The 72,089-nt window shown below is 38.8% G+C and overlaps 1 protein-coding gene across 1 annotated transcript; it reads right to left on the bottom strand.

Moving 5' to 3' along the window:
* Positions 1-19,411: 19,411 nt before the first annotated feature.
* Positions 19,412-53,525, bottom strand: SPATA18 (spermatogenesis associated 18). The gene is given in 17 exon segments (XM_077136853.1): positions 19,412-20,218; positions 20,511-20,556; positions 23,262-23,345; positions 25,067-25,110; positions 25,113-25,154; positions 25,157-25,187; position 26,389; positions 27,566-27,741; positions 28,393-28,551; positions 30,148-30,253; positions 30,255-30,393; positions 32,152-32,342; positions 33,903-33,998; positions 38,619-38,731; positions 43,235-43,350; positions 43,468-43,573; positions 53,163-53,525. Coding segments are annotated over 17 exon segments (1,545 nt in total). The 5' UTR covers positions 53,250-53,525; the 3' UTR covers positions 19,412-20,210.
* Positions 53,526-72,089: the final 18,564 nt, after the last annotated feature.

The following is a 72,089-nucleotide window of genomic DNA, read 5'->3' as shown; positions in this document are numbered from 1 at the left end:
AATTGGAAAACTCACACAGTTCTTTTGGAGTATAACGTACCTCCTCATGTGTAATACTTTGTACCTCACCTTTAGGGGCCTGTTGGGACGTGAGTCTAGTTATAGGTCTGGAAGAAACGAGGGATGGTGGGGGTGGGTCATGAAAATAATTAGAACTATCTTCCAAGCCATTTGCTTCAGGGCCTTCATTTACAGTTTCATCTGGTGAAACAGGATTAATCACTCTAGGGCTAATCCCTTCAGGAAGAGGTTGGGTGGCCAATTCCTCAAGGCAGGCTGGAAGTGGAGCAGCTATGTCCTCAGGGCAGACTATTACCAGGTTATCTAGAGAAGGCTCAGCATGGCCTAAGGATTTCAACCTCACCCCCAACATCATTATCAATCCATATGTCACCATCCCATTTTTCAGGGTCCCACTCCTTTCCAATCAATTCCCTTACTTTAACGGCAGACACCATGCGAGACTGAGATTTCAGTTTATGTTGTAAAGTTGCTACTCTAACAATAAGATTCTGAGTCTGATTTTCAGAGATCTCAAGTCTACGGCTGCAGGAAATAAGATTTTCCTTCAGGATACTCATAGAAACATCTACATCTTTCACACGGCGCTTAAGCTTCTCATTTGAAGCCTTAAGCCCATCCCTTTCACCCTTTAATGTAGACAGTGTATCTAACAACAACCAACCAACATCTCTATAACTCTTATTTCTACAAAACTCTGTAAAGGTGTCAAAAACATTGTCCCCCAGAGTCTGGCTTCGTACAAGCGAAGCATTAGGAGAATCGAATGATGATATTTTGCCTATCTCCTTTGCCAACTCACTCCATGGATTGGGAGTGTCATTCTGATTACAGGAATCAGAGTCCTTGGTGTATCTGAGTCCAGTCAGAGTAGAAAACCATTCATAAAAACCCATTTTTAAGATTTTGTTTCTTAAGAACCACTCCCGCCCGGTACCAAGATGTATTAGTTAGGGTTCTCTAGAGAAACAGAATCAACAGGGAACACTTGCAAATATAAAATTTATAAAAGTGTCTCACATGACTGCAGGAACACAGAGTCCAAATCCACAGGGCAGGGTATGAAGCCGACAATTCCGATGGAGGGTCTGGATGAACTTCGCAGGAGAGGCTCACCAACCAAAGCAGGAATGGGGCCTGTCTCCTCTGAGTCCTCCTTAAAGGGCTTCCTGTGATTAGATTTAGCATCACTAATTGTAGAAGACACTCCCCTTTGGCTGATTACAAATGGAATCAGCTGTGGATGCAACTGACATGATCATGACCTAATCCTATGAAATGTCCTCATTGCAACAGACAGGCCAGTACTTGCCCAATCAGATAAACAGCTACCACAACTTGGCCGAGTTGACACATGTTCCTAACCATGACAGGCCAGATGACAAATGCAGTCCTGACAGGGACCCTGGACCCTGAGCTGTCAAGAAAAACTAGCCACACAGTACAAGCTATAGATGTCAGCAGAGAGATGCCAACAGAACAGGACACCAGCTATGCATACCAAAAGACCAGACCAGGGTCACAAAGCCACTTTCCTACAAGGCCATGAGGTTGTGGAAGCCAATCCCTCCGCACATGTCGCACCATCTTGGGGAAATTCAGGGGCAAGAAGGAAGAAATCTATAATGCTAAGAAATTATTTCCTGAGACACAAGACTAAGGTTGAACGACTTTATATCATGGAATCAAACCAAGTCTTAAACTGGATGGGGCTAAATTGGATCCTACCCTCTGTCTCCATTATTCAAAGGGGTGGAGTCAGAGGAGTTCTTGAGACAGAACTTATTCATTTTATATAAATACCAGTGCTACACTTTCTTTTGCAAATCCGATTAGGGAGAGGCAATGTCTGACTTCACCAGAACTTCTAAGCTCTTTATTAAGGGTCAGAATGTTCTGCTTCCCTTCAGAAATTTTGTCTCATTTGAGTTTCATTTGAAGTAAGTCTGTAAGAAATCATTACCTTTGTTGTACTAAGAACAAAGGGTAAAAGGAGGTGCCTGGATCCTAAACTACTGTGTGGTGGGGCTGAAGCAAAGGTATCCCATTTCTCCAGCTAGTTCTCTTTCCACTGAGCAAATGAACAAATGCATGTAGAAGGCTCCAAATTGGCCACCAAACACTGGGTAAAGGAGAATTTCCTCAATGGTAAACCACTTCATCGGGACTGCTCTATAGACATACAGGGATGTTTCACTCCAACCAACAAGTAGTCTTTGGACAGAAAAGGCCTTGTCACCAAGCTTTAAGAGAAAGAAACCCAGTTGCTTTCTGTCCTTCTGTCTGTTCTTCCCAAACATCCACAAAACCCTATTAAATCTCCAGACCCCATTTCTCACTTAATTTTGTGTCAAGGGCACTTTATTTACAGCTTTCCCAACTCCCATAAGCTTCACTACTGCTCATTGATTGGATTTAAGTAAGATGAAGTCATTAAAAAACTCACATACAGGACCTGACATATAAATACGTTCATTGTTCTTTCTAATTCACCGGAGAACCATGCATAAACCCCATTGAACTTGATTGACTGTAAACCCAACTGAAGGATCATCCAAAAATTCACTTCTCGCTTCCCAACTAATTATACAGCCAGGTTCAGGTTCACTAAAACCTGACACAACTTTTCCAGGGTCCAAAGATTTTAGCTTGGTTCCCTTTAAGATGGACTGGAAGTCTAAGATTGAAATGAGGTCTCAAAATCAGATTCTCTCAGAGTCTGTGGGTTCCAGCTGCTTGAGTTTCATTAGGATGACATCTCAGGGCCTTCAGATCTTATTTCACAGTCAGGCTAAGTCTGGTCTTGATTAAAATTGCAGTAAGAAAAGCATATGGCAGTTCAGAGATGCTTAGGCTAGTTAACAAGCCCCTGCAGGTTTACACTGAAAAAATTAAGAACCCATAAACTGTCTGCTGTCTATTCGAGTTGGGCTCCCAATGCAACACAAGATTGCACATTGCCTGTGTTTAGGTTTTTGAGCTATTTGAGTTTTTAATTATGAAAAGTGAGTCCAGCCAGGTAAGGGATTTAGTGAACTAAGTATTAAAATAACACAGCATTGAGGCAAATTTTCTCCAAAGACCCCCTAACATAATTAGTGCTTTATATTTTAATAGGAAGGAAGAGGTGGAATTGTGACCTTAAGCTTTTGCATCTGCAGAGTGGAAGGAATAATGCCTTCAGCTTTTGAATTCCTATAGGACCAGACAAGACATTTCTCTTAGGAAACACTTCCATTTGCCCTAAGAATTAGCAATACAAAGAGGAAACGGAGCCTCTCTTCCCGTCATCAGTGCTCCACACCACACCAGACCAGAAATTATGCAGGTTACTTCTACAGATATGGTATAGGATGGTCTCTGCAGTGAGATCTCAATATAGAAGGAATTGATGCATTTCATAAGCTTTCTTCTAAATACTCTCGAGGTGTTTTTTTTGCTTCTTTTTCACATGAGTTCCTAAGACTGAGGGAAAAAAGCTTTAGAGGTAAAGTCCCCCGACTTCATAAATTTTTGCTATTCGATTATAATAGTGCAAAATATTTTAAAGTAGAATGATAGTGCTACAGCAAGGTGCTTCTGTATTTTTAAGATGTCTGCTTCCTTTCCTGTTAAAAAAAATGCACTATTAGTCCTTTCCCTTACGGACAATTCTTAACCACTACTTTTCAAAGATATCAATTCTCTCTAAAGAAATAACAGCAAAGTGTTTTCACAGCAGCTCGTAGAAGAACCAGCTGTACCCTGGTAACCTGTACACTCTAGAGTTGGCTTTCCATGGCTAACTTAGCATTCTGCCTTCACTAGTGGCTTTCCCCCAAGTAAAGTCTGAGGATTCCTAGAAGTGCCCTCAACTGCCCATGCCTGAGAACTGAAGGCCGGAAGACACAGGACTTCAGAGCAAGGGAAATCAGGAAAAGAGACATGGCACTATGGGAGACAGGGATAAAGCTGGAAGTGAGGCACAGAGAAGTGAGGTGGCCAGAGGTAAGGGAGGAGAGGGGACTACACATGGACTCCCCCAAGCTCTGTAAGAATGGGGAAGCAGATAGAACAGGAGGAACTAGAAAAAATTGTAAGAGAAAACCAACATCAGCATCAGCAATAGGAGGGCGCCGAGTCATATATCAAAATGAAAAGAGAGTTCTCTAACATCCCACATCACTTATAACCACTGTGTCTTATTCTTTCATCCAGTCCCATTCTACCCTTCAGAGATCACCCCCAGTGGCAAACACACTTTTTTTAATAGATTGCTACATTCATCTGATGCTCAGAGACTCCGCCAATAAACAACTGGCAACTTTTATGGCTGTGTCTTTGATGCTTTATGATGATTTGGGTTCACGCCACACTTATTTAGCAGCTGTTCCAGATTATTTACTATTCAGTTCTCATGAAGATCCCAACAAATGGGATCAAATTATGCAACTTGCTCCTGGTGCAAAGGAAGTTACAAGCAGAGCAGAGATTCCTACCTGATGTCCTGAATTCATGGCCAGGGCTCTTCTTCCACAGACCAAATAAGCAGATAATGCTGCCCAGAGGGTCAGGAACGGTTCTCATTGAGTTGTGGAGCTACGCAGGACTTGGTAGCTCTGAGAGGTTTGGGGGGAGTGGGGAAAGGAGGAAGTGGACAGAGTTGGGCTGCCTCCTCAGAGGTAGAAGCATATATTGAGACCCTCCCAAGCCTACCCAGATGGCTGCCACTCTACTTAACTCCTGTTTTTACTCCTACCATTCTCTCTCACTTTTTCTGCCTCTTTCCCTCCTCTTTCTCAGACTCACATATACCTTCAAATACACTACTACACTGACTCTTCTACGGTCCTCTCTTTGACCCACCCAAATCATTCTCTCCTTCCTCCCAGTGCCCAAAAGGAACTCCCACCCACTGATAAGGAAGCCTGGATACAGTGAAGAATTCTTCCAGATTAGGGCAAAAATCCCAGAGGAGAGAGAGGAGGGAGAAGGAAGAGGAGAGAAGATGAGAAACCCAGATTGACACCCCGTATCTCCACACAGTGCCTTAACAGGGGTCAGCCTCTGTGTGAAATTTCTCATCTTCCTTCTGCGCCCACTTAGTCCTGACACACATTTCCCTATAAGGCCCCACATCCCTTCAGGGACATCAGATCCTGCAGATCCCCTGCTGGTGGCGCTTCTCAAGTTCCAACACAAATAAGGGAATAATCCCATGGGGAGACTGATCCTCTTGGAAGACATACCCCATGGGCTAAGAGTGGAAGCTCTCGCCCACCTGAGTGTCTCTGGGGTGGAGGTTCAGGGACTGGGGGTGAAATTTCTCAACCATCTGAGATTTTGGCCAAGCTTGGAACGAGTCAGAAACCTCCCAAGCTCTGTACATGGCTTCCTAATACAAGATGGCCCCTGACTCAACCTGTCCTGGCAGATGTGTTAGGCTTAGTCTTACATCTCTCTTGTGACGAAGCGAACGAACCACTAAGTCACCCCACAGAGTTCTAGAACACCTCCCAGCACGTCACCTAACATCGAGAGGAATTTTCCTTTCACAGGACGTGTTTCATCCCAATTCTAAAGTTTCTGACAGACAGTTATTTTAGAACTGGCAACAACTCAAGTCTAACACTACTCCAAGAAGAGGCAAATATTTTACTTCATGAGGTATGAATGACTTTTTTTTCTTCACAAAGACCTATGGCCATGAATGATTTTTTTTTTCTTCACAAAGACCTATGGCTTGGGCAGAATCTTTCTGGAATCTCCCTCCAAGAGGCAGTCTTTTCTAGCTTACATAATTTACATTTTCCAAGTAAATTAGCCTACAGTCACATCTCCAGCCTTTCTCAGCCCTACAGCGTGTGTGTTGTTGGTGCATCATGGACAGAATCCTTCATTGATTATGCTGAGTCTGGGAGGCCTTTTGATTACAAGCCCTGCAAAAGCATGTCCTAGTCTCAGCTGCACCTCCCGAACATCCTCATTAACTCCAGCCTTGAGTTCCGCATGGAGCATCATTGACCTGCTACTCTCAAAGTTTAAGAAAAGTGATGAAGTAGGTAACCCAGCTCCCATCTCTCAGCAAAACCCAGAGCACTATTCTATTTGTGGTGACAGCACTACACTGTTCCTTGTTCTGTTTCCACATTTTTTATATGGTTCCCCCAGGCCAAGACAGCCTGGGCAAAGCTGCTGAACAGGCAAATGCGGTAGAGTTGGGCTGGCAATGAAGTCAGGACCTTCTAGGAACTCTATGGAGAGGGTTTTCCATGTCAGCAAGGACACTCACTCACATGGGCAATCAGTGGTAACAGCAAAGAGAATTCTCAAGATACCAAGAACCTCTTTGGGAAGTCTTGAAGGAGATTTCAAGACTCCTGGACACAGGAGATCATGGGGACAGTGCAGTTTGACCATTTTCTCTGAAGACCTCCCTGGGTCCATGTTTTATTTCTGCTGTGTGTCCTCAAACCTTTACAGACCTTGAGCCTTGATGATGCACCATCCCCATGCCCATTAATAATTCAAATTTTTAAAAGGTCTTAAAATGCTTTAAGAAGTCCAACAAAATTCTGGGTTTTCCTAGAGCTAATTATAATACTTTTTAAAAATATCAGTGCAACACAGACTGAAACCAGGGGCCATAAATTAAACGATGGATTATGGTCAATAGTACAACGATAAAAATAGGCTTTTACCAATTGTAACAAATATTCCATGCCATTGCAGGGTGCTAATAGAGTGGAATATAGGAGCCCTGTATTTTAGGCATGATTGTTCTATAAATCCACAACTCCTCTAATAAAAAAACAATAAAATAAAATAAATCAGACACTAAGGCATTTAATTTGGGGGTGACGTTTCTTTACTGAAATCCTACTTCACATTAAGTCTGACTAACGGGTGGCTTAGAATTGGCTCATGTCCTGTTTTTCCAACTTTCAAAATCAAAGAGGAACATTAGTTCTGGTCCTCTGGATTCTATGCACTGTAGATCTGTAGGTTCCTGGGAATAATAATCAGAAGGCTTCCCTCGGTTTCAGTAACTTTATTACCATAACTCATAATACTTAGAAATAATGAACTTCATTTAAATTTACTGCTCTTGGAAAAGGGGTGTTCTAAAAGCAGAGGCTTAGTGAGATGTTGGGATTTTCTCCAAACAGACTGTCTTTCCAAGGTGTCTTTGTACAATGCAGTCCTTCAAAGCAGAGATCACTCATATGCTGGAGTATCTGCACCATCCAGCAATTACTAGAAGCTTTAGCACTTTCGAAGGCAACTCTCCAGTTTACAGACTAAAACCAAGCAAGACACACATTTCAGAAAGTTCCATCACAGAATGGACAATTGAATTGTACCCAATAATCCTGTCATCTCGGGCTTTCGCAAGGAAATGTTTATCTTACTGACGCAAAAGGTTCTCTTTTGGTGGGAATGTCAGAGACATATTTTGCTTAAATAAAACAGTTCCTATCCTAGTGAATTCCTATACATCCTAATCACTGTACCCTTGAGTGATTGAAAATGTTTTTTAAGGGCAACCAGTACTAAGGTCCATATATATCAGGCGTAATTCAGCCCCATAGCCTATATTATGGCCTGAAACACTCCTAGGTATATAAAAGAAGCATATTGATCAGATCCGTATAGTACAGTTCATGAAAACAGAAGCTGAAAGTCCTCATTATTTCTTAGATCTAGTGTCTCTCAGTTTTATGGCCACAGAGAAAAGTTGCTGATAAATACAATTCTTATTTGATACAAGAAAACTTGTTACCTTGAGATTTGTTTTGTTTCCAGCCTGATCTAACTGAAAGGATACAGATCACAGCAGGACTCTCCCATCCAAGCCCAGTGACACTAGCCAAATTAAGCCATTTTGCAGACAATTCTGAGTGTGCTTTCAGAACTCAATGCACATATTATCGGTTTCATCCTGACTTAACTTAAAATGCTAATATTTTGTTCTTTGTGTATTTTTTCATTAATTTTGATTTTTAGAAATATTGCATTATGCTATATAACTTCTGAGGTTTTTGGTACCCATTTAAAATTTTGCACCCAATGCAGTTATCTCGTTCATCTCACCCGAGTCCCAATCCTGGTCTTCCACAGGAATCTCAGAAGACAGACAGAAGTCCTGTTTGAAGAATATGATTTATATTCCAGGAGATGAACAGCAGGGGAAAAGCAAAAATGGTTCTGATAATCTCTTCTCATATAAAGCTTTCCAAGGACTTTGAAGAGGCTGTTAAACCCATACTGACGCCTCCTCCTTCCACTCAGGTGCACTGCGTACTGTTGTGCAATGCATAATTTTAAGGGACACTGTTTTCATCATCATCTACATTAGTGCTACTGCCAATATAGATTCCAGTATAGATCAGCATGTAAATCAACTGTATCCCTAAGCTGGCTGGTTAGTGCAGCTGACTTTTCTTTTTCCATTGCAAGACTCTTTCAATGAAGGAAGCAATGCATTGATTAACATTCTGGCCTGAGCTCCTCTTGTAAACTCGCACTTTAAGTAGCAGTGATCCAAATGAAGAGTGTTCCCCAGGGTTGTGAAGACCCAAAACCGCACAGTTGAACTTGGACAGCCCGTTCTTATCACTCCTTACCTTCCTAATAGTGATTTTCATCTCCCAGTAAAAAAAACTAACAAAGAAATCTCTTTGAAAACAGCTCCACTTCCACGTCTCCGATACTCACCCCCTTTCCTTCCATCTTGAACATTTGAAACAGCATTCAAAACTCCTTTCCCTTTCCTAGGTTAACTTTGGGGAAAGGTTCTACTACACTCTTCTGGTTAGGAAACAAATACCTTAACTAGGATAATTTCTGCATTCCTACACTGCACAGTGTCTGTTTTGTTTTGTTTTGTTTTGTTTTTTCAATTAAATGTAAATGTGATAGCTGTTCTCAACACTAGATATGATAGCTTTAAGCTTGCTGGTGGCTTATAACATCAATTAACAGCTTCCTTCTTATGGATAATAAACCCACACCAAGGGAGAATTTCCTTTCCTTCAGCCATCAGTGACACTATCTTAAAACCCTTACATTTCTGACGATGCTACAGAACTCAGGGGTTGAGTCCTCTTCCCCAAAAGTCTGACCCAGGTGGTTCACAGACAAAAGAGCTGGAAAAGGAGCCTAAGGGAGGAAGGCGGACTAGAAAACCCCTTGTAAATTTTTGCTAAAGATTAGTATCTCCTTTGTTTTGCTTTTTTTTTTTTTTTGTATGCTGTACAGCAGGGTCACATTTTATTTTATTTTTTTCCCATGTGAGTATCCTGTTATTGTAGCACCACCTGTTAAATGTGTTTGTTTGTTTGATTTCAGGAAAGTGCATGGTCCTGGAATCAAACCTGGATCCCCCGCATGGCAGGCAAGAATTCTACCGGGGAACTACAGAAGGTTAGTGTTTCTACCTCAGCTTAGGTGTGTGGCCATGAACTGAAGTACATTTACTGATCAATTCTCTGACTGCAAAGATACAAATTTAAGATCATTATTTTCTGAAATATTATCTCCCTACAAATAAAATACATATGCCAAAACAGGCCTAGAGAAGCCAAAATGGAAATCCGTATTTTTTACATGAAACTATTTTCTTGCTTCTGCAGAGATTTTTTTTTTCAATTAGTTATTATTAAGTCTGTAAATATTTCTTTCTTTCATACAGAATTATGATTTTTTACAAACCCCAGGAACATCACTATGAAAAAACCCTGCAATTTCTTAGTGAGTTGCTTTGCATCATGATTTCACTTTCCAGGTGAAAACCGAATCAAAATAACCCTGAAGGCTTCTGAAGCTGAGCTCCATGCCCAGGACATGAGGATTTCACCGTATGAAATGCTAATCATCCAAAAAGTCTCAGAAATCTTAGAGGATCATGAAAGAAACCATAAGTTCTCTTTTCCTATGTTTAAGTGCAAGGAGCCAAGTACAAAACAACATTTATTAACAAATCCTCTGTGTCAGAATAAGAACTCTAAGTTGACAAGATGGTGGTGTTATGGTGCATTAAAGGATTTAGAAATTAACCAAGAAAAAAGGCCTCTAGCACAGAAGTTGCTTCTTGAGCCTTAAAGTGATCAAAAGCATAAATCCTTTATTAGGTAGGATGATATAGTTATTTAACCCTTCACATTTTCTGTCACACTCTTTGCATTTTTTATGCTTGATCATCCTCCAGCAGTTAAATTATTCAGTCCAAATTTATGGAGAATAGTAAAATTGGTAATTAAGATATAGATTTTATCTGAAGAATTGCTACTTATCTTCCAATTTGAATCTTGTTTCTGGCTGAAGGTATCCTTTCATTTCTTAAGCAATATTGCCATCTGGTGGCTAAATCCATACATTTCCCAGGAAATTTAAAGACTAAGTGAACTAAAGAGACCCCAGTAAGCACCAAAGATTACATTTGATATACATCCCCAGAATTTCCTCCAATTCTCGATCAAGTTGTTTAGAGAGGGAGAGATCATCCCAAGAAATCATATTACAATTCTGCTTTACATTAATCAATATTGGTTCATCTTACTTTACTACCTTTGGCTGTTCAATGGAGGAGAACTGAATTCAGGCAAGGAAAACATTAAGAAAAAAATTTATCATTTTCTCCAAAGCACTTACATTAGAACTATTCGCCTGTGTACTCCCAACCCTGGAACATCCAAATTGGGATTACATTTGGCTCTTCTCTATCAACAATTCTTTTTTTTTTTTTTTTTTTTTTAGCTTTTTTTTTTATTAATTAAAAAAAGAATTAACAAAACAATTAGAAATCATTCCAATCTACATGTACAATCAGTAATTCTTAATAACATCACATAGTTGCATGTTCATCCTTTCTTAGTACATTTGCATCAATTTAGAAAAAGAAATAAAAAGACAACAGAATAAGAATTAAAACAATAATAGAAAGAAAAAAAACAAAAAAAACAAAAACAAAAAACCTATTCCTCACATGCAGCTTCATTCAGTGTTTTAATATAATTGCATTACAATTGGGGAGTATTGTGCTGTCCATTTCTGAGTTTTTATATCCAGTCCCGTTGTACAGTCTGTATCCCTTCATCTCCAATTATCCCTTCTCTTTTTTTTTTTTTTTAATTGACGGAAAAAAAGAAATTAACCCAACATTTAGAGATCATACCATTCTACATGCAATCATTAATTCTTAACTCATCACTTAGATGCATGATCATCATTTCTTAGTACATTTGCATTGGTTTAGAAGAATAGCAACATAACCGAAAAAGATATAGTGTTAATATAGAGAAAAAAATAAAAGTAATAATAGTAAAATCAAAACGAAACAAAACAAAACAAAACAAAACCTATAGCTCAGATGCAGCTTCATTCAGTGTTTTAACATGATTACTTTACAATTAGGTATTATTGTGCTGTCCATTTTGAGTTTTTGTATTAGTCCTGTTGCACAGTCTGTATCCCTTCAGCTTCAATTACCCATTGTCTTACTGTTTCTAACTCCTGCTGAACTCTGTTACCAATGACATATTTCAGTTTATTCTCGAATGTCCGTTCACATCAGTGGGACCATACAGTATTTGTCCTTTAGTTTTGGCTGGATTCACTCAGCATAATATTCTCTAGGTCCATCCATGTTATTACATGGTTCATAAGTTTATCTTGTCTTAAAGCTGAATCCATTCTGCCATTCTATGTCTTTTGATTGGAAATTCAGTCCATTAACTTTTAGTGTTATTACTGTTTGGATAATATTTTCCTCTACCATTTTGGCTTTTGTATTATATATATCATATCTGATTTTCCTTCTTTCTACACTTTACTCCATACCTCTCTCTTCTGTCTTTCGTATTGACTCTAGTGCTCCCTTTAGTATTTCTTGCAGAGCTGGTCTTTGGTCACAATTCTCAGTGACTTTTTGTCTATAAATGTTTTAATTTCTCCTTTTTTGAAGGACAATTTTGCTGGATATAGGAGTCTTGGTTGGCAGTTTTTCTTTTAGTGATTTAAATATATTCCCACTGTCTTCTAGCTTCCATGGTTTCTGCTGAGAAATCTACACATAGTCTTATTGGGTTTCCCTTGTATGTGACAGATTGTTTTTCTCTTGCTGCTTTCAAGATCCTCTCTTTCTCTTTGACCTCTGACATTCTAACTAGTAAATGTCTTGGAGAACGCCTATTTGGGTCTTCTTTTGGGGTGCGCTGCACTTCTTGGATCTGTATATTTAGGTCTTTCATAAGAGTTGGGAAATTTTCAGTGATAATTTCTTCCATTAGTTTTTCTCCTCCTTTTCCCTTCTCTTCTCCTTCTGGGACACCCACAACACGTATATTTGTGGCTTCATATTGTCATTCAGTTCCCTGATTCCCTGCTCAATTTTTTCCATCTTTCCTATAGTTCTGTTCTTTTTGGAATTCAGTTGTTCATCCTCCAGTTCACTAATTGTAGCTTCTGTTCTTTAGATCTACCATTGTAGGTATCCATTGTTTTTTCCTTTTTTCTTCTTTGTCTTCACTCCCACAGTTCTGTGATTTGTTTTTTCAGATTTTTATTTCTTTTTTTGTTCAGCCCATATCTTCTTCATGTCCTCCCTCAATTTATTGATTTGGTTTTGAAGAGTTTTTCCATTTTGTTCGTATATTCAGCATTAGTTGTTCATCCTGTATCTCATTTGAACTATTGGTTTGTTCCTTTGATTGGGCCATCTTCAATTTTCCAAGCGTCATCCTTATTTTCTGCTGGTGTCTGGGCATTTGATCAGATCTCCCTGGGTGTGGGACCCAGCTGGTTGAAAGGTTTTTCTGTGGAATTCTGGGCTCTGTTTTCTTTTCCTGCCCAGTAGGTGGCGTCGTGGCGGTCGTTTGTCTGCGGGGCAGTCGGCCCGGGAAACCGCGCGTGGAGGCGGGGGTCGCTGGCCGTGGCTTGGGAGAGTGCGGTCCAAATGCCCAGCTGGCCCGAGACGCCAAGCGTGACGGGAGGGCCCCGCTATCCAATGTTCCCAGTCAGACCGGGGAGCCACGTGCGTGGAGGGGACCCAGACGCCAGCCACCCCAGCCGGGAAAACGTGCACTTCGGGTATCTCACGCAGTGGATTCTCCCTACGTTCAGCCGTTCCAGAATGGGGTACGCTGTCTTTTTTGGTCTCTGTCGTGACTCCGGGAGCTGTTTTGTATTGTTTCTGTTTCTTTAGTTGCTTTTCTGGAGGAGGAACTAAGACCTGCGCGTCTTACTAAGCCGCCATCTTCTCCGGAAGACCTATCAACAATTCTTTACTGGAGATTTCAAACGGTGTTTAACTTTCAATATTGTAGTCATAAGATTATATTTGGCTCAAAAAAAAAAAAAAAAAAAAAAAGAGGTGGGGGAAGCTTTGATTTTTCCTGAATAGAACCTGAAACAGGTTCGTTTTCAATCTTTTCTTTGGGATATTTGAAACTTCACCAGGTAAACAGAAAAGCCAAATGTCTCTGCTCTTATTTAATGTTTGGGAAAAGTCCAGTTGAGGTAGGCCACCTGTAAGGTCTAATAATTGGATGTCAGTTTCACTCTATTTCATATTTTTCTCTAGAGACCGACATGAATAATCATAAAGAAGTTCCCCAGTCTGGATCATGCAGGTGACTCTCGCGCCTGCTGGCAGACAACTGTGACTGTGCAAACCACGGCCAGCGGAACTCATTACTCCTGAGTCCAGCTCTGACTCCAGCTATCAATCAAACACAGTGGAAGGAAGTCTATAGGGTAAAAGAGAATGACTTATGATTTTAGTAAGAAATACATATTCTGACAAAGAAACTGCCCAAATCTGAAATACAAGAGAATTTTAACCCTGAGGGAAGAGAAATAAAGTTGCTGTTCTTTGTTTCATTCTTTCTTTTGTTGAGAATTTAATTGCATAACTAGCCATATATTTATATTTGCATGTGTGCAGATTAAGACACATATTCTCAATTTTCAGTAATTTAGTTATTTTCTGAATTTTAGCAAATATTTTTATATTTCCAGAGGCTCTCAAATTAATGCATTGCTTTATCCCATTCATAAAGTGAGGGATAGGATAATAGAGGCAATAAATTATTTCTACAATACCATATTCTGCTTATAGATCGCTAGATAGTTTTAGACCAATGTTTTCCAAGTTTTCCAGTTGAATTAAAAATATAAATGCCCATGGAGATTCTGAATCAATATTTTTGGGGAGGGTTCTAAGAATCTCTCTTGATAAGCATGCCTAGTGATTTTCATCATGAATTTTGGGAAAAACTAGTCTAGACATTTTTATTGAAGTTTCTTAAAATGTAAGTATAATCATAACTCAGACCTATTTGAAGTTTAAACTACTTTAAAAGTGTCACACTAGAAATAAAAATTAGTTCTTCAAGTACTACTTCAAACACTGTACAAAGAGTATGTAAGTACAGGGTAACGGGGGAAAACTGCTATTGCATGCTATGAGCTATGTTCAAAAGGAAACCGTGAGCACTACCACAGCAACAGCAGAGGCAAATAATGGGGAGGGACAAGAGTTAAGAGGAGGTTTAGATTTCCTGTTTGGCGAAGGTGTGTTTATTGGTTTTCTTTCTCTTGTGAACAATGAAATTGTCTAAAATTGAGTGCATTGATGGACTGTGGACTTTGGGCACACTACCTGCCTGATGAATGCAGGTGGCTGAAGGATGCCCTGACTGAGAAGTAGATTGACGAACGATGATATATACTTATGAAAGAATGTTGTGCTGCTACAGAAAGGAATGAAGTTGTGAGGCATGCAACGATGTGAATGAATGTGTGGGACATTTGGTGAGACAAAATAAGCCAGAAACAAAAGAACAACAATGGTATGGTCTCCTTTAGAAAATGCTTATAAGAAAACAGGGCCCTAGATTGTGAGCTTTTGTAGCAGACACATTTTAGTCCAGAGTGGTAGTTATTATTTCTGGCATATATATATATATAACCTGATATTTAGAGATAAGAACGAAGCCGATCAGGTTGGGGTTAAAGTAATTCAGAACATAGGGGTGAGAAGACGGTGGGCTCGACATCAGGCAGCCTGGGTTTGATCCCTTACTCCAACATTTGTTAGCTGCATAACCTGGGGCCCATTTAATAACGTCCTTGAGAGTCAGCTGTTTCATAAATGGGCTTAATAATGATAATAATGCAAAGTACTTAGTATCTGGTGCATGGTAAATGTGTAATTAAGCACTAGTTACCAGGATTCAACAGAAAATAGTCTGAGAAACTTAGTTATCATATTATCAGTATAAAGTGTGTATGTATATACAAATATAAATTTATGCTATCACTCTATAACATTCAGAAAAAAATTTTATTTCCAAAGAAAAGCAGGAAACCTTTCTTTTTCTTCCTTTTCTTTTTCTTTTTGCCTGTTAATCAATTTCAAGTCAAACCATGAAACATCAGAAGTTATATTACATAAAGTCCAGTGATATGCAGCAAAGCGCAGGTTCCATAAGCAACAGGATGTAATATGGATACAGATGGGTCTTTGATTCAAGATACAGTAGGTGGAGCTACCTTTGGGAAGACAGGCAAATCACTCTCACTGGTCAGTTAGACCATACTCATGCCAAATACAACAGCAGAATGGATGAAATGGTTTTCATGCCCTCGACCATTTCATTAAAGAGAAAAACCTTTCCATTATATACCTTGTCCAACCTAATGATGTACCAAGGACTCTAATAGTCTTTCACCTCTTCCACTGTTCATTTGACTTTCAGGAGAAATCCAAAATCTCATTCATACTAAGGAATTTTGCTCTGAGGTATTTACATTTGTACTCTAACATAATTTTCAGTCTTAAGTCTGACTAAAGTCCTAAAAGTGAAATGTCAAAAATTTGCTACTAAAAGATAAGTAATGATCTAAACCTGTAACATATCCATTTATAGTATTCACTTGTTGCTCACCAGCAGAAAAAAAAGAAATAACTGCCCAACTTTGCGATGTAATTGCCTATGATACTATAGAAAGTATGATGCTCATGCTGGCAATGAGGGGACAGCTTATAAGAGGGAAAATTGTTCCATCATGTTTCATTTTGAAATAAGGTAAGTAGAAGCTGCTTCATTTTCAAGCCTTCTCACCCTTAGTATATATTTCACTGCCTTGGTATTTAAATTACATATAATGATGTCACTTACTCAAATAGTTCCTGTACTCACATTTCAATGATCTATCACAATTTGTAATATTAGTTTCTTAAAAGCTCCATAACAGTTTACCCCTAATTATAGGTATGAATTTATTCAAAACGATACCACAGAGAAATCTTCGTCTCAATTCAAACTGGTATTAAATGGTATGGCAGCAACCTGCCTCATGAAGGAGGACTTGTGGGATGCCGAAGAGAATTAGAATGGTGTGCAAATTGCCCTAATATTTAGGAACTCAGCTGTGGTGATGGGAAGCATTAGAATCAAGCTTCTTACGCGCTTTTCCCCTGATTTTTTTTCATTGTTAATGACTCTTGGATTATAGGCTCAGTAGATATTTGTTAAAAGACCAAATAATTCACTGATGGACGACATCCTGGGTTACATTCTCTTTTATAGGTCACTACACTTCCACTACTGCCTTTTATAACTTTCTTATGTAGAGGTATTTGCCCCGTAAAGCAATATATTTAAATCCTTTAGTTGATATGTGACATCCTGTCTTTTAAATTTGCTGTAGTCTGATGCTATTTCTTTTCTTTCACCCATTGTACGTGCTTTCTATGACAGGGAAATCACAGAGGAAGGCGACTTTGAGCTGGAACCCTGTTCACCATTATGGCCCCAGGATCATGGACCGTGTCTAGCACACAGGAGGTACTTGATATGTATTCAATGAGTGTATGAAGGAATGAACGAACCAATAAACAAAAGAAATGGTGCTATATGCCATGGGGAAACAAAAGAAAACAGGATAGAATATTGTGGGGATAAAAAATCATGGAAGAAAACTGCTTTATGTATTGGCTGAACAGGTTCCTGGCCTATAACCTGGAAGATCCTCCAAGATTTGCTGTGGGGCAACAGAACTAACATAAGCGGAAGTTCCATGAAAATGGCAAAATGCTACTGAGAGGGGGTATCTTGAATACGAGAACAATGAATTACAAATAAAGTTTGCCTGTTAAGCTATAGCACGGGATTGCAGCAATCACAGGGCCCACCCCAGAGCAGCATTTACTGAGTGAATCTGTGGGCTGCATTCAGGCGTCACAGAATTAAGAGATGGATGACAAAGGGCACCAATGAATTTGGGAATATAGCATTTCACTGCAAAGAACCTACAGTTACAGAAGCACTCTTTTTCGGAATTTTACTGTTAGATGTTAAGTCAATAATACAGAAACAAATATAGAAACTTACCCAAGTTACAAGTCAGAGGTTTTCATTTTCCAAGTCCCTAAGGTTAAGATACATGCCCAGATGTAAGGAGTGTAAATCAGCCTCCTTTGGTCTTGTAGATTCTTACTAAAACTTTTTCTAGACTACCCAACTCTCTCTGTGTGTAACAGTTCAAATTAGAAACTCAAGAAACAAGTAGGCAGACAGGATACAGAGCAAGTAAATAAGCTACCTCTTTCCAAATCAGGGCATGCATTCAGCTCCTGAGATGAATTCTGATATGTAGAGAAAGATTTTAGAAAAGACCTATTTGAATGATGAATTCTCAGAATTTTAGAGCTAAAAAGACCTTGAAAGATCTAGTTCAGTGAGTCTCAGTGGAAGCGGTACTACATTCTATTTGGAAATCTATAGCAGTTTGGAAATCTGAGGGCATGCCTTTTAGTAATTCTGGCACTTAGAGGGCGAAGGACATGGTTGCTAGAAATCCTTCAAGACAAAGGGAAGAATTGCATAATGACAAAATTTTTCTTACTCCATGGGGCTCTCGACTGTTCTGCTGGGCATTGGTTTAAGTTTAAAAAGCACTGTTGATAATTATCTGAGCTTAGAATCTAACATCATTTAACAAATAACACAAAGTAATTGTTGCATGATTTTAATACCTTGAATTCTCTGGGAATACAATTACCATGAAAATCAAAGCAAGAGTAAGTTTTTCATTTGAAACTTTGCCAAGAGTTGTCCCCCATTTCAGAAAATCATATCCAATGACAATGCCGTTTGTGATTTTATGTTGCCAGTAATATCACACCTTGACGCTGGTGAGTCTACAAACAGATACGAGCGTTTCCTACTTAATTTTACCTTCTAGGATGCTTATGCCCAAGCTTTTTAATTGAAATATATTTCATTTTATTAAAAATTACATTCCTTTTTGTCCTACTTTTTATATTTTCAATTAAATATTTCCTTTTTATATTTTCAATTAAAATATATTTTATTGAAATATATTTCATTTTATTAAAAATTACATTCTTTTTTGTCCTGCTTTATATTATAGTTAGGGCACTAATTCATTGTTTAAAATTGCATGTGCACATGAGTTATTTTAACCTTGAATTTTATTTTAGAAGATCCAGAATAAAATACTTGTTATAAAAAAGGGGGGTCACTGAGTCCGGTATGGTTAAGAGGACCACTAATCTTTCTAATATCCTCAACTCTACAGTGAGGAAACAGGCTCAGAAAATGAGCCACCCGCTCAAGAGTCCTGAAGCAACCTGATGACAGAGCCAGAACTAGGTGCTACCTGGGCTCCCGGTGCTCCATCCAGCACACTGCCTTGTCTCAAAGTGACTACCACAAAAATGCACAAAGGGCGGTGCGGTGGCTCAGGGGCAGAGTTCTGGCCTGCCATGCCAGAGACTTGGGTTCGGTTCCTGGAGCCTGCCCAAGCCAAAAAAAAATGCACAAAGGGGAAAAATTAACCTCAGGCTTCAGAATGAGTTTGGTGATCATTAAACCAAGGGGCTGGGACTGAGGAAATCTCTCCCCTCTCTCTGACCGCTGCCAGCACAAGGGAGGAAAGACCATTTACATTTTTCTTTCTTACCTGAAAAGCATCAGGTGCTGATTTTGGCACTGAGCTTAGGCAAACTAAGCTGTGGCCAATTCAAGATTTTCTCTAAAAGGAGAATGGACAAAACAGTCATTTGTGAGGCTGTGTGTAAGGCTGGCTTTAAAGTGAAGTGGGGCAGTAAGAATACTAATTGTCTCAAGAAAACAACATTCCCTGCCGCAGGAACCATCAATGAGCACTGAAAAAATAAAATAAAAAAAGAAGAAAACAACATTCCATCATCTTGAACTTTAATGTTCAACTCTTCACAGTGAATAAATCAAGGGATATACCTACCCTTTAAAATCAGTAAATGGTGCCCCTCGTTTTAGGCCTTGAGTTTAGCTATTTTAGCCAGATGGAATTCTAGAAAGTCTGAATTTGTAAACAACAAGGTAGAGAAAGTAAAGGGTATTTTCCAGGTAGGTTTTATATTTAGCACATTCATCAAAACAGTATGAAACATTCCCAGAAGATAAGCACATGGGTAATTAACATTGATCCCAAAACCAGCTTTTACACAAATAACACTCTGCATTTATGAAGCAAGAGAATTTTCTCAACTATTTGGCTTCAAGATACATTAAGCACTTAACTAAATCAGACTAGTACTCTGAAAGTAGGAACAAAGAAGCAAGCCATATTTTGTTAAATTGTCATCTTTCTCCATCTAGCCTTAAATCACTGCTACTGATGCAAGTTACCCAGCCTGACATGAGAGTAAACTTTCATCTCAAAAGAAACTTAAAGCACCCAGTCTTGTTTCAAGTTAAAGCTAATGCCAACATCTATAACATTTATGATCAATCTGTGAACTAAAATGACTCCTCTTATCTTCTGGACACAGCATGGTAAAGATTTTCCACTTTTATCTGAAAGGTTTGCTGTAAAACAGCCTAGTATTTCAGGATGGAAATCCTGAACCTGTGTAATGGACTTAGCTTCAAATGAATATGATCCTAAACACCTAGGCAATAGTTTTTATCAAATTAATGGAATTTGTATCTATAAAATAAAATAAAATGCACTGTGGCTAAAGTTACAAACGTGCTAAATCAAAACATTTAACTCTCTGTGTGGAGAGAAACACAGAATTGCCTTTTCACATTATCTTAAGTGAGGTTGGAGGCACAGACAGAGCAGGCAGACGGAGGCACTAGGAAAATTGGCTGTTGCAGATGTTCTGTGGCAAAGGAACATGTCTGGTTGTTTTAAAACCCTAGAGAGAGAAAAAAATAAACAGTTCATCATTACGGACACTTTTCTGGAATTGATTTTGGAAGGACCTAAATGAAATAAAAGGGGTTAATCTAGGTTTGCAGTAATAAAACCTATTGGAGGTTCCTTTTGTGTAATTTATGGGACTTAGCAGATCACTGGGAAATAAAAGCTTAAAGGAGGGAAAAGATGCTCCCAAGGAAGCAAATCGTTCATTTTGCCACACAATGCCAGGTACTAAGGAGAGTATTTAAAAAGCAGAAAATGTGCGCCATCTAAACTATCCCACTTACTTGGCAATCCACATCTTATTGGAGAAGGGCTGCGACTTCGAGATATCTGAAAAATATAAAAGTGTAACCTGAATTACATGGTAGATGGAGCTCAAAGGATGAATCCTTCTGACATGGGTTTTTTCCCTAATCCCAGCTAGATAGTTTCTCTCAGGCATTTAAAAACTATTGGTTTTTTACCCCAGTCAGGTAAACCATTATGATTCCCTTCATAATTCCTGAAGTAAAACAGGTACCCAATTTGGTTTATATTATATTATTAATTAATATTTAGATTCAGGAGCCTAAGAAGTCAGTGCTTTCCATGAAACAAGAATTAAATTGATTATTAGAATAACAAAAACTAAAGTTATAAAATACTCCCTGGAACATCCTTTAAATAAATTACCTCATGTGTTTGAAATGCTGCCCTATTAAAGAGGGTCACTGTGCTGCCAGAGGAAAATCATTTTTCAATTCCCACCTTGTTTCACTAAGCAAAAGACACTACCCTGTAACTACAAGTCTGTTATGGCTCAGAAATAACTGACCTCAAGCATAATTCTTGCTCTGAGCTTTCAAACACTTTAGATAACAGATGCATACAAAGATGGAAGCTCTTCTGGCCGAATTACAATGTCAAATAAGTAAAATAACAGATTAACCAAAACTATCTGTATTGACGTGGGTTGTATACCCAGTCTGTTATAAGGAGGGCATGGCGGAAAGAGGCAGAAAGTTGAAATTGGTTTCACCATTGAGAATATACCTTATTCTACTGTAAATTATTTGTTTTCCCTGAGCACAAAGTGGAGGAGAGAGGTGAATACACGTTCCTCCTCAAATATGTACAGGAATTTATATCAGAGGAGCATTGCCACGGATAAGCATTCCAAGGAGTTGAGTGTTAAAACGTTCCATGGATGTAAGCACAATAGGTGTCTAATATTGCTCATTCTTCTGATATTCCATTTTCTCCTCTACTGGGAGAACTGTGATTCTCCAGTATAAAATTCTCAAGGGGAGAACTGTGATTCTCCAGTATAAAATTCTCAAGGTTTCCTTTTTATTTGTCATTCCACTAAAGGTACTATGCTTTTGCTTTTTTTTTTATCTACTGTAAATAAGTTACTTCTTGAATGAGTTAATATAATTTGAATAACTAAGTTATATTTTAAACTCTAAGAGTTTGTAAAGAGTTTCAGTTTGGGGTGATGAAAAAGTTTTGATAATGGGTGGTAATGGTAGCACAATATTGAGAATAGAATTGGTATCACTGAATTGTGCACATATAAGTGGTTAAAACGGAAAATTTTATTATGCATATATATTACCAATATAAAAATTAATTTTTAAAACATCTACAAGCATGAAAGGACTGTGTCAGATACCTACTGTTTCCCAACATGCTTTTATTTTCACTTTCCTATATTTCTCAGGCATTCCTTCACCCAATTTCCCTTCCCATTAAAAAACCACCCATTATAAAGAACAGCTCAATCAACTCTCTCATGCACCAAATCCAGAAGTTATCATCTCTCTGATAGCTCTAACTCTCTCTGCTTTTTATGGACTGTATCATCTAACATACAGCTAATTCAGTTAAATCATATTAATCTTCTTATATTGAAACCCATTCAGGGAAGGGATCATGTTTTAGTCATTATTTAATCCCCCATATGTAGCATCCATCGTAGCCAGAAAGAATGCCTAAGGGGCATGCTGGAGTACAATGCTCCATCTAATAGAGTTCAGTTTAGATACTCACTAAATGCTCTGTGTTGGAGTTCAGTTTAGCTGCTCCCTACACTCAGTGGAAAGGTGGGTTACTAACTGCAGAGTTTTTTCTTTGTTTCCATTTTGTTTTGCTGAGGGTGGTTTGCAAGTTTAAGGGTAGTATTGTATTGCTAGAATCAATTTCAGAGATGTGGAACACTGCAAGTTGGTGGTTCTCCTTCCTTACCACATTCCCTCTTTTCTATAATGAGGTTGAAGAAATATTCAAAGAATATTGATTTGAAGAAACAACAAATTGTTAGCCTCTCTGGCATCCACATGTCTTTGTCCCCCCTGCATTCAAAAAGCTTGACTGGGCGGGCCACAGTGGCTCAGCAAGCAAGAATGCTTGCCTGCCATGCCAGAGGACCTGGTTCAATTCCCAGTGCCTGTCCATGTTAAAAAAAAAAAAGTCCTTGACTAAGTATTTGTTATAAATGAATAATGGGTCATAATAATGCTTTTAGAAATGTTATCTCCATAGTTTTTGGTTTTCCCTGTTTTTGCTGCGTGTTTTTTTTTTCTTTGACATAAGTATTAAAGCTAATGAGGAACGAGACTTATCTTATTATTCCTGTTTCGAAGTTGGGGAAAATTGACATCTGCAAGCTCTTTATTAAGTATAAAAATCTAGACCATTTGAGTGATTTCTCCCAAACTCATGCAATAAATACTAGAAGAACTAGTGCTGGTTCAGTTGGCCAAAGCGTCCCCTTCTCTATTCAGAATCTGATCTCTAAGGTCTATTTTCATTCAAAGATAAACACAAAACTATGAATTAGTAAGGTCTGTCATTTTTGAACTAATTAGAAGAAAAAAGCAATCTACTTCTTTCTTTCTAAAACGATAAATTTCTCAAGCACTTAAAAAACTCAATCCAGGATTATTGTACTGCAACAAATTCACTTTCTACTTCTTTATAGACAATTATTGAAACAAAGAAAGTGTCTACCATAGGACGACTTTGTGTAATAAATGACTAGACAAATAACGTACCGTGCTTAAACCAATGCGACTACGCGGACAAACGGGACTTAAACTCCTGCTTCTACATCGACTTACAGATCGCACCGAATTCCACTAAACAAAAGAGAGCAAGAGAATAGTCAGTAAGTAGTGCAAGCTTGCATGGCTTAAAACAAGGTGCCTATCCCCTATAATGAGGGGTTTTTGTGATATGATTGGGCGTGCCCATTACCGGTCATTAGCATGAGGTATCCTCCTTTGATTTCCTACAGCTGCACAAGATTTGACAATAACTTTAGGGTATTTCTCAGATAAAATCCCATTACAGTGAACTCTGGAACAAACAAATTCTTAGTGCTAGTAGAATTTTGATTTGAAGATTAACGTGTTAGAAATTACATTCTTCAATAAAAACATTTTAAAAAAAAAATACATCTGGGTTGGCAAGAGCTGAGAATGTAAACCTAGGAGGACAAAGATTTGTGTATGTTTTGTTCCTTGCTGAATCCAGCCCCTAATAAGCCCATAGTCATAAATAATTATTGAATAAATCAAAAGCATTGACTGAATGAATGAATTACCACTGCTTCCCATCTACTCTTAACTTAATTAGTAAGTGAGAATGTAACTACATATATTCACTATAAGGAGATTTTACTAGTAAAATCCTTCTTGTAAATTTCCCTTCATTCACACCTTTGCTTTTTTAAGTCTATAAGTGTTATAGACTTTTAGGGTTTTGTCATTTTGCTCTAGGAGTTTAAGCTTGGGCAAATGTTGGTGGAGTGCTTGATGAGAAAGAAGAAGAAGTTTAAAAGGCAATTGCTGTTTGATGCTAGAGCATAAGAACAGCAACTCCCCCCTCCTTCCAAACTCAACTGCAGTTACTGCAGTGAGTCTCAATAGGAGTTTTTAAACAGAGAGTGATTATTGTAGAGCAAGAAGTATGTTTTATTAGGTCATTCATTGTAGACCATGTGTGGTTGTCAGATACCATTTAATGAAGATAGTATCACTGTAATTGGATTTTTAAGATACAAAAACCTTTTAAGTTCTTTTTAAAAAATTACTCCTCTTCTCCACAATATGTGCAGAAAACAGTTCAGACTACTCAGTGGCAGGTTTGCCTCATCTAAGGGGCTTCACTTCAAAGTTACTCAGTCTTTCTAGGAAGGGTTGGATTGAAAACTACATAATGTGAAGGAAACAGATATAGCAAGCACCTGACCATCAGTTCCAACACTCAATCCCCAATCCAACACAAACACACATAAACTCCATTTTGAAGCTTCCCAGCCACTGAATCTAAATGTGTTCAAAACATTCTACAATCCATGTGTATAGGAAGTCACCTTCCAAAACTGATTGGCTCCTCTCTTTCTCCACCTCCTCTGCCTTCTTTTTCTATCCCTCTTCCCACACATACAAAGGAGAGAAAAACAGGACCACTCATGTTTCCAAAACGGAAAACTGTCAATAAAAATTTGCACCTCGTGAAAGCTGATTATTTTTAAACTTAGAATTCAAAGGTGAGTTCAAGGACTTTGCCCTTATAATATTGCAAGCTTTCTAAAATGGAGAAGAAAATATTACTATTTTCATTTTATAAATGAAGAAACGACAAAAAAAAAATCACTGCCAGGAATTATAAAGAATCGTGAAAGAACCAAGAGAAGAATCAGTTCTTTCCCAGCCAGCCCTGTATCCACACTTCCTCCCCTTTGTATGAGATGATATTAACGACTCTTTATGAAATTCTTTTATAGAATCTTGGGTTTATAAATGTTCTCGAACTTGTGAAGAAACACTTGGGATGAATTTTCACTATCAGGCACCGGAAAAAGCCCTCTCTTGGTGACAGCTTCGCCTTTCATAATGAGCAGTCATTCTCCATGAGAGCAGGCCACACGTGATAGAGGACAAGGGAGCAGTGAAGTCAGAGTAGCTGCGGCGGTACTGTTTAAACATACAAAAGAACAAGAGGAGTTAAGCAATCTCATGTGGCATCACTGAGGGAAAAAAAATAAGTGTACATTTTTCATATTTGATTAGATAAATATGGATCTGATTCTGTATTAAAGAGATGGCTGTGAATGTTAGGAAAGGAACCCATGACAACTAAAACCAACATGAACTCACTAGAACAGTCCTGCCAGACTAATCTTGTTCTTCTCTTTTAAGGTCAAAAGATTTTCAGTGGAATCAGGGAATGCTAGAGACACAGACTCTGACGTGCTATAAGATTTTCTCTGAGATTCTTGTGATATCATTGTGGGGTGGATGATAATTAATTGGGTGGATTGGTAACTGGTTAGATGACCATATTCAAAGGGAGAGGGCAGTCTGTATCAATGAGAACCTGAATAAAGGTACTCGGTCAAACATTTTATCGATGGCTTATATGAAATTAAAAACAAATATGCTGAAAGGCAGGGGCTGCATCATTTAAAAAAAAAAAGATGCAGCATCAAAAGTAGGCTAGGACAATAAACTGGATCTAAAAAGATAAAATGCAGTGTGGATATATATGAGGTCATACAATTGAATTTAAAACTCAATTTAATCAAACAAATAGAGGTGCTATATTATGGTTTAGTTGCATAGGTGAAAATATAACAGGTTTTAAACTCAAAAGTGTTATAAGTCTGAAAAGTAGAAATTAAAAACTACTACTACAAATTAGCTGAATTAGTAGCTAGACAATAAGAATAAAAAGAGGCTCATCTCTGTAGGTTGATTAGTTCAAACCAAGGGCCTACATTTATTTCTTGCACCTTCTGAAGATATTCAAAAAAGCATGACAAATAGGACAAGGAAATTGGTTCATTTATCAAGAAGTCTCAAATCCCCCTTCGTATGAAAATAAATGAAAACAGAGGCATGAGGCCAGAAGAAGGAGGATCTGAGTAACTCCTTCAAAGTGTGCAGGGTAGGGTTAAAAAGGGATTAAACTTGCTCTGTAAAGTCCGGAAGTAGAATCAAGAATAAGATTCAATTTCAGCTCCACATCCATCCAGGATTACAGGCCACAGAATGCCCAAGAGGCAGCAAGTTCCCTCTGCAAAGGCATTTAAGCCTAGGTCCCTTCCTGCTGTGAAATATTCACCCATTTTAGTGTTTTAATGGGTGAATATTACTGAGTGTGTACTTTAAAAACTCTAAAAGAAAAAGGATAAAGGAAAAAAGATGAAAATATCATATTGTATAAAGGAATCAAAAAAGACCCAACTGAGTGTAATGTTCTAATACTCAGCTCTTCCAAGGATGGACAGATGTTGGAAGCAGTGATCTGAAAGAAACTAGAAACAGGGTAATGACACAGAAAGATGACATGTTAGATGGTATCTGGAAACACCATCGTTGCTGTTATTTGCACATAAGAAAGAAAGGTGTAGGGTCTCCATCATCAGCAAGCCTGCAGGGATATTGAGTTGCCACCAACTTATAAGTCTACGGTCTGAACAAAGACTCGGAGCTAACATTTCTGAGCACTCACTACATGTAGGTGGCATTCTAAAATGCTTTATCTGAATGATTCATCAGCCTTTCAGCCCTAGGAAGTAGGTACTATCATTTTCCCCATTTGACAGAGAAGAACTAAGACAAGAAAAATTAAGTAACATGCTCAAGATTATGAGCTAATTGGTGATGAGTCAGGATTTGACTTAAGCAGCTTGATGCCAAAGTGGTTCTTAACCACTTAGCCTCTTCCAGATAATCACTAGTTATTGCACAGGATCTCATGAAATGCTCAAAAACTGTTTAAAATTAATTTAATTTTCTCTAGTTTATAAGCGAAATAGTCACCATGTAAAACTGGTGAAATCAATGGTTTAGATAGAAAGTCTAGAGCAGTAGTTCTCATAATTAGTGTGCATAAGGAACACTCAGGTGCTTGTTAAGTTACAGATTCCTGAGACCCACCCCAGACCTATGAACAAAATATCATGGAGCATGGTCAGGAATCTGCATGTTTAAGGAGCCTGAGAAGCCCTGATGCAGGTGATCAACTCACCATTCACTTGGAGAAACCCAGTAGATCATGCAATAAAAACCTAGAACCAATAGGCCTTGCATTTATGACACTTTTCTTATAAAATTTCAGAAGGCTTAGTACTCATTAGTCCTTCCCAAATACCAATATGTCCGATGGAAATCAGACATCACCTCTGAATCACATTTGTCCAAGAAGGAAAGTGATTGTGGGAGAAGACCTGGAAATTGGGTAGTGTCTGTGATGTCCCCACCCAGAGTTCTTTAGCCATCTGTTCCAAAGGAACAAAGATAAGACAATTTATTTGTAAGGAATTTAGCTTCTCCTCCTATTTTCTTACTTGCTATCATTAAAAATTTCTCCATCGGCCCCAAATGCAATATCTAGGGGTGGTTCTAAGGTCTGCATTGCAAAGGCAATGCAACATATCTCCTGAATGAAGTCACTGAGGAGGCAAAAATCAACTTCAGGAGGGAACGAAATCTTGGGGTTGACATTCATGGCTCGGATCACATCCTGAAAAACAAAAAGATGACATCACCTTGTTACCAACTTGTGAGAAACTCTTACTATAAGGCCTAGTCTGAATAAAGGTGGAAAAAAAGCATAAGAGTGAAAGCAGTTAAACCAGAAAGAAGTGCATATGCTAAAAAGGGAAAGATTTTATCACTCAATAGGAAAGGCAGAAAGGTGATAGAAAGAACAAATGACATACTAATGACCAGAAGAGCCATGCCAGAATAACAAAGGGAAAAAACTTCAGGGCTCTTATTGATTACTCCCTTTATTTTTCTGTCCCAGCCAAGTATATGATGTACCAACACAGAACTCTAACTTGTTCATAAGCTATAGCAACAATCGCTATAATAGCTTGCTTTTATTGAGTGTTTACTATGTAATAAGCACTGTGGTATTCTATCTCCCTATCTTAAAGGCCCGTACACGGAATAACAGAACCATAAACTGAGAATATTTGCTCCCATAAAATATGTAAAAAAGAACCAGCCAGTAATGACTGTTATTGCAAAGTAAATTGCATGCTGTTCATTTATGCTTTTCATTACGTACAAGTGATCCTAAACACTGGATGGATTTCTGAGTTATTAGCATCCCCTGTAAGCATCCTCATCAGCTAACTGGTCCCCATATGGGGACTCCAACACTTACATTGACACTGCTTTGGGCATCGTACAGATCAAGGTGACAAATGATATAGTCCGAGACGGTATCCTCAAAGTTACTGGACCCCGCAAAAGATGGTGTCAATGATTTCCTCACGCGAATCTTGAAGTGTCTGAATGCCATTTTAGCTACATGGAATGCCTCCTGCATGTAAAAATGCAGCAAATGAAGTGTCTGAATGCCATTTTAGCTACATGAAATGCCTCCTGCTTGTAAAAATGCAGCAAGCCTCCCAAACCCTTATTTATTTGGCAGGAAGAAGTAGGTAAAGAGGTCCAAAGCAAAGAATTAGAAAGAATGTCCACAGAAATTCAACATCTTATTGGTCTTCTGATAACTAAATGCAATTAGCCAAAGGTATATGTAATCTGGGAGAAATATATCTTAAATTTTGAAAAGTATGTAAACACATGTATGACTATCCATGTTCACTAATTTCAAGATAATTAACATTGTCCTGGAAATCCTGACTGCAGGAAGCCAGACTGTGCAGACGTTCAAAGGGCTAAATTATATGTGGTTACATAATACTCGAAAAGTGCTTTGTTTATGCTATGAACTCATGCCAATATCATATTATTGGTAAAGAAATAAGAGGAAACTATCAATTTGGTGCTTATATTTTACACAAACACCTATCAAAAGTTCAGCATGTTATCTGGCATATGTTAATTTAATAAATATTTACTGAATGCCTATTACATGATAAGCACTAGGAAAATTACATTATTCAAGAAAGACATGACCTCTACCCTTACAGAGATTTTAACCAACTTAATATATGATTCTTAATTACATAAATCAGAAGTCAGCAAACATTTTCTGTAAAGAGCCAGAGAGTAAATAGTTTAGGCTTTGCAGGCCACATAGAGTCTCTATTACAGTTCTTTTTTGTTGTTGTTTGTTTTTAATAACACTTTAAAATTGTAATTTCATCCTTACATTCTTAGCATACTGGAGGTAGAAAAACATTTCAGGGTCCAGGCAGCAGTTTGCAGACCCCTGATACAAGGTAAAATTCATAAACAATTGCAAGGAGGAGATTCTGATAATTCTGTGCTCATACCATTTTTTGAAAATATTTAACTGTTCTCATAATCGAGTCTCTGTACCTCAATACGATACTCATAGAACAAATATATTTGAAATTTATCAAATATCAAATTTGAAATTTTAAAATATATCGAAATTTAAGAAGTATACATATACATTTTTTTTTATTTGCCACACTTAATCAGCTGATATCTTAGCAGTCTTAGTGACTTCCATTAGTTTATAAACAGAAGAGTTAAAGCAATCACAATCTTCTGATTTTTCTGAGAACTGATAGAAACCAACAAACAATGGTCGTGAGCAGTTATAAATCCACTGGGTGTGCCCACATTGGACAGAAGATGGTGCAAATCCACTTAGTAAAGCTCCTTTGAGATAGTCCTGTATTTATGAATACCTCATCAACAAATGCCTGGTCAATATAAGTATTAAGAAATAAATATAAACACCTATGATTGTGAAAACAATTCACCCCAAATATTCTTAATGAAAGGAAGGAAGAGAGAGAGGGAAGATGGGAGGGGAGGAGGGAGAGTGGGAGGAGAGTGACCGATGGGGAGGTGGAGGAATCCCCGGCTCAGTTATGAGGATCTGCTGGTCTTTTTCGGCTGCACCATCCCTTTGAACCGCTGTCTCCCCGCAGCCCACGGGGTCCGCGGAGGTCCCGCCCGCCGCCGCGCCACCTACCACTGTGGCGATGTAGATGATTCGCTGCACGGTCTCAGCTTTGTCGATGCAGCGCCGCAGCAGGCACTGCGCATCGAGGCGGGCCTGGGAATAGGCGTCGCTGAAGGGACAGGAGGGCAGCCTTGCGCGCCACACTCGACAGTTTGGAGCGATTGGGGGATGGAGTCCTGACCTTCGCCACGGCGGTGGAGGGGCTGGCAGATCGGCTACGGCAACGCGAGGTAGGGCTAGGAGACCGGCTCCTGGGGACCTGCTGGTAAGCAAGAAACGGCCAGGGAAACGCTTTGGTGAGCTGCTGTGTGGGTCTTCTCCCCACCTAAACTTCTAATGATACGCAGGAGTCATGAGCCCCTAGAGGTCGTGTAAACAGCTGCCTCGGGGATCTGCCCATGACCTGTGAAAAGGCCCTGCATCTCCTGAGGCTTCAAACACCACCACCACAGGAAGCAATACCCCATATTTGCATAATGAGTTGGAATTTATAAAGCACGGCCACAAATTCACTATCTGAATTCATCCTTTAATCAACTCAGTGAGGCCAGGATTGACTGTTGGCTATTTCACAGATGAGGAACTCCGAGCTCAGAAAAGTGAAAAGGCCTGTCCTTACAAGAGCACAGCTAGCGAGAGCCAGAGTTAGAGAAGTCAGAATTTCTGAATGTATTACCCTGACCTCCCTCTACTAAGACAGCTAACGCATCACACAAGCCTCATGTTATAAAATGGACTGAACACTGACTGAACAAAGAAAAAGGAGATGTATTCCCTTCCTAGCTCCACTATGTCACATCACTGGGACCTTTGCAGTCATTTCTCCTCTCCAGAGTCTCAGGTTTCACCCACGTGATTTTGGTTCTGTTCTGAAGGATCTGGGGGCCCAGGCTAGGGGGAGATCAGGCAGACCAGGTAAACTAATCCATGTGGAAGTACTTGGCTAATGGTAAAACACTATCATAAAAAGTATATTGGTACCAAGTAAATGTACAAAGTAAATGATCAAACTAGCTAGCTCCAAAGAGATTTTTTGTAGAAGAAACTATGGGACAAAAATAGATCACACTGAATGCATGCAGGGGGTGAAATGATAAGCAGAATCTCTGAAGGAATAAAAAGTCCTAATTTGTAGCATTTGCCAATTTACATAGTGCATACACATCACCATGACCTATTTCAAGCCACCAGTTTGACATCACTGAACATAGAGGTAGGAAGAGATGCATTGAATTAGCTCTTGGGATCCAGTGCAGGCTAACAGTAACACAACACTGAGTGATGCCCCAAAATTAAGACTAAGGGGACATTTAGGGGAGTGGGAGGTGGGGAGGTGGAGGTGGGGAGTAGCTTTGATGGCCTGAAACAGGGCATGTTGGGGGTGGAGGTGGTGAGCATAGGGGGATGGTTGTTAGAAAGAAAGGGAGAAATGGAGGGACTCCAAATAGAGACATCCTCCTTTGTCCTCTTGAAACACTGTCTTAATGACTTGCCTTAATGTGCTGGCCATCAAGAGAAAGTGATCTCACAAGAACACCTACCTACTTGCCCCATCAAACAAAGTCAGATATAAGAAAGAAATACCCTGGAGTCATATGGACACTCCTAGAGAGAATCCCCGGGCCTCAGAAAAATGTACTTTCAACATGATACTACTGCTTGCATTATATTATACTCTGTTATAATATATGTAATATGATATATATTCAAGCAGTTTTCCTATAGCATTTCTCTCAGATTCCTTCCTGTAGCTTCAATGTCAGCCCAGAACTAATTAATGCCCAAGTATTGGCACTGCAGGAGATGTTATCTCTCTGTGAAACAGCATAATTAGAGAAAACAATCCTTTTATAACTCAAAGTGTCCCATATTGTTGTGGTTTGGTTCAGAGTGTCATTTTACTCCCAATACCCAACACCCCATCACCACCCCCCCCAAGGCAGGCATTTATCATTAACTCAGTCAACTAAGGCTGCATCAGGAGCTTAAATGAAAAGGTTTGTAAGGGTCTGTCAGACCTTCCTTGGAGTAGAGATTTTTCAGCAGACAGAACAGCTATCTCGTCCTTCAGCGTCCGAAGCTGTTTCTCATAGTCAGCCACCACTCCTGCTCCATCACTCCGCTTCTCAGAGCCCCGCTGCTCTGATCTGGTGTGGTCTATGCTTCTGTGGCGGGCTTCCTCTTGGGCTTGAAGAGATTTAAGCCTGAATAGGAAGGGAGGGAGGAAAGAAGGAAGGGAAAGGGAAAATATAATAAGCAACAACTGGCATGCTTAACAACAGAGGCTACTCTACTGAGCACGCAATCATTGAATTAAAAAAAAAAAAAACTCTGATGGCAATACATAATGAGTAAGCACAACTAGCAAACATCAGACTTGCCAAGTCTATTGGCTTGCGTAGTAAAAGATTCCCGCAGAAAGGATACCTACATACTCTAACAAAAGCAGAGTGAGCGTAGAGTCAGAGTATTCTGCATTGGACTGATCTTAACTGCATGAAACTCTGAAAGCACTGACCTCCAAAATCTAGCCCAGAAGCCGGTCTAAGTCATAGTCTCCTACCTTTGCTATCTCTTTGATCTGAACAGATGGAATATGGGGAAAGCTACAATGGAAATCGAATAACATCCACAAGACAAAATGGAAGTGTGGACCTATGAAAATAACATAGTACAAAAATAAACAAAATCTTTCGAAAGAAAAAATTGGCATCTTCATTAAGATACAAAAAAGAATGATCACCATAAAATAGAAGCAAAAGGCCATAAGAGGACAAAATGTTGTGATGAAATTCAAGCAGTATAAGATGAAAAGGTAAAGGGGAAGATTAAGAAGGATAAAGAGAAGATAAAAAGGCAATGGCAGAATGAAAATCTGCAGTAGAAATGGTAAAGAACAGAACCAATACTACAGGAAATAACTGAGCAATATGGACAATGAATCTGTGAAGATATACCCAAGAGGAAATAAAAGATTAAACTGATGAGAGGCAAGACAGAAGTGGAAGACAGAACAGAGCTCCAAGCTAAGATTTATGGGCGTTCCTGAAGAAAACCAAACAATTGGAACATGCGGGAAAGCAATAGCAAGACATTCTGAATTTTTTCAAAAAAATTCACCTGCCACCTGCTTTTGTGATTGTGCTTGTATGTGTGTGTGTCAGTAATCCAAATTAAGAACAAGGAAGTTATAACCTTAAAGGATCCATGTTTTTCTACCTTCTAGAAATTTATCTTTAGGAAATAATCTGAAATTTAAACTAAGATTTGCCATAGAAATGATTACCACAATGTTATTTTTAATATTGCAAATTAATTTCAAAGTAAATATTCAACATTATGGAAATACCCAAATGTTGGAGTATTAGACACCTATTTAAAACTAAGTTCTGCAATACTTTTCTCTTAGTAATCGAGGGAAATATTAAATGAAAATGCAGGGTCCAGATCTGCATAGTTATATACTTTATTCTGTAGTCTTAACTATTTTTAATGGAAGTAATATCAAAATAATGACAGCAACCGGCTCTGGAATTATGAGAGGATTTTTCAATTCCTTTATACTATGTTGTACTTTGAAACTTCCTATAATAGAAAGGTAATGTTTTATAATAAGAAAAATATACATAAAACATTAATAAAAATATTGCTGCCTTCTCTTTTTGCTCATGAACAATTCTTTCATATTGTAATGGAGCACCAAAAAAGCTAAATTCAAAGCTTAATCAGCAGGCTGCAATAATCCTGTCATTTTTTTTTCTTACTGCTTTTTTAGCTGATTTATTTCCTCCTCGGCAGCCAAAAGGGATATGGCCGATCTGTTCTTGGTTTCTTCAAGAGTCTTTTCAGTTTCAGCCAGCCTAAGAGAAATCAGTAACCAAAGACAGATTTTTCAAAATTGGCAGACTTTCTAAATCAAGGCATAGGTTCTCTTGGGAACTTTTGGCATATAAATTCAGCATAAGCAAAATCAAATTATAAGACATCTGCTTTCAATCAGATAATATTGCAAATATTATGGTGGATTTGTTTGCAAAAACATGCTAGCATCCTTTGCTTAATATCAAACCCTTACAAAGAAATTACAGAACTACCATGCCTTAAAGACTAGGCAATAAGTCCTCCTTCTTATCCCCTAATTCATCATCTGTTCTAAATACACCAAATCCTCATGTTGTTTCTCTATGTAAAAGTATCCATTTTTCTGTATATATCTCTTCTCAATATTTTGCAATGTGGAGCTGCATTTGACTTAATTGCCCCATGTTTCTTATTTATAAGAAAAAGTTGGATGGGCCACGGTGGCTCAGTGGCAGAGTTCTTGCCTGCCATGCTGGAGACCCAGGTTCAATTCCCAGTGCCTGCCCATGCAAAAAAAGAAAATGTTATTTGCCCACCTAAAAAAAAAAGTCCTCCATAACTTGATTACCAGGTGTTTTGTGTCTTTCTGCCTCTGACTTTTACCCCTTATTGAGCATGATTTTCTTGAGTTTTCAAGATAGTTTGGTCATGGATAGCTTCAAGGACTCATCGTAATAAATCATACTCTTTCTTCAAATCTATCTAAACTTAAAGAGAAATGGGAGTGGGACAGATGAAATTGGATGAAGACCACTTGTTCTTAATTATGTAGCCCTAGGACACTGAAAGATCATGGGCTGGCAAAAGTTTCTTGACTTCTTTGACCCTGCCTCCTTGAAATATCAGTAGTCCTGAGGTGAAGAGACCGCAACTACTACCTGACCTCACACCACTCTCCCACTTTTAGATGGAAGAACTGGATCCTCATCTAGAAAGTAAAGTAGACTGAGAAATAATGGGCTAACAGGACCTCTTTCAGACCCAACAAATCCCAACCAATCAGATACTTATGAAAGGTGGTGTAAATTACCCAAAATTCCATACCACTCCCGCTTCCGCCACTAGTAAACGTCCACTCATCTTCAAGTGCTACCCCAAATGTTAACTCTGACTCTCTCAAGAAATGCTTGTCTTCCCTTCTCCTGAGCTCCTCCAGCTCAATTCATAATTATTTATAATCATTCCTAATCATTTGTAATATTAGAAACACACTGAGAACGACTTAGGGGCAAAGATTTTGTTTTATTCATATTTTTATCCCCAGCACCCAAAATGGTGCCCATCACATCACAGACATTAAAAAAAAAAAATTGAAAAATGAATGAATGGAGCAATACAATGGGTGGCTCAGTGGCAGAATTCTTGCTTGCCATGCCAAAGACCTGGATTCAATTCCCGGAGTCTGCCCACACACACACAAAAAAGGATAATCAACATACCTAAATTATAAAAGAGGGCAAAAGTAGCAATAACTTTGCAATGGAGCTACTGGAGATTGAAAGGAAATCGGTGTGATTTAATTCAAATGTGAATATATTACTGGTTTTAGAAAATATATATGGGAATATGAACATTTTTATTAGGGTAAAATTGTCCAAAACCAAAAGAAGAAAATAGACCAAGAAAGGAAGGAGTGTGTGAACAGAAATAAATGAGCTTTTTTTTTTTTTAGCATGCCTGTGTGAGCATAGATAGATACACTCACATGCTCCTTTAGTATGCCTGGTTGACATACAGAGAAAAAAGCAAAGTACGATGCACGTGCTAAACATTGTCTTAGGAAGGTTAACATATTTTTAATGTTTTGTTAGGAATTATTCATTCACTTGGCAAATTATTGGGCACTTACTATGTGCCAGGCATGACTCTGAGTGCTAAAGATACAATGGTGTCACAAAAAAAAGCAATGCAGGAGAATAACTCCTGGAATTTTCCAGAGTAATGAGGAAGTTAGATCATAAATATGCAAACAAATCATTTTTTTGCATTACGAATGTGGTAAGTGCTATTATGAGAAAAATAAATCATTATGAAAGAGAAATAAGGGACAGAGAGAGAGAAGCCCTTCTTGCAATATACAGTGGTTAGGGAAGGACTCTGAGAAGGTGACATTTCATCTGAAACCTGAAGGACAATACAGAGCCAGCCACGCAAAGAGCCAGGTGGAACTGCTCCAGGAAAGTGGAAGACACACACAAAGGTGAGGGAATAGAAGAACTGAAAGAAGATTGTCGAGAGGTGACTGGGTAAGGGGAGAGGGGCTTGAGGTGAGGGGAGAGACAGAGATAGGGCCAGATCCTGCAGGGACTTGGTTTTTTTCCCCTCAGTATAAAAGGAGGCTAGTAATGGCTGTTAACCCTCAAGGTAACTTGATCTAATAAAAAAAAAATGCTATGTAAGAATGGTTTGGAGTAGAGCAAGAATGGACGTAGGGAATCTGCTTGGAAAAAACTGGTCTGGGAAAGAGACATTGGAAGCTTGACCTAGGGCAGTGGTAGCACAACAAAAATAAATGGACAAATGAGGGATATTTAGGAGGTAGATAGAATAAGGCACACTAATAGACATAGGGGATGAGAGGAAGAGAGATTCGCAAACATAGCCCACGTATAAAATCTAGCTAGTAGTCTTTCCTTGTCTGGGAGTTCATCAAACTTGAGCAGACCTGTCCCTGTATAGTCCTGAATTATAGGAATTTGCACCTTTGGAACTAGGTCAGCAGCAAACCACTCTCTGCAAGGTTAAAAAAGAGGACCATTCATTTTATGGCATGTAGTAATCTGGCCCTAGAGACATGTAAACAGAATAAGTGAGTAAGAGAGAACTGGCAACTATGTAATTTGGAGACAGATGCCATCATTTTGTGGTACCCTAAATAAAAAAATAGGTTAGAAACTAAAACAAACAAACAAACAAACACCTAGAGAACCCAAGAAAAAACAGCAAGCATTTCACATATGCAACTTTTCGAACAGTTCTGAGAAAAGGATATATATACATGGAGAGAGAAAGAGAGAATGCCTAAATAATAAAGCAAATAGGGCTAAAGGTATATGAAAGCGTATATGGGTATTTCTTAGTACTATCCTTGCAATTTTTCTGTAAGTTTGAAATTATTTACAAACAAATTTTTTTTTAGAAAGCGTGTGCCCATTAAGTTTCTCAGTCCATGGTACCCTTTATGGGTCACAACAGAGCCATAGTAACAAGAAAGAGAGGTGGGCAATCTTGGCTTCCATTGATGCTAATGGAAACCCAGACCCAAAAAAGTCTAGTCATGAAGCCCTGCCTCATAAGTAGAGGCAAATTGGCAGGAGCCCTGGTCACCAACAGCTATTGCCAGCTAATGCCCCAAGAAACCTATCCAGACCAACATACTACCCATTAGCATAAGACCATCATGCCAAGGAGGAACTGAGGCCAGTCAGAACCCAAAAGGTACAAGACCAAAAGCTCTCTTCCTCCACTACTAGGGGAGCATGTGTCCTTCCCCTAGATGCCAATCTAAGGAAAGAGGAGGGGAAAGAAGACCCCTTGAAAGGTCAGAGCCACCTCTTAAAGGAAGCTTGAACTTTGTATTAACTGAATATCTACACAAAAGGGATGGCAATAAATCCTTTAAAAGACTGAGTTATCTGGAGGTGGAAAATTTAAGGATCCCCTCTCTCCACTCCCAAATCAGCTGGCATTGGTTAAAATAAAATGTAGAAATTCAGGGAAATTATACTTTGTGCATGCTCATAAACTTTTACTGCTGCAGATATAAAACTGTTCATTGATTATGATTCCAGTTACAATAATGAATGGGTATGTGTGGAAGTGATTGCCAAATCCTATGTCATCACAGCCTTAACTTGATAAAAAAGAATTCCTTACTGCCCTTTACATGTCTGCAATGTAGTAATGTAGTAGGAGAAACATCTTATTGATGGATTTTTATTAGATGTATTAATGTATTTTCATAAATACTAGTCCTTTTTTCCTCAAGTACAATCCCAAAGTTTGCAATTTTCCTTGCAAATGATTCCTTGAGTTTGCTACCCAGACTCTGCACATAGCAAGCATCTAATCATGATGTTACCTGGAATTTCTTAACTATTTTTCTAATATTTTTATATCTAATAGTTATTCCAAAACCTTGAATCGTTCAATCCTTAAAGATTCTGACTCTCTAAGCCAGGCATATATAATGCCCCAGCTGAGTATAAATTATAGATATAGCCTGCTTCATCTTATTTTGCTCTCCATTTTCTTCTTCATTTGGTCTTTCACCCTTCCCCTTCTGCATATTTCCATATTTTCCTCCCTAAAAATAGATTTTCATCTAATGATCTTTCTCTGTTTATAAATGTAGGCTGATAATGGGCCTGTGGAGAAGAAGGAGCTCCAGGAACGGAGCTTAGAGGAACACAGTTTTAGGGATAATAACACAGTATAGTTAACCTGTTCCCCAATTCATAGACACTGACTCCCAACTGTCTCCTGCCCCTGCATATAAATCATATTACATATTTGCAAATGTCCACATTTTACATGAACCATTATTCTCTTTTCAAATGTAAAACTTAAACTGAGAACAAATAACTTTTTTGGAAAAAGAGAACTTGCATTCCTCTTACTCGTCTTGAACCTGGTTGAGTTGATTACGGGTTGAGTTCAACTCAGAGTCTAATTGTTGTAGGTCTCGATCCTGTGGAGCAGAGTCTTTCTGTCTCTCCTTATCAAACGAGTCCTGTGATGAAACACAATTCAAAAAACAGTCTGAATATAGGAAGCAATATGGATAAATTGCAAAAAAAAAAAAAAAAGGCAAAAAAAGCATATAGACCCTGTCCCAATCAAGATGATGGAGTGAGATGCTTCAGGGCTCCATCCCTCCACAAAAACTTCAATCGACAAGGATTGGCAGAACATTGTCCTAAAAGCTCCAGAAAACAATTAAAGGATTGTAGTAACAGGCCAAGCACAAATTCAAGAAAAGGGCTTCTTAAAGCAGTAGGATCTCATGGTGCCCTGGCTGGCCCCTCAACTGTCCCCTCACTGGCTCAGCACACATCTGGCCCATATGTCTAGTGCATATCTTTGGTCCTGGTATCAGACAGAGCAAAGTGCATCTCCTGCACATACTGGGAGCATGTATGACTGGTCCGATCTGTGTGGTGGTTACCTGCAGCACTCGCTATCCCAGAACTTGCCTTGCATGTAGAAGGTGGCTCACCAAGCTCTGCTATAGAACACTGTGGGAAAGCAGTCAAGTCATGCAGTTTTAGGCCAGTAACTGCTGGCTTTAGTATATAGTGCAGTGCCCAGGACCATGATGAAATTGTTTCCTAGGGAAGCGGGGACATGCATGTTGTGTAAATGGGAGAATTCCTAGGGCCACATGTGTATACCCAAGACAAGAGGCATAAGCAGAAACTATCAGGGAAGACCCTACACTTTGACCTGGAGCTGTTCTCCAGACTCATTGTATGAATAATCCCTGAAGCAGAGCTCACACAGGTCAATCTGCAAAGACTGGGAGAGATATTTTCATTTTCATTTTCTTCTTCTTCTTCCTTCTCTTCTTCTTCCTTCTCTTCTTCTTCTCCTTTTCCTTCTCCTTCTCCTTCTTCTTTCTCTTCTTTTTCTTCCTCTTGCCCTTCCTCTTCCTCTTCTTCTTCATTAGCCTGTTCAAGTAAAGCTCGGCCATATCACTAGCTGGACACCAGCTGAAGGAACAGACACCTCAGAGCCTAAATTACAAGGATAACATGCAAAAATAGGAAAATGTCCAGGTTTCAACAAAAGATAGCAAAACATACAAAGAAACAGGAAGTGATGGCCTTAGTAAGGGAGCTGATTCAACCATTAGAAACCATCACTGAGAGGATCAGACCTTGGACATACTAAAGACCTTTTAAAAATTGCCCTGAATACAAAAAAAAATACCTAAAGGAAAACAGGGGCAAAGAACTAAAGGAAATCAGGAAAACAACAGATAAACACAAAGAGAATAACAATAGAGAGATGGAAATTATGAAAAAGAACCAAAGTGAGCACTAATAGAAATTAAAAGTTTCCTAGAGGAGTTCAACAGCAGATTGGAAAAGATGGAAGAAAGAATCAGTGACCTTGAAGATAAGACAATGGAAATCATCTCTTCTGAAGGGTGGAAAGAGGAAAAAAATGAAGAAAAATCAAGAAAGCCTGAAGAAACTGTGGGGTACCATCAAGGCATACCAATAAATGCACTATGGGAGTCCCAGAAGGAAAAGAAAGAATGAAAGAGGCAGAAAGAATTCTTAAAGAAATAGAGGCAAAAAAAAAAAAGACATAAATATACATATCCAAGACTTTCAACAAACTCCAAACATGACAAACCCAAATAGAACCACCCTCTGGCATATTATAATCAGACTGTTGCATGCCAAAGATAGAGAATTCTGAATAACGCAAGAGAGAATAACATGTCATATCCTTAATAAGAGTATGTGCTGATTTCTCATCGTAAACCGTAGAGACAAGAAGACAGTGGGAAGACATATTTAAGGTGCTGAAAACTAAAATTGCTAATCAAGAATTCCGTATCCAGCAAAACTGTCTTTAAAAAATGAGGGAGCGGGCAGGCCACAGTGGCTCAGCAGGCAGACTTCTCACCTGCCATGCCAGAAACCTGGGTTCATTTCCTGGTGCCTGCCCATGTGAAAAAAAAAGAGGGAGGGGTTAAGGCATTCCCAGATAAACAACAGCTGACATTCCCTCATCACAACTACTAGACTGGTCCTACAAAAAATGCTAAAGGGAGTTCTGCGGGTCAAAAGAAAGGACACTCTACAACTGTCTGAAGCCACATGAAGAAATAGAGGTCTCCAATAAAGATAGACATGGGCAAATATGAATACTAGTAGTGTTGTATTTTTATTTCTAACTCCACTTTTTACTTCTTATAGGATCTAAAAGACAAATGCATAAAATGCAATGATAAAACAATGGCTTAGATTCAATGCAGAAATATGTCAGTTGTGACAAGAACTATATAAAGGTGAGGGGGTGGAGGAGTAAAGGAACATATTTTATATATGATATCAAAGTTGTTAAATTGGAATTAAAGCAAATAAGATTGTTATAAATTTAGGATGTTTAATTTAAGCCCTATGGTAATCACAAAGAAAATATCATAGAATATGCAAATTCATAAAGACAGAGAGTAGAGTACAGGTTACCAGGGTGGGGGATGAGGGAATGGGTAGTTAATACAAAATGAATGTAGGGTTCTGTCTGGAGCAAGAGGACTGTCATAGTAATGGGTGGTGGGGAAGGTACTGCGACATTGTGAATGTGATTAATCTTACTGACTGGTACGTTTGGGAGTGGTTGAGATGGAAATATTTATGTTGTATATATATTTCCACAATTTGAAAAAAAGAAAGAGAAACTAAAGACATAATGACTATTAAAAGCAATACATGATACTGGATAGAATCTAAGAATGGAGGAGAAAAGGCTCAAAGGACATTACAGGGAGTTAAGAAAAATTGGAATACAGAATGTAAGCTTTTATCAATGTTAAATTTCTGGACCTTGATAACTGCACTTAGGGTAATTATATAAGTGAATATCCTTGTTCATAGGAAATATACATGGAAGCATCATGTGTTCAAGGAGTATGGTATGTGCCACCTACTCTCAAATATTCACAAAATAGATGATAGATGATTTATAGAAAGAACGGTATGGCAAAGATGGCAAAATGTTACAATTGGTGAATCAGGGTATAAAGAGGGGTAGAGGTATGTTAGAGTTCTCTAAATAGGGTTTTTCTTCTTTTTTCAACTTTCCTGTAAGTTTGAAATGATTTCAAAATAAAAAGTTCAAAAAAATAAAGAGCATATGGTATATGATTTCATTTACATGCAGTTCTAAGACAAGCAAAATTATTCTATAGAGATAAAAATCAGGGCCACGGTGGCTCAGCAGGCAGAGTTCTCGCCTGCCATGCCAGAGACCTGGGTTCGATTCCCGGATCCTGCCCATGCAAAAACAAAAACAAAAAGAGATAAAAATCAAAAGAGTGGTTGACACAGGGGCGGGTAGAGGTGACTGGAAGTGGCACAAGGGGTGCTCTGGAGTGATGGAAATGTTTTAGATCTTTATAGGCCTGTGCATTATGGGTTATATGCACTGGTCTAACAAATTATACCTCCATTTAAAAAAAGATGCTGAGACAGCATCCAATGTCTTTTTACTCAGAATAACATTTACGGGGAGGGGTAGGGGGAAATCTGAGAAGTATTTAAAAATCTTCAGGGAGAAATATCTGTTTATTGATAACTGATAGATTTTAAGCCCTTACCATGTGCTAGGCCCTGTAGAAATTGTTTTGAAGGCTTATCACATTTAATTCTCATGATGACCCTTTTAGGTCAGCAAAATCATCAACCCCATTGAGCGGATGAGTAAACAGGAACATAGAAGGTTAGACAATGTACCCAGGGCCATAAATTGGTGATTGGATTTCTTCCAGTGATCTCCAAGTAGGAATCTTTTAATGGTTATCTCATAAGGCCCTCTTGCTAGAACAGCCTTCTCTAAATGCTTTATGTATGTAAATCCATACAAATGCTTAAAAGTAGGGTTGCTGATGTTTGTTTGCCTAGACACTATGATGCTAATATCTTGAACAAAGCATGTGCTATCTTTCCAACTGGACCTCAACTGTTTAAAAACTGACACAGTCCCGTGGAAACCACCAGTATCAACCAAAAATCACGACACTCTGTCAATCAACAAGAATGATGTTTTCTTCCTATCTTGAAAGTTTCCAATTAGTTTTATTTCACACTTTCAGAATACAGAGCTTTCGCCCTTCTGATGATCTCTTCCTCTTCTGAACACCTTGGCACTCTAACCGATTCGTCACTTAAGTTACCTTTTAGTAATAACACTGCCTCATATTGAGACCATGACTATACCCGCATTACAGCTCAAGAAGCAGAGGCTCGTTGATTTGCCTGAAGTCATAGCACTAGCAAGTAGGCAAAGCTGAGGTTTGAATACAGGTCTTTCTTAAGAGCAAATTCAATCCATTATGCCACATGCTCCTTTATACAGAAACTCACCTTTTATACCTGTGTCCCAACTTCCTAACCAGAGCTTAGCCCTTCACAAAGTAGAAATGATATCTCACACAAGTTTGAGTTCCCAGAGTCTGACCACATGCTGAAAGTCAAGGGATATCCTTTAAGATCCATACCTGAAGAGAGGGGACCTTGCTGTCAACAGGTTTTCCCAGGGAAGCAGCAGTAAAGGAAGCCTCCAGCCAAGGCAAAAGGCGTGACTTAATTATTTCCACACCACCATAATGTCCTCCTAAAAGAATAAGCAAATCAGTGCAAAAAATCCAACCACACCAACTCAGCCAGAAAGCACAGAGGCAGAAAAGAAAAACAAAGGAGAGCTGTATAGGAAAGCACAGGTCATTCTCACCTTCTTGGGCTGCTGTAGTGAGGATCCCAAATAGTTGTCCCTGCACTTTAGCAACTTGTTCAATGAGTTCCAGGCAGCGATTTAGGTTTTGATCACACGAGTTGGTCTGCAAAACCAGAGCAGTAGAAATGAGTGCAATTCCTTCATTCTGTGACCACTGCAGAGACCAGGCCTCAGTTTGCACAATGGCTCCATGACTTTGGTGTCCTCTCAGTGGCAGAGACTGGTATGTGTTCACCAAAACCTATTTCTCTTCCTCCTGGGCATATTTTTAGACCACTTTCACCAGCTTCCCTAGAAATTCCTGTGGCCATGTAGCTGAGTACCAGTCTGTGGGATGAGAAGCAAGGTGTACCACTTCCAGGCCTGGCCCAGAAGAAACGTCTTCAGCTATTCTCCTCTTTCTCTTTTCCATCTGCCAGCCTAAATAGAGAGAATCCAGCAAAGGGCCCAGGAGGTAAGGGAGGGTTGGAGCCACACGATTTGGAAGGCTGCCTACCTAACACTTGCATTAAATTGTTACGTGATTGAGAAATAAAGCATGTGTTAAGCCACTGAGATTTGGAGGTTGTTTATTTTAGCAATAACCCTGACTCCCTCCTCTGTGGAGCCCTGCAAAAATTCCTTTTATAAAAATGGATAGACCTTCTATAATACCACACAAATCACTTCCTCTTACTTTATCTGCTTTAATGGTTCAATATTTCCATTTATGTCCATAAGGAACACTACTTGTTAACATTAATAAGGTTTTGAGGTTACATTGGTTACGTTGAGAATAAGACTAAAAAGATAGGGCCTAATCTTTATGCAACATTCAGACAAGATGGGGAAGACAGGCAAATAAACAGTTAGCTACCTTACAGGGGAATATTAAGTGGGTAAAAGATCTACTCAAGAGCCAGTAGGCTTGGAAAGTCAGAGAAGGCTTATGAGATAAAGTAAAATCTAAGCTGAGAAGAAATTAAGCAGACTTGGGGAAAGGAGTTTTGTTCAAGTGGTTGTGGAACATTCTAAGCAATGATCACAGAATGTGCAGAGGCCAAGAGGTAGGTCATTTAGCTATTCTGCATCCATCATCTCCTTGGTGAGATTTTACTACCTCATCATTAGCCAAAACAGTAATGGATTCCACCATTAAAAAGAGGAGGAGTCCAACTACAAACAACAAATAAATCATGTGACTGTAAAAATGCATAGATTTACATGTCTCCTCAAGCCACAATAAGAAAAAGTTTAGGAGACCTCCAGGCAAAAGTTTACAAATAAAATACATATCTGTAACAACAGGGGAAATGGCTCAGACAGGCAGGACGTTTCCTGAGAACAGGAACATGTCTGGCCTGTTCACTATAGTATTTCCAGCCCTGCACTCTTTAGTTTCTATATATGCAGACTCAATATGTATAGGATGAATCAATGAACATGCAATGATTCATTTACTTTGTATTACATACCTCCTGTCCACCAAGCACTGTCAGAGCTTTACATATTTTGATGGTCAATTTTATGTGTCAACTTGGCTAGGATATGGTGTCCAGTTGCTTAATCAAGAAAGCACTGAACTGATTGTTCCTGGGAAGGTATTTCATAGATAGATTTGCATCCATAATTAGTTTATTGTATCTATAGCTAATTGCATCTACAATTAACAAAAGAGATTGCCCTCAGAAATGTGGGGAGTTTCCTCATCCAGTTGAGTTGGAAGTCTTAAAGCCAGCATGAGGATTTAAGAAGTCAGAAAGAATTTCTGCCTCTGCTTCAGCCGATCAGCTTCCCCTGGGAAATTCAACTTCACCTTTATTGAAATTCCCTGCTTGCAGCCAACCCTATGGAATTCGGACTTGTTAGCCCCCACAGTTGCATGAGCCAATTCTTTAATAAATCTCCATATATATTATATACAATTTTATTTTCTTATATATATACAAATCATATATAATCTTATTTTATATACATACATACATTTCCTGTCAGTTTAGTTTCTCTGGAAAACCCTAGCTAATACACATATATAAATTCATTTTATCCTTACAATAGTACACTATGAGATAGGAGAATGGTTATCATCATCTCTATTTCCAGATGAGAAAACTGAGGCACAGAGAGGTTAATTAACTTGCCCAAAGTTATTCAGCTAGTAAAATGTCAGAGCTGGGATTTGAACCTAAGCCATGCTCTGAACTACTAAATTAGATGGGCTTTTAGACCATAATTAGTGCTGGGAGCAGAGGAAGTACTGGGTAGTATGACAGAGAGTAAATGTAGATGACAGTCAGGGAAGTCCCTTCGGAGAAGGGGATATTTGAGTTAGGTCTTAGATGACAACTACTAGAGAAAGAGTTGTGGGAACAGCAAGGGCAAAGGCCCTGAGGCAAGAGCAAATTTAGCAAACTTGAGGTTCAAAAGTAGGAAAGATGTGGTAGAAGCATACATCAGAGAGATTGGTAGAATAGATTCCTGGAGGGCCATGCAGGTCCAGTAAGGAGTTTGGATGGGATGGACTTACATGGGAGGGAAGCTGGTTTACTCTTCATGCTTGGCAAATAGCACCTAATGACTAGTTCTGTTGTAGTTTTTATTTCTGTTTTAGCCATTTATTTCTCTGTCTCACTCTTCTATCCCCTCCTCCCAAAAAGACCATGAGCTCTTTTTAAAAAAGGACTTTATATTTCTTATATTTGTAGTATATTGCCACTAGTACCTATAGCAAATTGAAGGGCCCAAACAATATTTGATGAACAAATTAATGAATGAGTGAGTGATTTAAGAGCAGAATGCTGCCATGATCAAAACATTTGGAACCCACATCCTAAATTGCTATCTACACTCCTTCCTTGTTGAACTAGCAGCCCTCTGCCCTTGCCATTTTACTCCTGTTCTAACCACTCTGAATTTCAATTCCCTGCTTATAAGACTTTTGCCCTAGGGTTAGAGCATGCCAACTGGTAAGGGGGCAGACAAAGGCCTTGGAAGTCAAACAGACCTGAGTAAGAATTTCAGCTGCACCACATGCTGCAGCCTCCTTGTCATCCTGCACAAGTTACTTAACATCTCTGGGTCCATTTCCTCCCCAATAAAATGGGGATAATAATGCTCTGCAGAGTATTTTGAGATTTAAATCAAAATAATGTATTTTCGGCACTTCAGAGGGAGAAGGGGTTCAATAATTGGTAACTATGAGGTGGTATGTGGTTTTGAAAGGAACAAGGGACTTAGGAATGAATCAAACTTTGGTTTCAATTTAGTTCTGCTACCTATTAGTTGCATTCTCTGGGGAAAGATATCTAAATTTGAGCTTCTGTTTTCTAATATTTAGAATGTGGTTGATACCTACTACATGTGTTCACTTAGATGCAGAGCCTCACACAATGGACATGCCATTATTGTAGTGTGTTAACTATCTGCTTCTGTGCCTTACCCAGTGCCTGTTATATAGTGGGGGCCCAAAGGAATACTTGTCAAATGAGTGAGCACACAACTTTAAGAACAGAAGAGACTATATCGCGTAACTCCTGTTCCCAAGACATGTCAGAACATGCTGCAAATGCTAACACAAAGCATTGCATAAGATTCACAAGTTGCAACAGGATCACATATCCGACAATGCATACTCACGTAAGATAAATAGGTCAAAGATGTGAACTAATTATTCTGTCGTCTAGTACCAAAGCACAGGCACTCCAGATTCATTCATTCACAACTCATTGCCTTCCTATCATATAGAAGGCCCCTGGGCTGGCATCATAGGAATCAAAGCTACATTTAAAAAGGAAAAAGAAAGTTGTCTGCTGTCCCTGAGCTCACCTGTTGGAAGAAGTGGGATGCAGAATGGGAAACACGTGGATAATAAATAATGACTTGAGACTTTATGAAGTTCCCCATGGGGATAGTATGCTGTGGAAGGAGCACAACCCCTGGTGAGGGGTGAGGGATAAGAGAGAAGGGCATTTCAAGAGGAGAGAATAGCAAGCACCAAGGCTAAGAGGCAGAAAGTCAAGAGGGAAGAATAGGGTACAGGATCCAGAAACCATAATGAAGGACTTTATTTTCCACATTAAGGATTCTGGGCTTTATCTTATGTTCGAAAGGTGTAAGCGGTAGGCAGATGCGGTATGGCATGGCAGATTTGATTTGTCTTTTACAAAAATCACTCTGGCAGAAGAAACCAGACAGTTTGGATTGGGGAGCAGTCTGGTAGAGAGCGCTCTGGTTGAGTGGTAGTGATGATCAAGCAAAGATGTGGAGATGTGAAGAATCCCCTAAAGGTATGTCCCAGCCCCAAATCATACCTGTGTCAGCCAAACTTCCACTGATTCTAGCATTACCTGAGAGGGAGGACTGGAAACAGGAGGAGGGGTGTGAGAGTGATGGCATAGAAGGGTCTTTCTATGGAGGTATCACATACTAGGTATCTAGTATGTGATAACCAGGGTGGTGCGATGGTGGCTCAGTGGCAGAATTTTCACCCGCCATGACGGAGACCTTAATTAATATTCCTATGAGACTTATTTTTCCACTGTTCATCTTCTACCCTCCTCAAAGAGTAAACAACGATGATGTTTACAGTAGCAAGTTTGTCCAAGATGAAAATTAAAAATATCAAAAAGTTGGTAGCCTCTATTAAAAATAATAAAATCTTCAAGTCTCTTCCTTTCATAGTCATGAGTTCTTCATTAGTAACTGCAGCAGAAAGGATGGCACCGATCAAATATTCCATGTGCTTTTCCACATTCTCCTAGATCTCTTGAGGTTAGGCTGGAGCCACATAACCAATTCTGGCCAGGGGTCTATGAGCGGAAGTGATGGGTGTAATTTAAGAGCAGTGCAAGCGCTCGCTCTCTCTCTCTCTTCCCTTGGAAGGTCACATAATGATTTGTCCTCCTCACAGTACAGAAGGAGGGTGCCTAAAACTGAGACAATGGTGGAAGAGAGGTGCCCTCAGACTTGGCATGAATGAGAAAGAAATGTTACACTGAACCACTGAGATTTGGGGTTTTATTCATTACTGCAGCAAAATCTGGCTCATAAGGCTATAAAGAAAAGTGCTCTCTATAAATTTTCAAATTAAATTAATTAAGTGTGTAGCAGTTTGTTGACTAAGAGAGTCTGTTTGAACACACCATAGCAACTTCAACAATCTTGTGTGCCAGGAATCAGACATGTTTTGGCATAGAAGTGGCCTCTATTTCAACCACAAAGATTATTCTAAACCAAAGACATGCCTCTTTAAGAGCTCTTTTTTTATATGTAGATATTTAATACGCTGTTTTCACTTGTTAATGCAGATTCCTATAACCCAAGAGGAGAATAATACAAGAAAAGGCATGATCAGTCCTTTCCACCATTCCCACTCATTAAATCATCAAAAGTTTATAGATTGTAATTGGGTGTCTATCTTACTGAAGAAATGTAATCTTATAATTTGGGGATGGCGTTGTAAAGCGTATAGTAAATTTTTTCCATTTGTTATTTTAATTACATAGAGCACATTAAAAATAAAATCTCAGAGCATCTGACCCAGGCTGACTCCCTGGTCCACAGAATTCTAAGGGGAAAGGAAAGCATTTCTGAGTGAGAGGGGGTTAAGCCCAGAGTTGCTCTATTCCACGTACTGCTACCAACATTGTAAGGAGGTTATTTTCTCTTCACATCTTAACATCTGTATGGAGTAATTGGGTGATCAGAATTCAATTCTCCAAATAACCATGCTCCAAGAAGTTGGGATCCACAAACCATACAGATGGTGCATGATAAATTTAAGCATTTGGGGTGGCATAATCTTTCATCAACCTTAAGGCCATTCTTAGAGTATGTGACCTTGTTTTCTAAAGATGCCAAGGTAGCTTACAGGAGGTTGATTCTCTCGCCTAGAGTATAGTCCAACCTCATCTGTTCTCCCTAATTGCCCTATCATGTTACAGCTAGAGCAACCTTTCTAAAACACAATCCCTGCATAATGCTTTTAGTTTTTCTCACTCATTCTCATGATAAAGGCCAAACCCCTAACACACATCCTAAGGTCTTTCACCATCTGGCCCCAACCACACAACCTACGCAGCCTCCTTTCACTTCCACCCCATGCCTTGAATCATTTATAGTTTCCCTGAAATATGCTAGCTTTTCCATGCCTCATGGCTCATTGTATGTGCTGTTTCCTCTCTCCTCCCAACTCTTCTCCAACTGGAAATTTATCATTAAGGTGCAGCTTACATTTCTATTCCCAGCAACTCACAAAGACACAGGCACATAGTACACTCTGTAAAAATGTTAGTTGCATGAATTAATGAATGAATAAATGTACACTGCAATAAGTAACAAAGGCAAAGTGCCTAACTTAGACTTTTACACAGAGTAGAAGCCCAGTAATCATTTGTGGAATGAATTTTTAAGCTTTGATAATTGGCTCAGTTCCAGGACAAACAGGAAGGGATGCTCTATGGTACTTTCAGCAACATTCTCAATAAACACAAAGGAGGTAAAGAATTTCTCAAAGTTAGTTGTTCAAACCTAAGTGTCCCTGAACTTTCAGTAGAATCCAAGTTTTTAAAGGTAAAGTCTCTGTCAATACCTGAGGCAAAGTTTGCACTATTTCAGCATAACTTCAGTAATGAAAAGAAAAATTTGAAAATTAACCCTGCTTGTAATTTTTAAAAAATAGATTAGCAAGCAAGAAGTAGTTTTGAGGACTTAGGCCCCTAAAAAGTGCTAGATGTGATAAAAGAGTTTAGGCCAAAAAATTACATTTTAAAGGATGTACTATCTCTGGCAACATTTATAGCATACAAGAAACAGACCCTAAAACACAGCTAAAGGCTGTGCATAACTTGATGATGACAGCTGGACAACAAAGAAGCATTGAGTGTGGATAAGAAGGAAAATATATGAAGGAAATTACCAAGAAAAACTAAATAGAATCTGTTACTATGGATAATGGCTAGTTTGAAGGAAAATCAAAATGTTGCATTGGGTTTTAGAATTAATCAATTCAAGTCATTTATTTATTTTACTTTATTTACAGCCAGGAGGATGCCTTAATCACAATCCTAATTCTAAAGGAGTATATATGGTCTTTTATCAGCTTGAGTTAATTAGAACTAAATCAGTTTGTTCACAGCCAGCAGGTTTATCATCACAGGTGTGTCAAATAAAATCAACCGCCCAAAACAAAATTTACAGCTTTTAATTAACAAACATAGTCTCTACAAACAATATTTTAACAAATGTAGTTCCTACAACGAATATTCATCATGTTAGTATTTCAATTCATCATATTAGTCCTTGGAACTAATAAAACAAATCTTGCAGCACTACAGGACAGCTCTTAACTATTCAACCGAAATTCAAACTATAGATGACAAGATAAAGAAAAAGTTTAGATCTAACTTAAACTTTATGGTAGGTGGTACATAGAGGTCTTTTTACCTTCTCTCTTTAGCTACACCAAAGACTGATTATTAGTCAAAAGTTCTTGCATACCCTCACTTGTGTCCCTAATTGGAAATTGTGGCATCTGGTTTCAATTCAACTTTAAGAAAGACTGAATTAAAGATATTTGGGGGATTGTTTGAAATTCTTCACTGGTTATGAGGGATTTGAATCAAAGAAATTGGGTTTCTGAGAAAATGGTGATGGCTTTTCGATCAGCCATCAAGTATTTGTTGAATTATCGGGTGCAAATTGTTCTAAGTGTTGGAAATGGATTGGGTAGGAGGGAGAATAATAGACGTGGCCAGATACGCTAAAGGGGCATAATTGTGTAGAACCTTGGAGGGCAGGGTAGGAATTTTGGCTTTTATTCTGAGTGAGATAGGAAGTTTGGAGGGTTTTGCCAGAGGAGTAACTTGATCTGACTTTACATTTAGAAGAATCAATTCGGGTCATTATTTTTGTAAAAATCCTGGTGAAGAATGACCAAGGATGGACATTGGTAGTAGCAATGGCAGCAGTAAAAAGTGCCCAGACCCCATATGAATTTTGAAGTTGGTGCCAATAGATTATGCCGATGAAAAGGAGGTAGAGTATAGCATGATAAAGACAATTAAAAGTGGTTTATGGTTGGGAAGTGGGAAAGGCTGAGTTCAGTTTTAGACTAACTGGACTCTGAGATGACAAAAACCCTCAATTTGAAAATGTCCAGTGGGCAACTAGAGAAGTGAGAGCTCAAGAGTGAATAGGCCTTAAATATAGAGAAGATTCATCAGCATACATGTAAGACTGGAGGTTGAAGAGAAGATTCCTGAAGTCTGGCCCTTGAAGAAGAGGGGAGTGGATCAAGCAAAAAGGAAAAACTTATCAGAGCCTTAGAAGAATGGAGGTCGTAAGAGTCCAATCCCAGCGAGATGCCGGGGAGCTCAAACATGATGATGTCTGGGAAATGACCATGAGATTTGGAAAGTCATCGGTCTTAGAGAATGCAGTCTTTATTACAGTGTGGCGGTCAGGGTTTGGGGGTGGGGGTGGAAGAACCTGATTGAAAAGTTTCAGAGAGCACACAGGAATGGAATGGACTCACCATCACCAAGAAAGAAATGTGTACTTGAGGCACTTTTCAGTTCTTACAAGTGGTACCTAAAACAATCATTTAACTTGGCCCACTCAAATGGTTGTATTATTTGTATTAAATGTCACCTTGTGAAAATTGCATTTAAAGTTAAAGACACTGGGCAATTAAAAAAATCATTTTGTGGTTTCCTTTTTGGAAGAGGTAGTTTTAAGGAAGGTGGTGAATACATGTGTTAGGATTTATTGTTCTCTACCTTCTGAAACTGGATGGTAATTAGATACTTACAAAGTGGTGGTGGGGAACTGAAGTCTTTTTTTGTGATAGATGCCTTTAATTTCCCTGCAGTCTTAACAGGGATGAAGAGACAGTGCTGGTTCTACAAAAGGGAGCAAAGGGGATATCCACTAAATACAAGAAAGGAAGGCTAAGGAGAAAGATAGCTGTTCCTTGATCTCCTCTCTCTTCAGGAATGGTGGTTAAAGAGTGAAGGGAAAGAGCAAAGGGCTCAGGACAGTACCAGTTTGCATTCTTCCTGGCAGAGCTTCCGAATCTCAAATCAAAAATTTAAATCTGAAAAGGAACTTTACATATCATCTAGTGCAATCGCTCCTATTTAAGGAAGACAAGTGTAAAGCGATTTCAGCATTGGAGATCTGCTTTCCTGTGTGGGAATTATGGGGGATCCGGGTCGGGATCAATGAGTTGAAGAGTGCTTATGAGTGTGATGACAAGAATTTGGCTCGTTACAAATGCCTATTTATCAAGGCCTGCTGAAATCGACCTTGGTGTTGAACTGTGCCTTACTTTCTATACTGTCTAGTACACAAGTGAAACCTGCAACGTTGGCAAATGCTGTTTCGCTGTCAGGCTTGACCTGACTTGCTCGCCTTTTGCTAGGACCGCCAGCGTCCTTGACTACCATTCTAAAGGAATCTGCCCTATCCAGTGCTCCGCGGGCCGCAGCTCCCCAGCCCGGCTCCGTTCCGCGGAGAGAAAAGGGCACAAGCAGACACGTGCCCGTCCTCCCCCGCAATCTGGGTTGGAGGCTGGGGTCCCAGTTAGGTATCACAACAGCCCGGGCTTTGCAAAGCAGCCACTTTGATGTCAGCCCTAAGAAAGTCCCGCCGAGGACTATGCAGGAGGGAACTAGAGCGAGGGCGAGCTCCGGGAGCCTCCCACCCTGACTCACGTTATACTCCCTCAGCCAGGAGTCTAGCTTCTCCTGCAGCGATCTTAAAGATTCGGTCGAGACCAGTCGCTTCAGGTTTTCCGCCATCTCTCGCTTTTCCGCTCGGCCGCGATCTGATGGTAGTGTGGAGGGGACTAGCCCGTAGCCTCCGCCGGACCGGTGGGGGAGATGGTGGGAAAGGTGTTATCTTTCTGAGGGTCTCACACCGTGGCTGGTGTTTCCATCCTCCCCCTCGCGTCGGATGGGACAGGGTTCGGGAAGCCGGGGGGAGATGCCCAGGGCCGCAGCCGCCTCGCCTCATCCGCCGCCCGCGCGGTGTCCGAGCCCCCCGGCGGCGGTGGGGTGAGTCGGGACCGTAAATACCTCAGCGATTATTAAACAAACCTTGACGTGGGCTGCCCGGCTGCCAGGGAAGCGCGACTCGCGTCGTGGCAACGCTCGCGCCGTCCCTCCCCCGCCCCCTCCCCCCTCCCGTTCCCCGGGTGCCCTCCCGCAGCTTCCCCGGACCGGCGTTCCATGTCACTGCTCCTGCTGCTACTGCTCTTCCTCTTGCTGCTGCTACTGCTGTTGCTGGTGACCGAAGGCGAGGGCGCCCGAAGCCACTGAGACTCGGGGTTGCACCGGGTGCTGGAGGGTGCCCACACCCCAGATGGCAACGGCGCAAAGCCTTGGTGCGCCGCTAGGGGGCGCAGCTCGGGCTCGTGGGAGGGGGAGGCCCAGAACTCCCTCCCCACCAGGGATTCTGGACGACCACGCATGACTAGAAAAGCAAAAGTTATTTCTCTGCAAGAGTTTTTGTGAAGGCTCTTACGAAGTACCTGAAAGTGACTCTATTTAGATTCTTTCCTTTATTCTTTCACCTCGCATACTTTGTTTTCATTTGTGCTCCCCTAGAGTTTACCTGTATGAAACTTGCTTCAACTAAAATGTCAATTCTTCCTACTTCTTCCTTTTACTTTGTTCCATGGCCCTAATTTTTGCTCCAGGGTGTTAAAGTTCAACGCTCAAATTTAGGCAAGATTTGATGGTGTATTTTTAGAACCATTGCATGCTATAAAGCTTCATTTAATTCAGTAATCTCTGATTCAGACTTTGCGAAAATTTAGACTCAGTTTGGCAGTATTTTAAAAGGGTGCATAAAGCCACCCTTTTAATCATTTGAGTTACTTAGGAAATGAAACCATTTCAACTATCCTTTAGCATTTCAGAAGCTCTTGTTTTATATACCATCAAATGATGGTGATTGCAAATCATTTTTATTTATTAAAACATTGGGGATGGAGCAGGGCCTCACTCTCTAGCTAGCTGATTTAACTCAATTCCATTTCTTTAGGTACTTGAAGATGTATAAACATTGCATGTCCTTCCAAGTATCATAAAGTTTTCAATTTTCAATTTTCCTTGTTAATATTTCTCCGAAGTAGAGTGATTTTACTATTCCCTAGTAAAAATAAAAGGCTCATTTCAGGAGGCTGCGTTCTACAAAGCTACATAACAAATGTTATTTTATGTCATGGTATAGTAATAAATTATTAAAGTTAAATTTAAAAAGCACAAAAAAATCCCACTAAACAATCATTAAGTGCCTTTTTAAAAAAAGAAAAGAAAAAAGACCAGGATAAAGAAAAGACTTACAAATTTCTTACATTTGGAGCCAATAATTGTATATTTTGATAAGTAATTGTAAAATTTGAACAGCCCTAATTAACTTATTCATCCTTACTTCCTGATAAGAATTTAGGATTAAATCCTGATCTGCTTCTTCCTATCTCTGGGACCTTAATTAGCCTCTAAGCCTTGTTTTCCTCAACTGTAAAAGAGGGACAGTAGTTCCTATTTCACAGGACTATGATGAGATTACATAAGATAATTCATGTAAAGTGTATGGCATAGATTGTTGTAAGTGCTTGATAAATACCATGATCACTATTACTGGGAGTGTTATCACAGTATTATATTTAATAGAAAAAACTTGGGAACAGTTTAAATCTCCAACAACAGGGTAATAGTTGAGCAAATCAATCAATGAAATGTTAAACAATGAAAATCTTCATACAGAAAAAATTCGAGTATGTAGAAATGCTCACTACACAATGCTAAGTGAAAAGCGACATTAAATTATATATATATATATATATGTAGTATTACATTGTACAATATAAACCCAGAACATGATACATGAAGGTGATTTAGATTTACTTTTCTATTTTTTTCTGATTTTCCAAATTTCTACCATGAACATGAATTGCTTTTCTGAAAAGTTTTTTCAGAAAAAAAGTTACAAAGATGGCAAACCCAAAAACTTAAATGGCCTCAGAAAAATGTTAGCGAATATTTCAATATTTAAGGTACTGACCCAAAACAGAATATCTTTTGACCAAATGTCCATATTACTCATTGAGCAATTAGACTCACAGTCTTAAGATAGAATGAATCTTTGAATGATTTATACTAAACTCTAACTCATGAGACCACCTTTGCAAGTCTGAAAATACTATGTACCCCAGAAAAGCCATATTTTAAGCCTAATTCAGTCTTCTGGGCACAGCAGTTTCTTTTACTCCTGATTCAATTGTCTAGGTTGGAAACTTTTGATTAGGTTATCTCCAAGAAGATGTGGCACACCCAAGTGGGGGGGTGTGACCTTTTGATTAAATGGACATGTGACTACACCCATTCAAAGGGTCTTGATTAGTTTACTGGAGTCTTTAAAAGGGGAAACATTTTGGAGAAAAGGCAGAAATGACAGAGCCAACAGAAACCTCAGAGCAGAGCTGACACAGATGCCAACACATGGAGAACAGAGACACAGATGGTTGCACATGCTTGGAGCCCAGCAGACATCACCATGATATTTTAAGCAAGCAGTACCTGGAGAGAGCCAAAGGAAACCAAAAGATGAAGGCCAGCCCCAGAGAAGCAAAATGAGGAACCCCCAACAGGCTGAAAGTAATGGAGACGAGGAGCAAGGGATCAGCAGATGCCAGCCACATGACCACCTAGCTGATAGAGGTATTCCTGACCCATCCACCTTCCTTGAATTAAGGTGTCTTTCCATGGATGCCTTAGTTTGGACAATTGTATAGGCTTAGAACTGTAAACTTGTAGCTTATTAAATTCCCCTTTTTAAAAACCATTCCAGTTCTGGTATATTGCATTCCGGCAGCTTGCAAACTAGAACGCCACCTTATGTTATTTATTTGTATATATTCCCTAGCCCCACAACTAGATTCAAGATCCTTAAGGCCTGGAGTCCTTTCACGTAACTGTCAGATTCCCTAGAATCCAGGAGTATGTCTTGAGTATAGCAGCAACTCTGTGTTTATTGATAAGTAGCACAGGGCTTCTAATCAATGGCTCAAAATAAAGGAAATATTCAGGTATTTATTTATTATATGCCCTCTACTACTTCTCAAATGTATCTGCATGGCTTACAATAACAGGTTTACACAAAATCCAGTTAAATTAGAAGTATTTTTTTATAAAAAAGGAGGAAGCAAATATGCCCAAACCTTAAGTTTATATACTAAGATTGAGCATCACTGAACATTTATTTCAGGGCTCTGTGGAAGCCAAGACAGAAAGGAAAATGAATTTTATGATTATATTTAGTATTTGATTTTAGAAGTATACATCCCAGGCTGGGCAGGTCCAGCTAGAGAGCAGTGTAAAACACTCCAAGGTACCATTCCCCCACAGTATCTCTGAACAACTACCAAAAACGGGCAGAACCATCTTCCTGAGAACACTAGAAAAAATTAAACGGTGCAGTAACTGGGCAAGTACAAAATCAAGAAAATGCAGCATTAAAAAATGGAAGGAGAAGCTCATGGTCCCCTTGCTAAGCCTTCCTCCTCCCCTCCCTGGTGCTGCGTGGAGCTGGTCTGTGCTTCCATCGTTAGTCCCTGGCCCTGTTCCAGTGGGAGCAGAGTAACCCATATGCACACCCTGTGGTACCTGTATGTTGGTGCCAGGATATCAGGTGGCAGCCTGAAGTATTGAACTGGAAAATCTGTCTCTGGCCCACCCTCCCTGAACTTGATCTGTAGGCAGAAGCAGCTTATAGATGGCTGAAGCAGTACAGAAACAACTAAGTCAAAGTGGCCTGGGACAAAGGATTACCTGTTTTAAGACATACAATAGAGCATCCAGTGGCAGGAGGGTCTATTTCATAGCAAGTATAGAGGGCATTCAAATTCCCATAAATGGGGAAATTCTTTAGGTCATGAGTAAGCACAAGTCCAAGACAATATACAGGCTCAGAAATGATGGCAAGGACACTGCACTCTACTTTTGCCCCAGACTGATCTTCTTGATAGGAAGGCTAAACTATGAAGGAGAGCACCAGGCAATTTATAATGACTGTGAAAGGTGCTTTTTCACTTTGGTTTGTTTGTTTTTGTTAGTTCCTGGACTCAAGGAAATATTTATAATATCACTAGCTGGACATAAATTTAATGGACAGGTCGATTTTAGACAGACTAAATCCCAGAGTCAACACTTTAAAATATTAAAATGTACAATAAGCAAAAAAAGGACAAGACAAAGAAACAGAAAGTGATGGTCCATTAAAAGGAAAAAGATAAAAATCTAGAACTGTCAACAAAGACCAGACTTTGGACATACCAAAGACATTTTTTTTTAATTATCTTTGCTATGCTCAAGAAAATAATGGAAAACATGGAGAAAGAACCAAAGGATATCAAGAAATGATGAATGAAGAATATGAGTGCTGATGAAGAGAGATTTTTAAAAGGAATTAAATATTGGAGTTGAAGACAACAGTAACTAAGCTAGCATTTATTCTTTCTCCTGGCAAAAGAAAGAATCAGTGAATTGGAAGACAAGATAATTGAAATGATTCAGGCTGAGCAATAGAAAAAAAGAGAATGAAAAAAAAAATGAATAGAGCCTAAGAAACCTGTGGAATCCTAGCAAGTGTACAAATATACACATTATGGGAGTGCCAGAAGGAGAAGAAAGAGTAAAAAGGGCTATACAGATTCAAGAAGGTCAACGAACTCCAAACAGAAAAACCTCTAGGAGAACCACACCTAGGCACATACTAGTCAAACTATCAAATGCCAAGAACAAGGAGAGAGTTCTGAAAACTGCAAGAGAAAATGTTATATACAAGCGAGCCCTAGTAAGATTAAGTTCCAATTTCTCATCAGAAACCATGGAGAAAAGAAGGCAATGGGATAAAATTAAAGTGCTGAATGAAAACAATTGCCAACCAAGAATTTTCTACCCAGTGAAAACAGTCTTTCTAAAATGAGGGAGACATTAAGACATTTCCAGATAAACTAAAGTTGGGGTGTTAAGCACCACTGGACCAGACCTATAAGCAATGGCAAAAAGAGTTTTTCAGATAAAAGGAAAGGATACTAAAAGGAAAGGATGCAATATGATAACCATATGGGTAATTATAAATGCCAGTACTATTGTAATTTTTATATACAACTCCGCTTATTACTTCTTACAGTTCTAAAATGCAAATACATGAAAACTAATGATAAATCTATGGTTTTGGACATGCAATGCACAAAGATATAATTTGTAACAAATACAACAAAAAGGTGGGGTAACAGAAGGGTAAGAGAACAGTAAATGTTTATGCTATTGAAGTTAAGCTGGAATCAAGCCAAATGTGATCATTATAGATTTTGGGTGTTAAATTTAAGCTCCATAGTGAGCACAAATAAAAAAATCTGAAAAATATACAGAAAGAAATGAGACGGGACTCAAAATGGTGCACAATACAACAATTCAAATAAATATGAAAGTAGAATTGACAGAAAAATTGTGGGTCAAAAAAGTTCTAAGATTTAAAATGGCAAAAAGGCAGAAAAAAAGACCACATTATCAATAGTTGCTTCAATTATAAATTGATTAAATGCTCCAGTTAAATGGCAGAGATTAGCAGAATGGATAGAAAAGGATTTCCCAACTATATACTGTCTACAAGAGACGCATCTTAAACTCAAAGACACAAATAGTCAGAGAATGAAAAACCGGAAAAAATACCATGCAAATAGCAATCAAAAGAGGGCAGGGTTAGCTATACTGATATTGGATAAAATAAACTTTAAGTAAAAAACTTTTACAAGAGACAAAGATCACTGAAAAAAAGGGGTCAATTCAACAACATCTAATGTACCTAATGAGAGAGTCCCAAAATAAAAGCAAATATTGGCAGATTTGAAGGGGGAAATAGTAGACAACTTTAATACACCACTTCAATAATGGATAGAACATCTAAATAGAAGATCAATAAAAAAATAGAAGAATTGGTCACAAACCAAGCCTCAATAAATTTTAAAGTATTGAAATCATACAATGTATCTCCCCTGACCACAATGTAATGAAGCTTGAAATCAGTAACAAAGAGAGAATTGAAAATTCTGAGTTTCCAGAATATTAAAAAATAGGTGAAAATTAAGTGATATACTTAACCACTGGGTCAAAGAAAAAATCATAAGGAAAATTAGGAAATATCTTGAGGTAAATGAAAACAAAAACACAACATACCAAAAATTGTGGAAAGCAGCAGAAGCAGTGCTGACAAGGAAATTTCTGGCTCTAAATGTTACATTAAATGTTACATTAAAATTTCTCACTCTACATGTTACATTAAAATAAACAAATCTCAAATCAGAGACCTAACCTCATAACTGGTCGATCTAGAAAAAGAAAAGTATACATCCCAGTTCTTTGAATGGAAACCAACTCTAAAATATGTTTATCCATTTTCCAAAGAGTTTAGACTTTTGTTTCATTCTTAGATGAAAAGTGTTTTCAATAACCCCTTTTTACAGAAAATATAGAAATAGTCTTGAAAAGATTGTTTCTTGGAGCCATCCGTCAAAGTCAAGGCGCTAATACTAGAACACATCTGTTCTAGTTTGCAAGCTGCCGGAATGCAATATACTAGAAATGGATAGCTTTTAAAAAGGGGAATCTAATAAGTTGCAAATTTACAGTCCTAAAGCTGCGAAAATGTCCAAATTAAAGCAAGGCTATAAAAATATTCAATCTAATGCATCCAGGGAAAGATACCTTGGTTCAAGAAAGCCGTTGACTTTCAGGGTTTCTCTCTCAACTGGAAAGGCACATGGCGAAGAACGTGGTGAAGTCTGCTAGCTTTCTCTCCCAGCTTCTTGTTTCACGAAGCTCCTCTGGAGGTGTTTTTCTTCGTCATCTCCTAACGCCTCTGGCTGCCTAGGCTGAGTGGTTCTCATGGCCCTGTAAACTAGTCAAAACCTACCTGGAATGGGTGGAGTCACATCCTCCTCTAATTAAAGGTTAATACTCACAACTGGGTATGTCACATCTCCATGGAGATAATCTAATCAACTTTCCAACCACAATACTGAATAGGGATTAAAAGAAATGGCTGCCTCCAAAGGATGGCTCAGGATTAAAGCAAGGCTTTTCTAGGGCACATGATCCTTTCAAATTAGCACAATATCTCATCAAAAAGAGAGTCAAGCAATTGATGTCCCATTTCCTAGTTCTCTAGTGGTTTATTTATACAATCTTAGAACTTCCATACCTGTAGGAATAAATGGAAATCCTCATAGGTGCCCTTCATAGTGATCCCCTCCACAGAGCTTTTAATGGGTGCTAGCTAGCAATCGAGAGAACTAAATCCTGAAGTGCAAATATTCTATATTACTGATTAAAGAAGGATTCCATATGCATTTAATTTCAATCATATACTCAATAGCATTGACATATTTTAAAAGGTTGATGATCCTGACATGTTTTTATATGGAAGAAAATAACAGAATTAAATGATCTTTCTGGAGAATATTTTGATGATCTAGTTTTATTCCAATTTGATTACTTTAGGATATTTCAAATAAATGAATTTTTTGGAAAGCAAAGATACAAATCCAACCTTTCATTCACTATCAGATTGCTTGAAGAATTGAAAGAACACTAAACTTGGAACATGGACAAAATTGCTTTATCTCAGACTTTGTCAGTTAGTGACTTCTCATGACTTTATGTAAGTCTTTAATCCCTCTGTGCCTCAATTTTTCCCATTATAAAATGAAGACTGTGGTGTAGAGGGCCTCTACCATCTCTTACAGTTCTGCCATTCTTAAAAGCTGTTTTTAACATACTGGTTAGATTCAGGATTGAGCAAAACTTGCCCTTTGTTTTAATTTGGTTTACAGTTCAGTATGAGTTAAACCCTGATTCTGAGAGGATTAACCAATTACCAAAAGTTGAGTAATCTTGTTGAGTACAGTCTTTTTGACAGTCTTGCTGAAATAATTAATATTACTAACCTTTAATAAATAAGAGATGGCTCTAAGATTACACTTTTAATAACCACAGCTTAAACTGACAAAGTTTTCCTCATTCCCCTAAGCCCTCATCACTCATTTTTATGCTTTCTCTCTTTAGGACATGTTAATACTGTTGCAATTGTCAAAGAATATTATACTTTTTTACCTGCCTCCTATATAAGCTTTTGAGCTTGTGGAAGGAAAGGACAGAAGCTTATTTAGTTTTATATGCTCAGCACAGTATCTGGCACATGCTAGGCCCTTTATAAAAGTCTGAATTGTTAACATAAAGAGAAAAAAAGGAAAAGAAGGAAGGAAAGGAGGAAAAGAAAGAAGAGAGTACGGTAAGGAGAGAGGGAATGATTTGCTGCTTCATATCTGATGTCATAATCCCACTGAGGTAGAAGAAAGCAAATGCAACAGCTAGTTGACTGTCTTATGGTATCATAATTCTACCACCCAGTCAGAAGTCCTTTGACCTAGAGAAGTGTAATGTATCAACATCTAGATGGAATAAGCTTTCTGAAAGTACTTAATTCTGTCCATTCTGAATTTTACTTCTTAAGAAGCCAACAAAAGCCTTACGGAATCTATGCAGTGAAGTGAGAGCTACATGTATGTAGTTCATGGTACATTAAACATAAATATATGCAATAAACTACAAGGATATACAGTGGTATCTTCACCTTAATTTCCAGTTCTCACTAAAGACAGTTGCAAACTCTTAGCCAGTGTGGCTAAAAGGATGGTTTATGTTCTTCTCTGGCCTCGATGCCTTGTGAGGTGCCTGATCCTCATTTGTGTGTACCATGCTATTCTTTTTTTTTTTTTTTTTTCACATGGGCAGGCACCAGAAAATGAACTCGGGTCTCCAGCACAGCAGGTGAGAACTCTGCCTACTGAGCCACCCTGGCCCACCCTACCATGCTCTTCTTGTACCACAGCCTGTGGTGGGTCTGTGTTAAGGTCTTGATTCTTTGGATCAGAGCTTGTATTCTTAATTGAAGAAAGTCATTTAGCCTTTGCTGACTCACTTGCTTCAAGTTCCCTTTAAGTACAATCATTATTTTATTTACTTAGGTAATGCTAAGTCACCTTGTCTCCACTCAGAAGAAAACACTAGCTGCTTGATGATTATCTCTAAATCAGCTTCTTTGTCCATTTACTCATTGTTCTGTATCCGGAGTGCTCTGTGCTCTCATTTTATGATCATTTCATTCTTTTTGTTCTTGGCCACACTGAGGTAAAGGAAAGATTTTTTTTTTAAACACCCATTAGAGAAAAACAAGAATTGGTGAGAATCTGAACTGAAGGCAGGTTCCCCACTGCGCAGAAGCCAGGAGGTTGTTTCCTGTGTAACACCAACGAACATTTCCCCTCAGAGCAGCAAGTCAGAATTTTTCTATATAATTATTTCATTTTCACTACTGATGGAGTTACAAAAGCAAAAGGAAAGTTTTGTTTTTGGTTTTGTTTTTGTTTGCCTTTTTTATATTATAAACAACAAACACTCTTGACATGGTTACAATCCATGGCTCACAATATCAACACATATTTGTGTACTCATCACCATGATCATCTTTTTGAACATTTGCATCTCTCCAGCAATAGAAAGAAAAGAGAAAAAAAAAAACTCATACATGCCATAGCCCTTACCCCTCTCTCTCATTGACCACTAGTACAAATACAGTGACTCTGACATCAGCTGTCAAAGGCATGCACTCAGAAAATATTAAGCCATTGCAGAGATGCAGCAGGGCCAGTCCACCTTGTAACATACCCTTAAGCACCCTGGGGCAGGGACATGGGTTATGATAACATGGGGACAGGCACTAGGATAAGGGATGTTGAAATAGATCCTTTTCAACGTATTTAAAAATATTTACTGAACTTCCCATGGGGCAAGAAACACCTGCCTTAACATGAGGCAAAATTTGGCTCACTCTCTGCTCCTAAGGACCTCACAATCTATTTAGGAGCTACATCCAATAACCATAGTTCAAGATGAAAAGCTATAATAGAGTAAATATAAAATTCTATAAAAATACTGACCCTTTCCTTACCTCCTCCACGATCCCCCCTGGAGAAAGGACTAGGGAAAGTTATAGAAGAAAGTGATATTTAGAGTTAGTTCTGGAAGAATGAGAAGGAGTTCATGAGAAAGAGGGAATGGAACTGGTTGAGCAGTAGTAAAGAGGTATGAAATTGCATGCAGAGGTAGGGAATGACGTGGTCCAGGATGACTACAGAACAGGCAGGGAATCAGAGATGAGACTGGAAAGGTAGTCCTGGATTCTGCTATGATGAGTCTTGCATATTAGGCTAAATAAATTGATCTTTATTTCATAGGCAATGGAGAGGCAGCAAAAGGTTATAAGCAGAAAAGTGTTATTTTAGGGTTTCTATTTTATATCACTTTTGAGGTCCTGGAGGACCAAACAGGTGCAACTCCAGATCGCTGCCCCCAAGCTCGGGGCATGGCACACCAGAGCTCTGGCCCCTAGACCCACGTACACCAAGGGTCCTGACTTACAGTTCCGCGCATGCTCACTGAGCTGCACCCTACCCCCATGGCTTCTGCACTACACCTCCAAAACCCCACGCCCCACATCCCAGGCTCACAGGCACCAACGCAGCATTCCCAAACCATTCCTATACCTGCACTGCAACACATCATTGCACTGTTGTGCCTCACATCCTGCTCCACATCCATCCTGCAGATACAAAGCTTTAGTCTACTAAAGGAAATCAACTTCCAAAGCAACCCTATCAAGATATTTGCAGGCCTCGAAGGCAACAGAAGTTCACTACGCATATCATGATGCAGACAGATATAGCCCAATCTAATGACCAAATTAAAAGACCAGTGGAGACACAGACATTGGAACAACTAATCAAAGATGCTCATATGACTATACTAAATAAAATCAATGTGATAGGGCGGGCCGCGGTGGCTCAGCGGGCAAAGTGCTTGCCTGCTATGCCGGAGGACCTCGGTTCGATTCCCGGCCCCAGCCCATGTAACAAATACGGAGAAACAGAATACAATAAAAACAAGAAAGATGTTTCCCTTTCTTCCTTCCTTCCTTCCTTCTATCCTTCCTTCCTTCTCTCTGTCTTTCCTTTAAAAAAAAAAAAAAAAAAAAAAAAAATCAATGTGATAGCTAATGACATAAAGGAGATCAAAAAGACACTAAATGTGAATGAATGGAAAAATAACAGATATCACAGAGATTAAAGATGCAGTAGTATTTTAGAGTCACACAACAGCAGATTTGAAGAGAAGAAGAAAGAAATAGCAAACTAGAGGATACGACAACTGATTTTGAACATATAAAAGAGCAAATAGCAAAAAAAAAAAAGGGGGGGGGATTTGAATTGGATCTCAAGAAAACGATGAACAAAACAAAGCCTACAAATATAAGAATTCTCAGTGTCCCAAAAGAAGAGAAGAGTAAAAGCCTAGGAAGATTAGTTGAGGATATAATGGAGAAAAAGTTCCCAACCCTTATAAAGGACATAAATATGCAAATCAAAGAAGCTCAACAAACTACAAAAAGAATAAATCCAGATAGGCCTTCCCCAAGACACATACTAATCAGTCTGTCAAATGTTGAAGAGAAGCAGAAAATCCTGAAAACGGCAAGAGAAAAACAATCTACTACATACAAGGTGTTCTAGTTTGCTAACGGAATGCAATATACCAGAAATGGAAGGGCTTTTAAAAAGGGGAATTTAATAAATTGCTAGTTTAAAGTTCTAAGGCCAATAAAATGTTCCAATTAAAACAAGTCTATAGAAATGTCCAATCTAAGGCATCCAGGGAAAGATACCTTGGTTCAAGAAGGGCGATGAAGTTCACGGTTTCTCTTTCAAGTAGAAGGGCACACGGCAAACACAGTCAGAGTTCCTCTCTCATCTGGAAGGGCACGTAGTGAACACAGAGTCATCTGTTAGCTTCTTCTCCTGGCTTCCTGTTTCATGAAGCTCCTGGGAGGCATTTTTCTTTCTTCATCTCCAAAAGTCGCTGCCTTGTGGGCTCTCTGCTTCTCGTGGCTATGTTGTTCTTCTCTGCTCTCTCTGACTCTCTTTCATTCTCCAAAATGTTTCCTCTTTTATAGGACTCCAGAAACTTATTAAGACCTACCCAAGTGGGTGGAGACATAATGTCACCTAATCCAGCTTAACAACCATTCTTGATTAAGTCACATCTCCAGGGAGATGATCTGATTACAGTTTCAAACACACAGTATTAAATAGGGATTATTCTGCCTTACAAAATGGGACTTTGATTAAAACATGGCTTTTCTAGGGTTCATACATCCTTTCAAACCAGCACACCAGGGAAACCAGATAAGACTGAGTTTGGACCATTCAACTGGCACTATGGAGGCAAGATGGTAGTGGTATGATATACATAAGGTCCTGGAAGAGAAAGACTTCCAGCCAAGAATTCTGTTTCCAGACAAATTGTCCTTCAAAGCTAAAGGAGAAATTAAATTTTTCACAAACAAACAAATGCTGAAAGATTTGTCAACAAGAGACTGACCCTATAAGAAATACTAAAAGGAATCTGCCAGACGAAAAAAAAAGGAGAGGGAGGTCTGGAGGAGGGCACAGAATTGAAGAGTACCAGTAAGGGTAACTTAAAGGTTAAACAGAGAAAAATGGAAAATAATATATAGATCTGACAAATAAAATCCAAAGGATAAGATGGGGTACTCAAGAAATGCTTTTATGGTAATAAGTTTGAACGTTAATGGACTAAACTTACCACTTAAAAGATACAGATTGGCTGAATGGATTTAAAAATATAATCCAGCTATATACTGCTTACAAGAGACTCATCTTAGAAACAAGCATATGAATAGACTGAAAGTAGAAGGATGAAAAAGATGTTCCATGCAAGCTGTAACCAAAAGAAAGCAGGAGTAGCTATACTAATATCAGACAACATAGACTTTAAATGTAAAGATATCATAAGAGACAAAGAAGGACACTACATACTAATAAAAGGGGCAATTCATCAAGAAGAAATAACAGTCATAAACGTCTATGCTCCCAATCAAGGAGCTCCAAAGTACATGAGAGAAACATTGGCAAAACTGAAGGGAGTGATAGCGGTTTCAACAATAATAGTAGGAGACTTCAATACACCACTCTCTTCTATAGATAGAACAACCAGAAAGAGGATCGGCAAAGAAATAGAGAACTTAAACAATCTGATAAATGAAGTAGACTTAATAGACATATATAGGTCATTACACCCCAAAACACCAGGGTATACATTCTTCTCTAAAGCTCATGAAACATTCTCCTGGATAGATCATATGCTGGGACACAACACAGGTCTTTATAAATTTAAAAACAGAAATTATTCAAAGCACTTTCTCTGATCACAGTGGATTGAAGCTGGAAATCAGTAACCAAAAAGAATGAGAACTTTCACAAATATATGGAGATTAAATAACACACTCTTAAACAACCCATGGGTCAAAGGAGAAATTGCTAGAGAAATCAGAGCTATCTGGAGATGAATGAAAGTGAGAATAAAATATATCAGAACTTATGGGATGCAGGAAAGGTCATTCTAAGGGTGAAATTTATTGCCCTAAATGCCTATATTAAAAAAGAAAAAAGAGTAAAAATCAAGGACCTAACTGCTCACTTGGAAGAACTTGAGAAAGAACAGCAAACTAACTCCAAAGTAAATAGAAGAAGAGAAATAACAGCGATTAAAGCAGAGTTAAATGAATGAGAGAACAAAAGCACAATAGAAAGAATCAATAAAATCAAAAGTTGGTTCTTTGAGAAAATCAATAAAATCGATGGACCACTAGCAAGGCTGGCAAAGAAAAATAAGAGAGGGTGCAAATAAACAAAATCAGAAATGAGAGGGGAGGGTCATTACCACAGACCCTGAAGAAATAAAGTAATCATAAGAAGATTCTATGAACAACTGTACACCAACAAACTAGACAAATTACACAAAAATGGACAAATTCCTGGAAACACATGAACAAGCTACACTAACTCAAGAAGAAATAGAAAGTCTCAACAAACCAATTACAATAAAGAGATTCAAACAGTATCAAAAATCTTCCTACAAAGAAAAGCCCAGGGCTAGATGGCTTCACAGGGAAATTTTATCAAACATTCCAAAAAGAACTAACACCAATCCTGCTCAAACTCTTCCAAAAAGTTGAGGAAAAAGGAACTCTATCTAACTCATTTTATGAAGCTAACATCACTTTAATACCAAAACAGGGTAAAGATGCAACAAGAAAGGAAAACTACAGGCCAATCTCCCTAATGAACACAAATGCAAAAATTCTCAACAAAATAGTAGCAAATCAAAACCAACAACACATTAAAAGAATTATACCACGACCAAGTGGGTTTTATAGCAGGAATGCAAGAATGGTTCAACAAAAGAAAAGCAATTAATGTAATATAGCACATTAAAAAAACGAAAAGGAAAAATCACAGATCATCTCAATTGATGCTGAAAAAGCAAATTCAGCAAGGTGATTAAAGCAGAATATAGCAAATTCAGCAAGGTGGCAGGTTATAAAGTTAATGTACAGAAATTGATAAAATTTCTATACACAAGCAATGACCTAACTGAGGAGTCAATTAAGGAAAAAATTCCATTCAAAATAACAACTAAAAGAATCAAGTATCTAGGAATGAACTTAACTAGGGATGTGAAGGACTTGTACACAGAAAACTATATAATATTACTAAAAGAAATGAAAGAAGATCTAAATAGGTGGAAAGACATTCCATGCTAATGGGTAGGAAGGTTAAATATAGTTAATATGTCAATTCTACCCAAATTGATCTACAGATTCAATGCAGTGCCAATCAAAATTCCAACTACATACTTTGAAGACTTGGAAAAACTAGTTACCAAATTCATCTGGAAGGAAAAGAGACCCCAAATAGCTAAAAGCATCCTAAAAAAGAAGGATGAAGTGGGAGTATTAACATTTCCTGATTTTTAAAAACTTATTATAAAGCCACAGTGGTCAAAATAGCATGGTACTGGCACAAAGAGAGAAGTATTGATCAATGAAATAGAATCAAGAGCACAGACATAGACTACAAAACCTATGGTCAACTGACAACAAGGCCCCAGATCCACTGAACTGGGACAAAATAGTCTTTTCAATAAATGGACATGGGAGATATCAATAGCCAAAAGAATGAAAGAGGACCCTTACCTTACACTCTATACAAAAATTAACTCAAAGTGGATCAAACACCTAAATATGAGAACCCATACCATAAAGCTCTGTGCTGGTTTGAAAGGATGTATGTACCCTAGAAAAACCATGTTTTAATCAAAATCCCATTTCATAGAGACAGAATAATCCCTATTCAATACTGTATGTAATTAGATCATCTCCCTGGAGATGTAACTAATCCAGAGCGGTTGTTAAACTGGATTAGGGGAGATGTGTCTCCACCCATTTGGGTGGGTCTTGATTAGTTTCTGAAGTCCTATAAAAGAGGAAACATTTTGGAGAATGAGAGATTCAGAGAGAGCAAAGAACGCTGCAGCACCATAAAGCAGAGTCCATGAGCCAGCAACCTGTGGAGATGAAGAAGGAAAATGCCTCTTGGGGAGCTTCATGAAACTGGAAGCCAGGAGAGAACCCTAGCAGATGATACCGTGTTCGCCATGTGTCATTCCAGCTAAGAGAGAAGCCCTGACTATGTTCGCCATGTGCCTTCTCACTTGAGGGAGAAACCCTGAACTTCATTGGCCTTCTTGAACCAAGGTATCTTTCCCTGGATGGATGCCTTTGACTGGACATTTCTATAGACTTGTTTTAATTGGGACATTTTCTCGGCCTTAGAACTGTAAACTAGCAATTTATTAAATTCCCCCTTTTTAAAAGCCATTCTGATTCTGATATATTGCATTCCGACAGTTAGCAAACTAGAACAAGCTCCTAGAAGAAAATGTAGGGAAACATCTTCAAGACCTAGTAATATGCGGCAGCTTCCTAAACTTTATACCCAAAGCACAAGCAACAAAAGAAAAATTAGATAAATGGAAACTCCTCAAAATCAAACGCTTTTGAGCCTCAAAAGACTTTGTTAAAAAGGTGAAGAGGCAGCCAACTTAATGGGAGAAAATATTTGGAAATCACACATCGGATAAGGGTTTGATATCCTGTATATGCAAAGAAACCATACAACTCAACAACAAAAGAACAAGCGACCCAATTTTAAAGTGGGCTAAAGATTTGAATACATTTTTCTGAAGAGCAAATACAGATGGCTAAAACGCACTTGAAGTGCTCATTCTCATTAGTTATAAGGGAAATGCAGATCAAGACTACAATGAGATACCACCTCACACCTATAAGAATGGCTGCTATTAAACAAACAGGAAACTACAAATGTTGTAAAGGATGTGAAGAAACTAGGACACTTATGCACTGCTGGTGGGAATGTATAATGATGCAGCCACTATGGAAAACTCTTTGGCAGTTCCTTAGGAAATTAAACATCAAGTTGCCTTATGACCTAGCAATACCACTACTCGGTCTATACTCAGAGGAGCTGAAAGCAGTGACACAAACAGACATTTGCACACCAATGTTCACAGTAGCTCTATTCACAACTGCCAAAAGATGGAATCAATCCAAGTGTCCATCAACAGATAAGTAAATTAACAAAATGTGGTATATACATATGATGGAATATTATGCAGCAGTAAGACAAAATGATGTCCTGAACCATGGCAAGATGGATGAGCTTTGAGGACATAATGCCAAGTGAAATAAACTGGACACAAATGCATAGATACTATATGATTCCACTTTTATGACTATTGTAAAGGAGGCCCAGCAGATGTAGGTGGCTGAAAGATGCACTGAGAAATAGATTGGCGAATAGATGGTGTATACACATGATCAAACATTGTGCTGCTACAAAAAAGAACAAAGTTGTGAGGCATGCAATGATATGAAAGAACACATGCACATTTGTGTCTTGGAGCAGCTAGAAGAAAAGATGAAAAAATCATGGAACTGTAAACCATAGCAAACTTTAAAATCTGTTGTATAACTACTTGTTTAAAATGTAGTTGGAAGTTTATTGCTTTTTTGAATATATGTTATTTTTCACAATAAAAATGTTAAGAAAAAGATCAATATTTTGAAAAATAATTTAAAAAATAAATGTATTTTTTTTTTTTTTTTTTAAGATTTGGTCATGTAAATGAACTGGAAATTGGTATCAAGGGGGATAACTGGGTATCCTCTCAGAGGGATGGAGATCGGCAGTGAGCAATCCAGGAGAAAGTGCTTTTCAGCTAATCAAGGGGGTATTTGGCTTCAGGAAATCATTCATCACAAATCTCACCATCTAAGTGGAAAAGAGATTGGTAAAACCAAGGCAAGACTTCTAGTCCTAGAAACTAGGATATCAGGCAGATTTCTAAGACATTTATTGAATTTCATCTCTGTGCTAGACATGAGATAAGAGGATGAGTAGGACAACAGACCGTCCAGATAGAGCTCACCATTTTTTAGATGAAGTCGGAAGGTAAGCAAGGTAAAACAGAATGCAACATGGTAAGTGCTACAAAAGACTAGGAGCAGAGTTAAGGGACAGACCAACTACAACTGCCTGTGGGAACCAGGGACGGCTTTAGAAGGAAGTGACATTTGAATGGATTTGGGGAGGATAAATAAGTGTGCTAGCCAGAGAAGGGAAGGACTTTCTAAGCAGAGCAAAAAAGAGGCAACACATAGGTAATAAGGACTATCTTACCAGAACTGGAGATGGACTGAAGATCAGTCACCTGTCCCATCTTAAATGATAAAGGAGGCAAGAGCCAGACTATTCAGACAATGACTTACTGCTGGCTTACAAAGCACATACAGTTTATCATCTTCCGGTCTAAAATGACCAGGTAGGTACTAAAACTAGTCTTTTCAGTAAAGAAAAGGAAAAAGATTGAGGAATTTATCTCCTCTAAACTTCACAAGATCCTCTGATGTAAAGTAGGCATAGGAGCGAGATAACTGCTCCGGGTATTGAAAAATAAAACTGACCTAGTTCCTACAGAAAGGAAGCCTTTGCCAGCTGGTCTCTAGCTGTCAGACAGCCCTAGGACCCAAAAGGGCTTACTAGAAGTGATTTAAGCTCCACAAGAAAGAATTCTGGTGTCTTGGTTTCTACTGTCTTTGCTGCATTTTTTTTTTTAATTAAGAGGATTATTCAGCTGTATTGACAACAGAGAACAACTAGTAAGTACTCAGGTTACCGCTACATTTGTTTGGCTTCCTGGTGTGCAGTTAAATTAAATTAGGTTCCTGTTAAAGTAGGTTCACAAGGATATACACCCTCAATACTATCTCCAACACCAAATGGAAATCTTTCACCCCAAGTACCACATAAAAAAGCATCAGAACCCAAAGGCTCTCCAAATAAAAGGGCTGAAGTAACTCAGTGTTCTCTCTGAGCACTCTCAGTTTTCAAGATTTTAGCTACCTAATTGGCAACTTAATTTTCGTCCACATTGTCACTAGCACCACCACCATCCCCAGTCGTCGTCCCTGTGTTTTCTGAATAAAGCCCTTCCCAGCCTCGCCAGACCGTCCCG

This window comes from Tamandua tetradactyla, chromosome 19, assembly GCF_023851605.1.
Source record: "Tamandua tetradactyla isolate mTamTet1 chromosome 19, mTamTet1.pri, whole genome shotgun sequence".
Lineage (NCBI taxonomy): Eukaryota > Metazoa > Chordata > Mammalia > Pilosa > Myrmecophagidae > Tamandua > Tamandua tetradactyla.
This window is presented reverse-complemented; position numbering and strand designations above follow the sequence as displayed.